Source organism: Vigna angularis, chromosome 1 (assembly GCF_016808095.1).
Source record: "Vigna angularis cultivar LongXiaoDou No.4 chromosome 1, ASM1680809v1, whole genome shotgun sequence".
Lineage (NCBI taxonomy): Eukaryota > Viridiplantae > Streptophyta > Magnoliopsida > Fabales > Fabaceae > Vigna > Vigna angularis.
This window is the reverse complement of record NC_068970.1, coordinates 29,363,048-29,435,136: the sequence shown is the minus strand read 5'-3', so window position 1 is coordinate 29,435,136 and position 72,089 is coordinate 29,363,048. Positions and strand designations below refer to the sequence as shown.

General features: G+C 35.2%; 5 protein-coding genes and 1 non-coding gene across 6 annotated transcripts; 3 read left to right on the top strand and 3 right to left on the bottom strand.

Moving 5' to 3' along the window:
• Nucleotides 1–14,037: 14,037 nt before the first annotated feature.
• Nucleotides 14,038–22,651, bottom strand: LOC108346937 (probable arabinosyltransferase ARAD1). Its single transcript, XM_017586012.2, has 3 exons — nucleotides 21,488–22,651; nucleotides 20,289–20,654; nucleotides 14,038–14,726 (listed from the first exon to the last, which is right to left on the bottom strand). The coding sequence occupies exons 1-3, from the start codon at nucleotides 22,445–22,447 to the stop codon at nucleotides 14,550–14,552; spliced, it is 1,503 nt and encodes a 500-aa protein (XP_017441501.1). The 5' UTR covers nucleotides 22,448–22,651; the 3' UTR covers nucleotides 14,038–14,549.
• A 10,982-nt stretch (nucleotides 22,652–33,633) lies between these two features.
• LOC108331623 (cytochrome P450 89A2) lies at nucleotides 33,634–35,463 on the bottom strand. Its single transcript, XM_017566437.2, has one exon. It carries the CDS (start codon nucleotides 35,327–35,329, stop codon nucleotides 33,767–33,769), a length of 1,563 nt encoding a protein of 520 aa, XP_017421926.1. The 5' UTR covers nucleotides 35,330–35,463; the 3' UTR covers nucleotides 33,634–33,766.
• Nucleotides 35,464–42,174: 6,711 nt separating this feature from the next.
• On the top strand, nucleotides 42,175–45,055 carry LOC108323744 (uncharacterized). The gene is made up of 3 exons (XR_008246352.1): nucleotides 42,175–42,540; nucleotides 44,814–44,839; nucleotides 44,939–45,055. It is a non-coding gene; the product is annotated as an uncharacterized LOC108323744 (transcript).
• Nucleotides 45,055–45,381, top strand: LOC108331497 (protein phosphatase 1 regulatory subunit INH3). The gene has a single exon (XM_017566207.2). It carries the CDS (start codon nucleotides 45,055–45,057, stop codon nucleotides 45,379–45,381), a length of 327 nt encoding a protein of 108 aa, XP_017421696.2.
• A 1,218-nt stretch (nucleotides 45,382–46,599) lies between these two features.
• LOC108334979 (uncharacterized) lies at nucleotides 46,600–48,112 on the top strand. Its single transcript, XM_017570901.2, has 3 exons — nucleotides 46,600–46,811; nucleotides 46,909–47,055; nucleotides 47,683–48,112. The coding sequence occupies exons 1-3, from the start codon at nucleotides 46,641–46,643 to the stop codon at nucleotides 47,824–47,826; spliced, it is 462 nt and encodes a 153-aa protein (XP_017426390.1). The 5' UTR covers nucleotides 46,600–46,640; the 3' UTR covers nucleotides 47,827–48,112.
• A 4,087-nt stretch (nucleotides 48,113–52,199) lies between these two features.
• Nucleotides 52,200–53,950, bottom strand: LOC108330582 (cytochrome P450 89A2). The gene has a single exon (XM_017565075.2). It carries the CDS (start codon nucleotides 53,918–53,920, stop codon nucleotides 52,409–52,411), a length of 1,512 nt encoding a protein of 503 aa, XP_017420564.1. The 5' UTR covers nucleotides 53,921–53,950; the 3' UTR covers nucleotides 52,200–52,408.
• Between the last annotated feature and the right edge of the window lie 18,139 nt (nucleotides 53,951–72,089).

The window sequence follows — 72,089 nt, the reverse complement described above, 5'->3', positions numbered from 1 at the left end:
CCAAGGTGTCTCCTTGAGTCAGGGTGCAATTCAAAACACTGAATGAATCAAAATATTTGGTCTGGATTTAATGTTCGTGATTTTTAAGTGTTAGTTCTCTATTTTTTTCTTGCAAATTTTTGAGTTTGTTTGGATTTACTATAGTGAATTGTGATGTTGATGTTTAGATAGAAATCTTGAAGTTTATATGTGTTTGCTGATATTAGTTAGAAGATTGAATTAGAGTTGAAATTGTTGAGGTTTGTTACAGAGAGTATGCATTTGCACAAACTAAGTTATGATTTGGGACTTAATTACTCCAAAGAGGGTATACCTTTACAGGATGTCTTCCTGAGTTGCAAATAAATACTATGTTGTGCTAATCCTTGCATTTTGGATTCCAATTCATGAATCTAATCAATGATTTAGTGTTTGAGTAATAGTTCCAGGTGTTCTAGATTCTGACTTAGTAATTCTTCATCCATTTATATTATTTTGTCTTTGCTTAAAGATTTGAATTGATCATTTCTTTTTGTTTGAGAATTCTGATAATTGGATTTTGGATTTTAAATTCTTAGATATTAGGTTCTTTACTCATTCCACTTTGACTTTTCATTTCATTATACTATTCTTTCACTGTTCAGATTAAGTTCATTTTTTTTCATTGTATCATTTCATTTAGGCTCATGTCATTTAACATTTAGATTCCTCACCTTTTACATTCGTTAAAAATAGCATTGTTTGTTCTTGTCTCATACCATCTTTTCTTTACATTTTAGGTTTATTTCTTATTAGTTTAGATTTCTATTTCTTTTGCTTGTACTTCATTTTTTTCTTTCTTTGAACAGATTTTAGTTTACATTTTTTTCTTTGTTTTAACTCCTTTTCCCCACCTGTTAGTTAGTAATTAGTAAATAAATTCAAGACTTAACTCTACATTTTAAAACTTAATTCTGTTGAGTCCTTGGATTGATCCTAGGTTGTCCCTATACTTCATTAGTGGGGAAACTTAGTTTGTTCTGAGTTTGTGTGACCAATCTCAGTTTAACATGCATCTTCATCTGCAACTTTATGACTAGTCTTCCTCACTTGATTCTGCTGCATAGTATTGAAGACATTAAAGATCATCTCCTCTTCTTGGTCTTTAAGTGTTATCGTCCCATCATCCACATTGATGATTACCTTGGTTGTTTTCATGAATGGCCTTCCAAGAATAATAGGAGTCTTCACATCTTCCTCCATCTCCATCACTACAAAATCAACCAAAATCCAAGTTTGTCTATGCGAACCACAACATCTTCTGCCACACCATAGGGCTTTTTGGTAGATTCATCCGCCAGTTGCAAAGTAACCTTTGTAGGCTTCACTTTAAGACCATCAATCCTCTCAAACACAGATAAGGGCATCAAATTGATGCTTGACCCTAAATTAATTAGGGATTTCCCTATATTAATATTCCCAATGATGCAAGAAATAGTAAAGCTTCCTGGATCTTTAACTTTTGGAGGAAGTGCCTTCTGCAACATAACACTACAATTGCCATGTACATCAATGGTTTCCTCATCTATATATATCTCTTATTTTTTAGGAATCTCTTCAGAAATTGTGCATACACAGGAGCCTGTTGCAATGCTTCATTAGCCAAAGGAATTTTAATCTCCAATTTCTTGAAGATTTCTTTAAAACACCTTAATTGTTTCTCCTTTTCTTTTCTACTACTCTCCTTAGGGTAAGGAAGAATCTTTTTCAATTATTAATATTCCTAATGATGCAAGAAATAGTAAAGCTTCCTGGATCTTTAACTTTTGGAGGAAGTGCCTTCTGCAACATAACACTACAATTGCCCTGTACATCAATGGTTTCCTCATCTATATATATCTCTTCTTTTTGAGGAATCTCTTCAGAAATTGTGCATACCCAGGAGCCTGTTGCAATGCTTCAGCCAAAGGAATTTTAATCTCCAATTTCTTGAAGATTTCTTTAAAACACCCTAATTGTTTCTCCTTTTCTTTTCTGCTACTCTCCTTAGGGTAAGGAAGAATCTTTTCAACTTTTTCAATTTTTTTCTCTCCCCTCTTCTTTTCTTTTTCTTTTCTCTCAACCTCACCTATTCTCTCTCTTTTTTCTTCTTTTAACTCAACTCTTTCTTTTCTCTCCCCCACTCTCTCGTCACTTATGCTCATAATAGCTTTACATTCTTCCTTAGGGTTAACCTTAGTATTAGCCCCAAATTGCCTCTCAACTTTATCCTCCAACTTATTGGCCTGTTGGCCCACCTGCATCTCCAAATTCTTTATAGCAACTTTAGTGCTCTTGTGGTTGGAGATAGTTACCTGCATAAATTGTTGAAAGGTTTCTTCAAGCTTTGAAGTTCTGTCAGATAATGCAGATATTTGTTGCCATTGTGATTGTTTTTGTGGTGGTCTATTGAATTGTCCTGCTTGCCCAAATTGCCCAAATTGATCTTGACCCATACTTGGGTAAGGTTTCCACCCTTGGTTGAAATTACCTTGGTGGAATTGATTGCCCATATAATTGACGTCTTCTTGGGCCTCCACTAGAAAAACACATTGACCATTGATATGATCACCACCACATAATTCACAGAGTCTCTGTTGAACCTATGACACATTCTGCAACTCCTTTGTCAATTGAGAGAGTTTTTTCATCAAATTCTCCAATTGTTGCGTGATAATCTTATTCTGTGCAAGTAGAGCATCAAGAGATTGTAACTGTAGGACTCCCTTCTGCTGAGATGGAGCTCCTCTTTCATTATGCATCTCATTGTCATTAGTAGCCATGTTGTCAATCAATTCATAGGCTTTCTCTGGAGTCTTGCACTTTATATTACCTCCAGCCAAGGCATCTAGCATCAATTTAGTTTGTGACCCAAGACCTCCAAGAAAAAGAATGACTATTGTGGCTTCATCAAAGCCATGCGTGTGCGTCTTTCTCAACAAGCTCTTGTATCTATCCCATGATTGACCTAAAGTCTCTTCCATGCCCTGCCTAAAAGAAGAAATTTCCTGCTTACCTTTGTTGATTTTCGACTGTGGGAAGTACTTGTTCAAAAATTTTGCCACCACGGCTTCCCATTCAGTAAAGTTATCTTTTAGGAAAGAATGCAACCATAACTTAGCATTGCCTCCAAATGAGAAAGGAAACAAACTAAGCTTTATAGCGTCATCCGACACTCCATTGATCTTTACAGTGTTGCAAATCTCGTTGAATGTGGTCAGATGCTCATATGGACTTTCATGAGACAGTGGATTAAATTGGTTGTTTTTCACTCATTGTATCAATGCAGGCTTTACCTCCTTGTTTACAGCATTGACCCTCGGCCTTGCAATGCTATTAAAATGATGAGGGCCAACAATTGTTGTGTAATCTGCCAGAGTGTGTCTGCCATTATTTTCTCCAGCCATCTCTTCAGTGCTCTGGTTAGATACTTGCAGTGAAGGTTGTAAAAGTGTCTCTGGAGAAGGGAACAATTCTCTAGATGTTCTAATTCTCCTCCTCCTTCTACTCTGGTCCAATCCTTCAAGAAGAGGTTTCGAGGTTTTCTTGCTTCTAGTTCGAATTCTATCCTACATACACAACAAAAACAAAACCCTAGAAAACACTGTTAGCACAAAACAAAATTAAAATAAAAAACTCAAGTCAAAGCTAATCAATAATCTCACAAATAGAATAGTTAAATCACGAGTCCCCGGCAACGGCGCCAAAAACTTGTTAAGACTCCGACAAGTGTACCGAATCGTATCAAGTAATAAACATGGTAAGACCAAGTATCGTTTCCCTAGAGACTCACGACCTAAACAGTTATGTGATTCCTTGATTAAATAAGACTTGAAAACAAACTTTTTTGGGTTTAGAATGCAAATACTGAAAAGTAAATATGCATGCAATTTGATCAATTGGACAAAAGTGCAAAGATGAACGGATTTGATATTATGGAATGAATATGTTGTTGGGGTTAGATTTCACCTAGTTTACTCTCATGTATATATGACTTCTACTTCATGCAAATCATAAATCATGCTAAAGAATGAGTTAAACAAAACAAGCATTACGCGAAGAAGAATTACCGTAACAATTAATTTAAAGAAGCATATATAATCAAGAATCAATTCAATACATGAGAGTTTACAAAGGTTACATCATTCCCCAACAACAAATAGATTTTAGTTCACCATTGACATGGTGAAACTAGATGAATAATGGAAAAAAGAATGAAAGATAAAACCCTAGAAATTGAATATAGGAGCTTCCGCATCCAAATTCGCCTCTAAGGGATCAAAGAGTATGTTTCTGTGCCTATTCCGTCCAAAGATGTGAACCCTAGGACGTCCAAGTCCTTAAATAGAACATAAAAATAACAGAAAACGGGTCCAAGCCCAAGAGACTAGCGCTCAGCGCCCCACTTAGGGCGCCCAGGTGGTGTGCGGGTCAGAACTGACGCTTAGGGTCAACTCAGAGGGCAAGCAAGTGTGGTGTGACTCGAGGAAGTTACGCTCAGCGCCCCTGAAAAGGGCGCCCAGGCGCGAGCCAGGGGTATCCTGCGCTGAGGGCTCCAGAAAAAGGCAGCCAAGTGTGAGACAGTGTACTCTGGCGCTGAGGGCCCCTAAAGTGGCGCTCAACGCTGTTGCGATCCTCTTTTCTTATGCTTTTCTAGTTCTTCCTGAGTTCCAACTCCTTACTACTTCAACTCTTCTTCCAAATCATCTCAATTGCTATTAGAAACAAGGAAATCTAGCACAAAACCATTAAATTCACCTTCAACTCTCTTATTCATCAAAAACTATGAGTCCAAGCTAGTTTCTAACTCAAAAAGGGTATTTTTAGTATCAAAATTAAGTATCAAATAACGGTAAATTCAACCGTTATCACCTCTTCCCACAACATTTTCAAATCATCAAGTAACAATGTCAGATAGACATCAATGTCATTTCCAGATTGTCTAGGACCGACATCGTCATGGGCAACATCATATATTTTGTCTTTGTCAATACCAAATTTCGTCCAGATTGGTTTTTGGCTTTACCGTAGTCTGTTCTCCTATGTTTTATTATTTACTTATTTTTATTTTTCGTTTTTATTTTCATTTTTTATTTTTATTTATTTTTTCATTGTCATTTTTTTTTATTATTTTATTTTATTCTATCTTTTTTAATATATATTATTTTATTTTATTTTATTTTTCACTTTATATTTTTAATTGTTGTTTTTTAGTTTTACCTCTTTATATTTTATTTTGTTTTAATATAATTAATATAGCTAAAAAGAAAAGAGAAAAAAAGAAAAAAAAAAGGGCGTTTTGCCTTTAGTAAAAAATATATGAGAAAAGAAAAGAAAAAGTGTTTTGGTTGGGGGTACAGCGTGTACGTGTGTTGGAGGGGGAGGGGGCAGAAAATCGTTTTCTGCAGGTAAGGACTACGAGAGCGGGGGTGGTGGTAGAGGCGATTTGGGGCATACGGAATTGGTACAGGGATTTCCGAAAAAAAGCATAGAGGGAGCATGGAAGAGGGATGGGCACAAAAGGCACGAGGGAAGGATTAAGAAAGAGAGAGAGATTTCTTTCGAGTGGGGATCATCATCCATTTCTGGGAACAAGAGACATCATTCACAGGAAAGAGAAGGGAGAAGCCAGCCAGCCAAAGGAAAGGGAGAGACCTATTGGAGACACAAGGTTGGCAATAGCAAACGGATCTTCAAGAGGTAAGTAATGCCTTGCACTCCATGTTTTAGTGAGTTGGTTGCTTGCCCTTGAACATATCTCTGTTACGTTGTTGCTATGTTTGCATATGATTGTTGTTGAATACATTCCTAGTGTTGTGGATATTTGTATATGTCCATTGTTACCGAGCATCATCATCACCTTCCCCACATCCACTTCTACGGTCCTATTTCTCTCCTCCAAACGAGTTCATCTACTCAACCAACGGCCAAACGAGATTCGATACACCTGTTTCCCTTTCTCAAGTGAGACCTCAAATTTCATCCCAAGTTGATCACAGCAGCCATAGACCGTAATGGACAACAAAACTATGCCCCACGCCTCTGTCCATCTCCAATCATCAACAACGAACTTGAATCATTAAACTGAACACTCACCAGAAAAACACAACAGAAAGAAAAAATAACAAAACAATATCTTCATCTTCACAGAACCATTCCATTCACCCATTGGAACCTCCATCCCAACTCACGCATAACATCATCCTCAACCTGCATTGCACAAAGCCACCGAGATAAGCACCAATCACCAAGAACAATGACCAATTTCTAGCACCCACACACAAGCTCGTACTTTACCTTCACTGAACCAAAGCGAGAATTTGCCATTGTGCCGTCCACCATCGCCTTCAACCATTCAACACCAATCTCCACTTTCATTCATTCTTGTCCAATCTAAGAAGAGACACATGCAGCCACCTTCAGGCTCACCATCACGTTGTAGAACACTAGATTAGGGTAGTAGTGCGCAGGGGGAGAAGAGAAGAGTCTCTGTGCGATTCTCAATGGATTGGGCTGCGGCGAAGGGGACCACCCCTGCACCGGTGGCAGCAGACCTCGTCGGTGTCGAGGAGCTCGCGCCCCTGGAGCGGCGGCATTGGCTGGTGGACGGTTGTCGCCGCGCGAAAAGAAAAGGGGGGAACAGCCTAGTGCCTTGGCTGACGATGGCTCCGGTGCCGCGCGTCGTTACTGGCGACGCCACAAACGACGGGTCACGGCTGTCGGTTTGAAGAAGTGGTGGTGCATGTGCGACGAAGGCAAACCCTTCCTTGGGTTGTCGTTTTTGAAGCGAGGAGAGAGAGAGGGCGGTGACGTCGTGGCCGGCGGTGGCTCCAGCAGAGTAGTGTCGCCGGCGACGCCAAGGCGGGTAGGAGGCGGTGGCACGGTGACTGGTCGACCCGGAGCAGCGGCATGCGCGTGTGCAGGGAATACAAACCTGGGATTCTTCTCAGAGAAAAGACCTGGGGTCTCATGTGCTTTGAGTGAAACATGCAAATGGGGAGGAGGATAGGAAACCCCTAGGGAATTCTAGGTTAGGGAGCAGAAAGAAACCACCCGGGCCAGATCTGGGCCAAGCCCCAAAAAATTAAAAAAGAGAAAGATATTCTTCCTTGCACCCTCCTGTTGTCCTTTTCACACCCCTTTTCGCTTGGGCTTAGGCCCAGTTCGTTATTGGAAATAAACTTGGTTTAAACACTCTTGTTCTCACTTCTTCCCCCCCATGCAGCTTGGGTTTAGGCCGAGTCTGTTTATAAAAGGAAAAATGGTTTGGATACCCCATTTTCTCATTTAGGCACCCCATATTTTTTTTACTTTTTTTATTTATTTACCATTTTATTTCATTTGTTTTGTTTCCTATTTATCTTATTTCATTTGTTTTTTTATTTTAAATATCTACCTATTTTAAAAAATATATATAATAGTACATAAAACTAATATATATATATATATATATATATATATATATATATATATATATATATATATATAAATAATAACAAAATATGTTTTAAAAGGTTAAGCACACGTGTGACCGCTCGTGTCGTCCTTGTGTTAGAAATCTTTTCTCTTTCTTATAAAAGAATAACAAAAGTATATTTTAAAGGTTAAGCACACATGTGACCGCTCGCGTCCTCCTTATGCTAGAAACCTTTTCTCTTTCTTATAAAAAAAATAATAACAAAAGTATGTTTTAAAGGTTAAGCACACGTGTGACCGATCGCGTCGTTCTTGTGCTTGAAACCTTTTCTTCTTTCTTAAATAAAAATTACAAAAATATGTTTTAACGGTTAAGCACACGTGTGACCGTTCGCGTCGTCCTTGTGCTAAAAACCTTTTCTTCTTTCTTAAATAAAAATTACAAAAATATGTTTTAAAGGTTAAGCACACGTGTGACCGCTCGCGTCCTCCTTGTGCTAGAAACATTTTCTCTTTCTTTTAATAAAAATAACAAAATATGTTTTAAAGGTTGAACACTCGTGTGATCGTCCGCATTGTCCTAGTGTTCAATATCTTTCTCTCTTATTTAAATAATTAAATGAGGATATGAATGCTCCTGCGATCGTCCGCATCAGCCTATTACTTAATATCCTCAATATTAAAAAATTTAAATAATGATATGAGTACTCGTGTGACCGTCCGCGTCGGCCTAGTACTAATTACCTTCTTTTTCTCGAAAATATTAAAAATCATAAAATCTTCAAAAATTAGAAACATCTGCTTTTCCAAACAACAGACAATCTCTCGCCCAAAACTACGTGATCCTTGATTCTCCATCAAAAGTAGAGATACCTAGGAGCAAGGCTAGTCCTTGTCAGGTTCACTTCCAAAAAATCCAAAATTATCCAAAATCATTCAAAACAAATTTTCAAACAATTTCCAATTGTCGGGCCCAAAAAACTAAAAAATATTTTTTTTTCTTTAGAGTTTTATTTTTGGGGATAGTTAAACATTTTGAAAACCACATCACATTCGCGTATTTAATTAAAGGTACTGCCTTAGGGCAGGCTTCGTAGGGTGCTAATACCTTCCTTACATGTAACCGACTCCCGAACCCAAAATCTGGTTTTCATGGACCGAGTCTTTCCTTATGGTTTTTCCGTAATTTTCCATAATAAACTATGGCGGCGACTCCAAATCTTTTTTTTAACTCGCGTTTCTTTTTTGGATTGTCGTCCCGTCGCGATTCCGGTTGCGACAGTCTTCACACACAACATAAGAGATAGATTGTAAATCATCAACAAAATTGGCCATGAACTATGTTTACTGCTTAAGTTGCTAAAATGATTCATATCATCGGTAGCAAGTGCAAGTCTTAAGTTTCTTGGCTCTACACCAAATTTTGGAAATGTTGCATCAATCTTCTTCCATCGTAGGGAATCAACTGGGTGTCAAAGAAGATTATTACACTTTCTTTCATCAAAGTGTCACTTAAGATTCTACGCATCTTCTTTAATGGAAAACAAAACTTTGGTTTAGAACTGTTTCATTATTGAAAATATGTTGGATCCATTTTTATGTTTTCGTGGAGATCTTTCTTTCCTTCAAATTTCAGAGCATTTGTCTTCTTCAAATAGCAATTTTCTCTCTTGGATTTGAAAGTGCACAATCATGATAAGGACTCATTTATGTATCAATGAAGGTGCACTTTCAAATCCAAAGACGGTAAAATGCGTTTTGGGGATACAAATGTGATGAAATCTTACTGAAAGGGAACCTTTCTGAAAACTTAAACCATGGTTCAAAACATGTTTAAGAAATATCAGTACTATTGCATAATTTGATCTAATACAGCCTAAATGTTTATCATATTTGGATGATTCATTCTTTAAGTTTCCCTAGATTTATTTTTTACGATCAGATTTCATAAAAAACTGATTCATTATGTGAAAAACAACTTCAGGAAACTTGAAAAATGAATCATCATATATACAAAATGACATCGAATGATGGAACTAGCCAACGTCAATATATATTATGATGTCAAATTTTGGCATAAGCCGACATCATATACCTTAGAGGATTTAAAAAAGAAATCCATTTTTTCAAACCTAGGGTCAAAAATAAAACAAAACCAACCAACAAAAATACATTAGAATAAAACATAGGCAAAAAATGAAATCATAATCTGTTAACTTTTTTCTTTGGATTTCTATCATACCTTCAAGCTTTACAAAAACTTTTCATAATGATGAATCAATGACAAAGAAATGTCTTGGTTTTGTGAACTTGAAGAAGTTAATAGAAATTCAAAGAAAGAAAAGTTAACAAAATGATTGTTGGATATGAAAGCTCTATAAAAAAGAAAAGTTTAATGAATAGAGGTGTAGGGTTTTTCAAAGGATCTGAAACTTTATTTAAAGGGAAACTGTGGGGAAACAAAGGAGCGTTTCATATTCATTTATTCTGGTATGGACGTCTGTTGTTGCCTAAGTGGACGTTATATGTTAGACGTTATTAGCTAAATAACGTCAAATTGTGGTGCTAACAAACGTCTAAGATATTGAATTTATTTACAACAATGTCACTGGTCATTTTTAACGTTGGTTATTCAAAGATTGGACGTTGAACATGTGACGCTATATGTACTAGTGCTAACTAAGTCGGTCTTTCATCTCTATAATTATTCTACTTGTATTTCTTTAGTACAAAAAGGCACATAAAAAAATAATAGAAATATAAAGAAATTTTTTGTGGGATTAGGTGATAGGGGATAACTTGTATCAAATGGGAAATATGATTAAATCAAAGGAAGATGATGGGTTGGACATAGGAGAAATATGAAAGTTCAATGCAAATTTGTTGGCAAATGGGAGGATAGGAACATAAAAACAAGGATTGCAGAAGGATGTATCTAAATGTAGCTCATGGAGAAAAATAAGACTGCAAAACTCAACAACAGAAGGGTTGTGGTGGTGGAAAGATATATGCATCATATGTGGCGAGGGGGCTCTTTATAACTAGTTTGACAATAGTCTAAGTTAGAGGGTAGGGAGAGGGAACATTGTAAAATTTTGGGAAGACAAATGGGTGTGAGATATACCTTTTAGGGATAGGTTCCTAAGACTATACTCAATCTCAATTTCTAAGGAAAAATTGATATATCGGGTTGGGAAATTGAGAGATGGATCTTGGGAGTGGGAACTAATATGGAGGAGAGAAAGATTTATATGGAAAAAATGTCAAGAACATTAGTTTTATAAACTTATTTATGTCCACCATTAGGAGAGGAAGAGAGGACAAATGTGTTTGAAAATTTAATGAGGTGGGATTATTTTCTATCAGCTTTGAATATAACACTCTGCAACATAACCTAATTGAGGAGAACGAGATATTATTCAAATAATTTTGGAGTGTGTAGGCTTTACCTTATGCACAATACTTTGGGTGGTGAGTGTTACTTGATAAGGTACCGACAAAGTATAAGTTAATAAGCAGGAGAGCGATTATAGTAATAGCATGTGTGAGTAATGTTATGAACAAAATGAAAATGTGCTACATCTATTCTTCTAGTGCACAATAGCACGGTGGGTTGAAATTTGTGTGATAGCTAGGTGGGAGCTAGTTTAGTAAACTACATCAAACCTAAAACCCATTTTAAGCACTTAAATTTAATACATATAAATAAGAAACACTATAAAATATGGAAGAGTTTATGGATAGCAATCACATGGACCATATGGAATCATGGAAATAAGGTTATTTTCAGACCAGGCAAAATAGACATAGAAGAAATATTTAGCATGGCACAACTAAATACATGGCTATGGATGAAACATTAAAAACCCAAATTATCATTTTCATTCTCTGATTGGTAATGTCCTTTTATATGCTTAAAATCTTTGTGACAATGGCAATCAATTGAGGATTACACTATCCCAACGATGTACATTTTATTTTCCTTATTTATATGCCTAAAAAATCACTGCAATTTTATACCTAAGGCTATTATTAATATGCGATACTTTATTGAGTTCTCATGCTTTGAGTAAGCTTTGATGGTACTGAGACTATTTGTTAGGGATTACAATGAAAATTACATTCCACAAATGTGTATATGGTTATACGTCAAATGCAGGTATCAGATCATTACTAGCAAATACAAAAGTGATGAAGTATAGCAAATGTTACAAGGTGACTAATTAAGATTGGTACTTAGGATACGTGAATTGGGTAACAACCTCTCAACAGGACACATGGAACAATGCATATTCAATGACTCAAAATCAATAGTGTTAATTTACTTTATATAGAGTTTGTGACAGATTCATTGAGTACATTTTAGATGTGAGGGAGTTGTATTTTGGTAAAAGTAACATGGAAATCCATAGGTTTTGCCTTAAAATATAGATTTAGAAAAAATTGTTGATAAGTAGAGGATAAACTTTGTATATATTTTTTGTAAAAGGGTTAGAGCATCGTAAGTATCCTACTATTAATATAACTAGCTAATAAGAAAATGGAGGAGCAATTAATTTGTCTCATGGTCTCCATTTTTTTGGCTTTTTCTTTTCCTAGAATGACTACGTTTTTCTTTAGGTATGTGTTTGTGATGCTTTATATAATAAAGAAAAGAGGACTCTAATGGTTGGATTGGAAGTCAAGGGCAACTATATCCATAAAGAAAATTAATAAATTTAAATTGAATCAATTTTATCAATTAAATTAAATTTAGTGAGACTAATGAAATATACTTGACTAATAGGACTGACTTGTCTCAAACTCTGGCATGAGCTGAGTTATCACAACCTCTAACATGGGTTGAGTTGTCATGACCTTTGATCTAAGCCTGATTCGGTTTGACCTTCGGTGAAATCTCCCTTGACTAGGCTTTCAATTGTGACTGACTCGGCTCAACCTTTGACCTCGATAAACTTTGCTTAGCCTTCGGCACAAGTCAGCTTAACTTAACCTTCGGTTATGACCGATTCGACTAAAGCTCCGACTCGAGCTAACTCATTTCGATCCTTTGGTCTAGATCGATTCATCTCAACTTTCATATCTATCAAACTCAGCTCAATTCTTTATTTGGCCTGCCAAATCTCGACCTTCATATTAGGCTAAGCCAACTTAAATCGATCGAGGCCAACTAGGGTCGAACTTCGACTAAGGCCAATTGGGCTCAAATTCTTTGACCTAGATTTAACTCATCTCGATCTTCATATTATGCCAACTCGTCTCAATTTTTCGGCCTGATCTAACTCAACTTGACCTTTAACCTAGACCTACTCATGTCAAATTTCATGTCAAGCTAACTAATCTCAATTCTGCGACCTAGGTCAACTTGACTTAACCTTCAACCAAGAGAACTTGTCTTGATTCTTTCACTTAAGCTAACTCATCTCGATACTTATATGGGATCAACTCAATTTGATCTTTAATCCAAGTTAACTCATCTCAATCTTTGGTTAGAGCAATCTCAACTTGATTTACGACTCGACCTGTCTAGGCTTGACCCATCATAGATCAACCTTTAGTTTAGGCCAACTCAGCTTGACCGTCAATCAACTCACGATTTTCATTATGCTAACTCAACTTAGTTCTTCGTCCCTGGCCAACTCAACTCCATTCTTCGACCCAAGTTGACTTGTCACGACCTCTTTTGATATCGTTCTAACTCAACTTAATTCTTCAACTTGGCTAACTCGGATCGACCCTAGATTCATTCGTAATGACTTAGCTCCATATATTCACTTAGGTCAACTTACATTAACTTTTGGTCCAAGCAGTCAGCTTTATCTCAAACAAAACTGACTCGCTTTAACCTTTGACCTAAGTAGATACTTTAGATCTTCGATCTAGGTTGACTCATTTCGACCTTTAATTCATGTCAACTCATCTTGATTCTTCAAGTTAGGCCAACTCGTTTCTACTTGAATCAATTTAGCTCAACCTTTGTTTTAAATCGACTTAACTCAACCTTAGACTCAAACCACTTTGACTCAACTTGATCTTCAATCGACTTAGTTCAACTGAAATTATTTAAATTTTAAATTTTCAAAATCCAAAAAATAATCAAATCTAAATCCAATTAGGTACATTGAATTTAAAATTCAAAAATATGAATTTGGATTTGAAAAATCTATTTAAATAAAGTTAAACTAACACAGATTTGTTGGCTGTCGGCCAGGGTTAGGGTGACTAATTTGCATCTTTTAGTTACAAAAGTGAGGAAATTAACAATGAGATTGTTATTGGAAGCCAAAGTCATGGTGGGATACTGTCTACATAAAGTTGAAGGACTTCAATAAATATTCTCGTACACATTAAAAACAGAAAAGTCGGATCCAGAGTCAGGCATTGAAACACAAATTCTTCAATTTGAAGTGCTTGTCAAACCAAAATTCAAAATCTTACATTGAAATATGAAGCCATTTTTCAAACAAGACTTACATGTATAAATATTTCGTTTAAATCTGATCCATTTCGGTAAAGTCCATTTAAAATTGCACCATTGTCATAAATTCCCCCCTAATTACATAATAAACCTCTACGAGTCCCCACGTCAGTAAACGATGCAACAGTACTAGTGCTACTGGTACATAATCAAACCAAGAAAGAGACTATATTATGATGCAAAAGAATAATAATGCCTTTATTCTCATCCTGTACAGTTCAATCACGCTATAATGTTAATTTTCCTTCCTACTCTAAATCTGAACGCTTAAACTTAAAAGGGGCATACTGGAATCTACAACAGAACTTGTTGGGTATACTCGCAGTACATATCAGGTGACAATCTATGCACAGAAGACTCGACATATCGTACTTGAGTCAAACCCCACACTACATAAAAGGACTTTTAATGTAATGGATAATGATAATTGCAGATATAACTTTCTGTTGTATATATCTCATAAGCATTCCCTGGTGGACAAGTTGTTGAGTAGACTGAGATTATCAAGTTTCGTCAAGTCACCCATATGCGAAATGAGAGAAACCATATTTACAACCATCATTATCGCTCATTCAAATGTGTCCTCATCACCTCGGAACGTCCTGACAAAACTGACCCCTGATTTCACGGAATGCCAAACATGATAGAAGGACAAGTGCTATAGGGTTCTAACCGCAGTCTGGTTTGTGCATACGCAAGAGCACACCGACTCCCTTCCAAAAAGCCTTTTCTCACGGTTAATCATCAATTTAATCAAGGGAAGTTTTTTTGTAACTTGGCGCCAGATCTCATTAACTGTCCCGTTGGGTTCTTCATATTCGAAGTATCGCTTAACCTGAAACAAGTTTAAACTAAATTAAATCCTCGTGTAACAAGGGGAAATCTTCAAAATATAATCAATCTAGAATTAATGCTCTTAATCAAACTTTGCACATCAAAGGTATAAGTACCATAACATGAAAACAATGAGAAATTAGCACCCTCTTACTGATGAATAATTAATAACTAATTAACTCCTGAGTTAAATAACCATAATGAGGGAACTTGTCTTCCGATCAATACAACATCACTGTATATGAATACACAAAAATAATAAAGGAGATAGAATCAGGATAAGATAAGGTGTTAGAAAACCTACTCTACTACTCAGAAAAACAGAGGTCACTGAAGAATGAAAAACATTATTCACCTTAACCTTGTAACCCTGAATACATGGTCTTATATAACAGATATTTGTAAATACTAAAACTCAGAAATGAAAAGATAATACTGCTAACAAACTAACAGAATGCAAAACAGAAAATAAAGCAGACAAATAAAAACATCAGATTCTAACAGAATTATGTTCATCCTAACAGTCCCTCAAACCCAAAGTTATTGAAAATAATCAATAACTTAGTTTGGAACGCAGAAAAGAGAAATGAACTTGAGAAAGGGATTTTGTCAATATATCAGCAAGTTGATCCTGGGCAGGAATATGAGTAACAACTAAGGAGGAATCCAGCACTTTTTCCCGAATAAAGATATTCAGCTCCATGTGCTTCGTTCTAGTGTGTAACACAGGGTTATGACGGAGGGCAACAGTGCTTTGGTTGTGGCAGTAAATGATAGCTGTAGGACAGGGAATATTTAACTCCTTTAGAAGAGACTGCAGCCACAAAATTTCAGAAGCAGTAATTGCAAGGCTTCTATATTCCGCTTCAGCAGTTGAACAGGCAACCGGTGTTTGTCTCTTAGACCACTAGGAGACCAGATTATTTCCAAAGAATATACAAGCACCAGAGGTTGATCTTCTGTCATCAACCTCTGATGCCCAATCTGCATCACAGTATGCAGCGAGGGTGTACTGGGCAGAATTAGAAGCAGGTTGAAGGTTTCAGACCATAACAAATGGTGCCCTTGAGATAGCGTAGTATATCTTTGACTGTCTTCCAGTGTTCTGTCAGTAGTCAATCTCAGGTTTGGTGATAGTAATATACTGCAATGCACCAACACTAGACCTATAGAGTATCGGATCATCAAAATAATCAAATCCAAACTGCTACTGAGTTTTAAGCCACCTTGAACAGGAGTAGAAGTACCATTAGCATCAGCCATGCAAGCCTTTTCAGGCAAATCACGAATGAATTCAGTTTGGGAGAGAAGCAAAGAACTTCAGGGAGATGCTTTTCTTCAATACCCAAAAAATAGTCAAGCTCACCAAGTTGTTTGAGAGTAAAGACAGCATGTAACTTTGAAATTAAATATTTCAGCAGAGTGGTGGAGGAACCCATGAGAATTATGTCATCAACATAAATATGAACATAAAGGCAGTCCACTGCAGTGGTAAGGACTAATAGAGAAGGATCACATTTACTCTGCACAAACCCAAAACTGACCAAAGCAGAGGTGAGCCTGTCATACCAAGATCGGAGGGGCTGTTTGAGACCATACATAGAATGCTGAAGCTTGCAAACAAGAGAGGAATCAGAGGACTAGAAACCAGGAGGTTGAGTCTTGTAAACATCTTCATGAAGAATGGCATTGAGGAAGGCATTATTTACATCAATCTATTGAATAGACCAATGGTTTGTAAGAGCCAAAGTAAGAACGATGTGGACTGTAACAAGCTTTATAACAGGTGAAAAAGTTTCAAAATAGTCACACCCTGTTGGAAGTCCCACATCGACTAGAGCCAATTTATAATATATAAGTGGGTGTAAATCTCACCTTATAAGCCGGTTTTATAGGGTTGAGTTAGGCTTACAGTCAGTCTACTTCTTCACATCATATCAGAGCTATGGTTAGAGCCTATCCTAGCGATATTTGTTGTTTGTTGGGCATGTTGTTTCACCCGCTATCGAACCACTCATTAATGTTTAGTCTCACGCTCGAAATGATGTCTATACCTCCCCTTATAAGCCGGCTTTGTAGGGTTGAGTTAGGCTTAAAGTCCACTTCTTCACACACCCAAACTTTTGATTAAAAGTTTTAGCCACTAAATGGGCTATGTACTTATTTACAGTACCATTCGAGTTCTCTTTTAATTAGAAAGACCCATCTACAGCCAATAGCAGTCCGGCCAGGAGGAGAAAAGTGAGATGCCACGTATCATTAGCTATTAAGGCATCATATTCAGATTGCATTGCTTGTCTCCAAAGAGGAGAGGAGAAAGCTTGCTTGACTGCAACAGTAAAAAGTAAGGTAGGAGAATGACTAGGCTTGACACTACCAAATTTTGAACGGGTTTGCATGGGATGGGTGGGTCTAATAGAGGAAGAACTGAACTCGATGCAGGTTGTGAAGAAGACCCAGTAGGAGACTGAACAGAGGGAATAAAGGAAGTGCTGGCTGTAAAGAATGTGAGACAGAGGATGACTCAACAACTGGAGAATCTGGATTTGCATGCTGAGTGGGACAGTCAACAACAGTAGGAATGATCCCAAGAGGTAAAATGTGGGAAGATGAAGAGGACAATAAAGGAGTCTGAGTTTGAGTCGCAAAGGAAAAAGTGTTAATCAAAGATAACATCCTTAGAAATAAAGATTTTGCCATTGGAATCAAGACACTTGTTGTACCCTTTGTGACACGAGGAATACCCCAAAAAGGTGCAGGCAGTGGACCTAAACTGTAGTTTATTGGTGTTATAAGGTAAAGTGTGAGGATAACAAGCACAACCAAAAATTTTGAAAAAATGGTAATTGATATCTTTATTAAAGAGAGTACAACAAGGGATGAGATGAGGAAGCCTGTTAAAAATATAAGTTGCAGTGTGACAGCCATGGTCCCAAAAAGTTGTAGGCAAAGATGCTTGAGAAAGAAGAGTAAGACTCATTTCAACAATATGCCTATGTTTACATTCAACAATACCATTTTTTATGATGAGTATGAGGACAAATTAAACAGTGATGAGTGCCCAATGAGTTAAGATATTGAGTGAAAGGTCTACATTCACCACCCCAATATGTTTGACTTTGCTTAATCTTATGATTGAGTTGAAGTTCAGCAAAGGATTTAAATTGTTTAAAAGCATTTAAAGTGTCAGATTTTTGTTTTAAAAAATAAATCCAAGTATATCTACTATGGGCATCAATGAATGAAACATAATATAACCCATAGAAGATTTTACATGCGAAGGACCCCAAAGATCACAAAAGACTAGTTGTAAAGGTGCAGTATAAGAGCTTAAGGAAGTGTGAGAAGGTAATTACTGAGACTTTCCCGTACAACATGCTACACAGAAATCTGCAGTAGTTTTATTTGGTGGAGATATATTACAGCGTTAGAGAACATTATGGAAAACAGCAACTGAAGGATGACCTAGTCTATTATGACAAAGGGAAAACATAGTGAAATTGTGTGTTGGTACAGTGGAAAGAACGGGGGATTTGTGAACAACAGAAACAATGGAAACTGGTGGAGCACGTTCGGGGCATGCAGCAGAAGATGAGGAAACTGGTAGAGACCATCAAGACCAAGATTACACAACAGGAAAGAGTTATCAACTTGAGACTTGACAAAACAAACAGTGGAATGAAATTCAAAATACACATTATTATCTCTAGCAAATCGACTGACACTAACAAGAGTTTTATTAACAGAGGGAACATGCAAGAGGTTGGTAATAGGTGCAAAGGAACAAGAGGATTATGAGAAGAAAGAGTTGCAGAGCCAAAATACTGAATAGGAAAACCTTGTCAGTTCCCAAGGAAGACACAAGCATCTCTTGGAGCAGGTGTTGGATTCTCAAGATTGACAGAATCAGTGGTTATGTGATGAGATGCACCAGAGTCAATAAACGAATTCTGAGATTGTTGAGCATGCTGATAGACCAGTGTGGACTGAGCAATATAAGCATGGGGTTGTGAAGCTGGTACAGTGGTACTGTAATGGGCCTGAGAGGGAGGCAAAACAGGTGGTGAAGGCAAGAGAGGACATGACATAGTGGATGGCCCTGGAAGCTGATAGCCTGGAAAATGAGCAAATGCTCCTGGAGGTGGTATACCAGGAAATGATGGCTGATATGAAGGATATTACAGCACTGGATTTTGAGCAGAAGGATTATTGTAGGGCTGAACAGCATAGTTGGGGTTAAAGCAATGATAACAAAGGGATGTGGTGGTGTGACCATATTTGTTGCAAACTTGACATTGAATACTTCCACGACTAACACACCTTGATGTCCATAATTTCCTTGGTCCCATTGAAAATAACCACCACCACGGGAAGGGGGATGAAAAGTCAAAGAAGAATCGGAAGCCATCTAAGTAAGCTGAACATTTGGAGCAAAAGCTGTTTCAGAATTTGCTTGAGTGAGATTCAGAGAAATATTGTTAGTATCATGCTTTGCAATCTGTGCTTCTTGAGCAACAAGGAGAGATTCAACTTCGCCCAGTGAGAACAAGTTTAAATTTACTATTGATGAGAGAAAGGAAGGACTCATTCAATCGGAAGTTCTTCAAAGATAACATTGAGTTGTTCGCATTCAGATACAGAATCTCCAATCAAATGAAGAAAATGCACCAATGCTTTGATGGGTAAAAGGAACTCATTGATTCACCATTCACCTTTCTTCATGGTATCCATGCATAGCTGAGAGCTCGAGCTTTGGTTTGAGAAGTGAAATGAGCACGTATCTTCTCCCAAACTTGAAATGAGTGTTAACAACCAATGATTCAAGCTAAGAAAGGAGGATTGAAACCTCGAAAGGAGGATTGAAACCGCGAAAGGAGAAGTTGGTCCTAGGTCTCCTAGGTGGTGTATATTCAGGATTTTCAATCCCTAAATCACCACCCGAAATAGAAAGAAATTGGGACAGAATCTGAGGGTTAACCAGAAAGCAATGTAGGCTGTGGGCTTTGATCACAGGCTCCACTTGTTGTTGCTAGAGGAAGAAATTAGTATCAATGAGTTTTTCCAAAATGGAATAGGAAACAAGAACAGGTGCGAAGGCGCCATGGAAGCAAGACAAGTACCCATAAAAGAGACAACTCTCGCTCTTGATACCATGTTAGAAAACCTACTCTACTACTCAAAGAAACAAAGGTGACTGAAGAATGAAAAATACTATTCACCTTAACCTTGTAACCATGAATACATGGTCTTATATAACAGAATATTTGTAAATACTAAAAACCAGAAATGAAAAGATAATACTGCTAACAAACTAACAGTGTCAAAACAGAAAATAAAGCAGACAAATAAAAACATCAGATTTTGACAGAATTCTGTGTATCCTTACATAAGGAAATAGCTATAATTTGCAATATCAATCAAAGTCCACCAAATATCCTTCTATGTACTGATTCTGTCATACTTTACAAGGGATTAAAACATGCAACAGGTGAAGTGAAAGAAAGAATGTAGTAATGGCACCCAAAAATACCATAGCAAAAATAAATTATGCTGCACTACTAACCTCCTTTAGTTCCTTTTGGTATTCTAAGATTTTTTGTTTGGACAGAGCTCTCAATTTTGACACCAAATATCCTGGCTTTATAGCAGAAGTAGTTTCTACAAACACGGCAAATTTTCTGTAGTCTAAAGTATCTTCAAAAGGCAACTCAATACTATCACTGACAATGACTGGGATGCACAAGCTAACTATAGCATCAAACAGTCGGCAGGCTGATGGAGTATCTCCAGCAGGATGTAAACAGAACTTTGATGTATGCATTCCTTGTGAAGCTGCCCGCCGACTCTCTCTGGATTGTGCTCCATGCTTTATTATGACATCCTTCTCATTTTCAAGAATTTGAAAGAGTATATCACGGATTTTCCCTCCCTGTGAAACAGATTTGAGCAACAAGAATTCAATACAGGAAAAGTAAACCATCCAAATCAGCAGTGATGTTCGGGTTATTTAAGCATATACAAGGAAAACAACAGTGTTACTGCATCATGCTGGAACATTTAAATGAAAATAAAATGGGGAAACCTAATGAAGATACTTAGTGCTATTGATACTACACAGAATACAATACCACCCAAAAAGTACAACATTACCCCAAGCAAAGAATACATACAATTTAAAGATGATAATTTATATTTTGCTTTGGTATCCCTATGGTACTGTCTTTCTTTCGAAGAAAATCCTGTTTGAGGCATTGATTAAGACACTCAATAACAAATAACGAAAGGGAGTCTGGTTCTGCAAACAGTCAGAATAGAGTAAAATTTAATGCCTATGAACCTAAAAGGGCCCGAGACAAAGACAAAAGTAAATCGAAGATCACCATAGAAGAGGCTCTCCGATAATACATCAATAAAATACTAAAATCGAATTGCATCCGTCATTTGCTGCTTAAAACTATATTCATAACTAAAAGACGTTTTCAAAAGTTCATAGCGTGAACTCTCCCAACTAGATCAAATTCATTTGCCCTCCAGCACCACGTTAATTCCACCATCGATTCTAAATGTACAAGCTAAATTAATTATTCCCGTTCCAGGTAGAACCAAGATTTTAAAAAATGTGCTTTTGACAATCTCCCCCAATGTCTTGGACAACAGCGAATTCAAAAATTGGGGTAGAGCTATAGAATATCAAATTACACATAAACAATTCATTATCTTAAAATTGAAATCCAAAGTCCCGATCAGAGCAGAAGACAATACCTCTTTGCGATACCGATTGCCCATGAAAAATAACAAGGTCTTGCGATCGGAGACACCAACATCACCAGGGTACGTTTTGATGCGGTGCGAGTAGGGTACAACAACATCCTTCACCAGCGATCCCTGGTCGGGTCGCAACCGCCCGAAATCTGAGACAAGCAGCACACAATTTTTTATCCGGTCGATAACCCGGTACATCGCATTCGGATCCGAAGCCACGATCACGTGGTCCCTCCCGTTGCTCCTCTTCCAATACTCCTGCTCCTCAAGCCACTCCACCAGCGCCTCCTGATTCTCCTCGTCGCTGTAGATCGGTTTCTCCAAACTTGCACCGGAGCCAGGAGGTCGAGGCGGGTTCACGATCAGACTCAGCGACGAGAAGAACGGCACGAAGAAGAAATCGGCCTCCTCGGGATCCATGACGCGAACCACGGGCGAGCCTGATCGTCCGGAATCGGCTCGGGAGAGATCGGCAAAGAGGTACCACTCGGCCATGTGCTGGTGGCCAGGGTACTTGAGGGAGGAGACGTCATCGTGTTGTTGGGAGAAGTGTGCACCACGCGCGAGGGCGTGATGGCGGATGACACCGTGGGTGAACCTGCTGGGGAGATTGTAGAGGAAGACTTTTACGGTGGGGAATTTGGCGCCGCTGGCAGCGAGGAGGACGGAGGAGGCGGAGTTGAAGGAGAAGGGGGAGTCGAAGGCGGAGGAATAGGTGGGGTGGAAGAAGGCGTTGAAGATTGCATAGAGGACGAAGAGGAGGAAGAGCGTAGCTAGGGTTTGCTTAAGAAGAGGTTTTCGCGCCATGGCGGAGAAGAGTGTCTGGGAATTGGTGGTGATAGATGAAATTAAACTGGGTTTGGGTTTTCTGATTTTGGCTTTGCCTTCCTCGTTCATGTTTTTCTGGTACGGCATCCTGATCAGTTTTTTCAACCTGCTATATGTACGCCTAATTTCCATTTATACGCCCACCTTTATCCATCTATGCCATTGGATCCAATTCTACCATTCATTACACAGCCTCTAGTGCTCACCCATACCACTGCGTTTACACAACATAACTCCATAACCCTACATTCAGATTCCTCCTTTTTTATATTTTACATATATTTATTTATCAAATATGGAAAGTGAGAAGTCAGATACAAGATGGGGAGCCTGCAATCGATCATAGGGCTTGGATTTTTAAATCATTGGGTTGGGGAGAGTAGGTGTTATCATCAGTAAATAAATATTAATTAAATAACACCTGGCTTAATTCCAAATTCCAGTACTATAATTCATTTTTTTTTAATTGTTATAATCTTGGAAAAATTTATTTTTAGTCTATGCGGTTCTGTTTTTATGATTATTTTTTTTTTCTAGATCTTTATTTCTATCGTAGAAGTTTTGGAACGAAATTATGAAAATAGTTTATAAATTATTTCTAGCTTATTTTGGTGGTGTCTCTATTCTACCCGCCAACTTTCGAGAAATTTGGAGAAATTATTATATTTGAGTATAGTTCACAATATCTAGTATGAAAGATAAGTTTGATATATCTCATACAACTAATAGTATATATGTTATAACTATAAGAATAAAAGAGATAGCAATGATATTTAAATACTTAATAATTAATTATATCTTTTTTTATCTAAGTGGTTATTTTAAAGGTTTAGAAACGTGTAAATATAGATAATAATGTGATAGGAATTAATTACTTACCTTTCTTTTTTTCAATACTCATAATAGTTGTGTTAAACATATTTAAGTTTTTTTAATTTTAATATTACGAAATTGGATTTTTTAAGTTTTTAAATTTTAATAGGTTTAATTGTTTACTTGGTCCTTATATTTAGAGGGTTTTTTTAGTTTAGTATCACTTTTAAAAATGTCTCTATTGCATCCTCATATTGTATAATTTGCACCGATCACGTCCCTTCCGTTAAATTGGCATAAACAGAGTTATCTCTGTGGTGATGTGGCTTTGAAATCTCATCTTTTTTTTCTCTCTCTTTTGCTCTTCCTGCAACGATCAGCTTCTTCTCTCTCTTCTATCAATGTCTCGTTTTAAGGGTTTTAAATTTACCAATCTCTGCACATTGAACTCTCTACTGAGCATAATGAGCTGAACATGCGAATGCTCATGTTGTTGCCTCAGTTTCAGAATTTCCAACTTCAAAATGTTTCGGTCCTTCTTCAGTTTCTCCACTTCAGCCTCCATGCCTGGCTTCATCATATTGAAAGCTCCCTGATGCAGTCTGTTATACTTACCCATCCTCCTTATGTTCTTTAGCAAATGCATCTTCCCTCCTTGCAAACTTCTAATGGTCTAAATCAAGCTTCCTGAAGCTTGTATCCGTTACACCATAAATCCTCCGTTTAAATCGCAATAATGATATTATATATAAAAACAGATGAATCGAATTACTTCACATAGAACCTGTATCTGCAATCATACTAAAAGTTAAACTATTATTAAATGTGGAAGAAATTTATCAATATGGTTATAGTAAAATTATGAAATCATAATTTATTAATCAAATATTCAATTTATACAGATTACAACTCTTTCGTTCCATAGATTAATTAGGAAGAATAAATGGTGTCAGTTGATATAAATCAAAGGTTATTTTATAGATTTGAATATTTGATCCTAATTCATAAAATTATTAAAAAAAAAGAATTTTGATGTATCATAGTGTGAGTAGTATTTTTGAGAAAGAAGAGGCCAGAGAGGTACAATAGAAGGGTAAGGTGAGAGAAAATTAAGGAGAGACATAAGCAAAGGTGAGAATATGGAAAATTTGACATAGGTGTTGAGCTAGCGAACGAAGCTGGAGAAATTGTTATGTTTGAAGTATTTGGGAAGAAGGGTTTTAAAGAATTTATGGGAGTCTCATTTACAATAGCAAAGAAGAATCATCTTCCAATCCAAACCCTGAAATGGACGACAGAGACAAATCCGAAAAGAGAAGTAGAGATCGTCACTCCAAACGCCATCGCGACTCCGATGACCACCGCCCTCGCGACTCTAACGACCACCGCCATCATCGATCAGACAAGCATCATAGGTGTGACCCTAAATCTAGGGATAGAGATAGGGATAAGGCTTATGAAAGAGAAGGAAGCAAGGACAGATATAAGGATAGGAATAGGGTTTAAGAAAGAAAGAGTAGGTCGAAGGTGAAACGTGATGAGGAGAGGGAAGATTCGGTGGAGCCGCGACACTCCTCGCAATCTCACAAGCGCAAAGAGAGGGAGCTAAGCGAGGAGAGGGAGCTAAGCGAGGAGAGGGACTTCGAGGATAAGAAAATTAGGGTTACCATCGAGAGGAGGGAACGAAGGAAATTTGGGGATAAAGTAAAGAAGGAAGAACAAGAAGAGAAAGTAAACAGTGATGGCAAAATCGAGGGCAGAGGCCAATGTCAAGAAGGAAGTCACAAATGGCTCCCATGTCATGTCAAGCTGATCGTTGCAGGAAGAGCAGAGGAGAGAGAAAAAAAATTCATATTTCATAGCCACGTCACAACGGAGTTAACTCCGTTTATGCCAATTCAAAGAAAGGGATTTGATTGGTGCAAATTATACAACATGAGGACGTAATAGAGGCATTTCTAAAAGTGGGTACTAAACTGAAAAAATCCTCTAAATGTAGGGACCAAGTAAGCAATTAAGTCATTTTAATATTATGAAATTGGATCTTAACCTATCTTAAAATTCAGTTTTATTTCAAATTTTAAATAGATATATTTTTTGTGTTAAACTTTTCTTTAACATGAATTTATACATAGTTTTTTTTAATGTTTATACGTGGAATTTTTAATGTTTGTATGTCATAACAAGATTCTCATAACCAAGTATTTTTCTTAGCGAGCTTTGTCATTTTCTTCTCCTTTTACGTCACCAACCTTGATTCATTCTCTGTTTGTGATGGGCTTGTTTTTATCATCAACTTAGGAAAAAACTTATTCTTACCTTGAGCATAAATAATGGTTACACCTTTTAATCGCTGATATGTTGTCATTGACATTATCAAATTAATACTACTTAACAAGACGACTTCAATATTGTTGAGTTAATAGTTAACAAACTAGATAGGGTTAAAGTAACCCTGAATCGTTTTCCAACGAATACAAAATTGTTTTCCAAATACTTGACTATGGAGACTCTGAAAAGTTAGTAAATGTTATGCAATGCTTAAAAATAAAAGTGAAAAGTTATGCTAATGAAATTAATGTTTGAAAAATGTTATGAGTTTAATTAAAGAACAAAATAGGCTAATTTCACTACTTTTCCAAGATAGATTCATCATCAGTTATTCATAGATTATTGTTCAATTGATTATTGTTCGAGTTTCAAATTAATTAAAATATATTTTTAATTAATTTGAGGGCGATCTTACAATTAATCAAAGTAGATTTTCAATCAAAAGCAAAACCTTTTTAGAATATTCACAATAAATTCAACCAAAATACATTCTCAATTAAATCCTATTGTGTTTAATCATGTATATTCTTAAATCTCTTAACAAAATTAAAAGTTAATTAATTAAAGTAAATTCTCAATTAATTATTATTAAACTTTTTACCACTAATCAAAGTACATTCTCAATTAGTAGCAAAAACTTGTTTAATCATATGAAAGCTCCTAAATTCAATCAAAGTACATTCTAAATCAAACCTAAAAACCCTTGAACTTATATGATCAATATACATGTATATTCAAACACCTTATGATACAAAAATCATTACTTTTAACATGATTAAGAGATTAAAGACATAGAAGAAGGATAACTCAAATCAATAATCAAAAGAAATAAATACATTAATTAAACTTAACATCATAATCCATAATTAAATTACAGTGGAATAGCCCTAGAAGCTTAATACATGGTAAAATAAAATGAGACAAGTGGTGAATGATTGCTTCCTAGTGGAGGAGTCTAAGTGGATGAATGGAGGAGCTACTTTCCATGGCGCGGTATTAAGTGTTGATGCGTGAGGAAGATGATGAACATTGGCCATGGTGGCTTCGCGTTGAGATCTACCTAGTCTACGATGAAGATGGTGACGCATTGGAGGTTCACGGTGGTCCAACGAGGTTTGTGGTGGAGAATGGATAAGAATGGGGTGGCCTTCTCTGGTGGTTGTCATGCTTGACGGTGGCCGACGCAAGGTGGAAGATGGTGGCTAGGGAAATTAGGGTTCTGTCTTGGGTAATGAAGGTGGTGATGGCATGACACGTTGTCATTGACTGATTGGGTGTGTAGAGGACCATAACATGTTGTAGGTTCTGATTGGCTCATCTTTATTTGCTAAGATTGATGCATACATGACATCATCTAATTAAATTTGACTTGTGAGTGGTATGAGGGGTGTAGAATAGTAAAATTATAGGGTATGGAAGTAAAAATGGCTTTTGTGGCCCATTTTTGAAAACGGGTTGTATCTATAAAAATCGGGGGTGTAAAAGTAAAAATGGCCCAATGCTGAGAAAGAGGTTGTATAAATGAAAAATTATGGGTGTATTTAGCTCCTTGTAATTTTCTTTTCATGAATAAACTAATTCAGACTTAAATGTGCAACTTAAACCACTTATTTTTACGTTTTGAATCAATCAAACTTTAATTTCAACTACATCAACAAACATTAGACTATCCAAAATAATTTATGCAACTAAAAATCACATTTTAAGTCTCTTTAATTCCCAAACCTGATAAATTCAAACGTCACAAATCTTATTTAAATCAACCATTTAAACATAATTATTTCACTAAAAATTTGAAAATAAACTTAAAATGTGGCCATAAATATGCACTCATCAACCACTACAATAGTGTTAGCACTCCTAAGCATCACACCCTTGTACACAATCCTAAAACACATAATGACCAATGAATCCCATAGTGGTAAATTTTAGTTAATTGTAGTTAAACTCTTGAAGCGTTATAATAATCACCAACTCAATAGATTGACCAAATTTCTTCATTCGTTTCACCTTCTTAGAATACGCTAAAACCATGAACTATCAAAGGAAGCAAGAAGAAAAGCACCAACAATGACAACCCCAACAATAACCCCTACAATACCCTTCCAAGAAGACTTACTATCTCTTTGTCCAAGTGTTCAAGTGGTGGAGGGTGTTGACATAATGGCAGGAGCCATTAGGGAATCGGAAAAGAAATTGAAGCTCTACCACTCAACATTGTGCACACCCTCATGCTACCTTAGGTAGACCCAAAAAAGCCCACATACATGAAATCATTAACATACATAACCACATTAATATCTACCTTCAAGATCGAACTTTTCAGCCTCATAGTTGAGTATAAGACCCACACAAGCAACCCTTTGTTGCTTCCATCATATATGTGGCCATCGAGACCCACACGTCATCGATAAAGGATGGATCAAGGTTGGGGACCATGAAGGAGAAGAAAATGGAAAAGCTTTGTTGGGTTGCCACGCAACAATCCAAGTATACCAATAAGTATGGGTAGTTTGTAGTGTAACAAGTATTGTATCCATAGAGATTTGGTAGAAAACACTATGTTTTAACTATCTTTATCATTATGTTGAGTAGTGATGATTTTGATGTTTAGAAAACATATTTAGTTCATGAAAATAGTGTGAAATGTGTTGAAAAACAATTTGGATTATCAAGCGAGTGAATTTTAGTTGATTTAACCATGTTGAGGTTCGACTCCACCACTTTTCCCTATCTTGTATCATATTTATATTTAGATATGGTGTTGCAATATGAGGCAATAACATGGCATAATAACTGTGGACATGCAAACTTGAGATTAATCTCAAAGTTGCAATGTCATTATCTCGTAAGAGAACTACCACAAGTATCAATCAATGATACAATCTTCTATAGTGCATGCATGAAGGACAAATAGGTCAAAGAGTCTTTCAAAAGTAAAAACATCATTTCAACTAAACAACCTCTTGATTTGCTTCATATAGATTTATTTGGTCCTACAAGAACAACGTTTATGAGCGGTAAACGCTATGGATTAGTAGTAGTAGATGATTTTTCTAGATGAACTTGGGTCTTATTTCTAACTCATAAAGATGAGACCTTTAATGCTTTATGCAAACTCTGTAAAATAATAGAAACTAAAAAGAATTTGAAAATAAGATCTATCCGAATGACCATAGAGGAGAATTTGAAAACAAATTTTTAAAAAACTTTTGTGAAAATTTGGCATTAACCACAACTTTTCAACACCAAGGACTGCACAATAGAACAAAGTTGTTATGAGGAAAAATAGGTCTCTACAAAATATGGCCAGAACAATGTTAAACACTTTTAACTCTCCTAAGGACTTCTATGTAGAAGTAGTTAACACTGCGTGCTATATTCAGAACATAGTTTACATTAGGTCAATCCTCAGGAAAACGCCTTATGAATTATGGAAGGACAGAAGGCCAAATATCTCCTATTTTCACCCTTTTGGTTATCAATGCTTTATATTAAATATTAAAGATAATTTGGAGAGGTTTGACTCTATAAGTGATGTAGGAATCGTGCTTGGTTACTTAAAAACATCAAAAGCGTTTAGGGTTTACAACTCTAGAACCTTAAAAGTTAAAGAAGCCATCCATGTAAAATTTAATCATGAGTCTGACCTAAACAAGTTAGGGCTAGACGACTCTTTCTTTAAATTGCAGATAAATGATAATTTTCCAAGGAAGCAAAAGCATCCAAGGCACCCAAAGATCAAGAAGAGATTCAGCAGGAAAGACCACTCAACGATACTTTTGAAGAAAGAAGAGAACAAAACAGCCTACACCGTCTAATCACCAAGGATCACCCTTCAGAAAAGATCATAGGAAGTTTGGATGAGCATGAGACAACAAGAGCATATCATAAGCATCCTACCACAACTCTCATCTCTCAAATAGAGCCATTAAACATCAATTAGGCTTTGGAAGATAACTTTTGGGTTGAACTCATGAAAGAAGAGTTGGATCAATTCAAGAAAACTGAGGTATGGGAATTTGTAGAGTTACCTCAAGGAAAGCATGTAGTCAGAGCAAAATGGCTCTATCGCAACAAACTAGATGAAGATGGAAAATTCATCATAAATAAGGCAAGACTTGTTGCGAAAGGCTATTCTCAAACACGGCTTCAGACTTAACAAGGCATTGTATTTATTAAAGAAAGCTCCCAAAGCTTGGTACAAAAGGTTAAGTCTCTTCCTTATAAAGAATGGTTTCACGAGAGGTTAAGTAGACACCACGCTATTCAGGAAAAATGTCAATCAAGACTTCATTATCATTCAAATATATGTTGATGACATTATCCTTGGGGCTACTAATGAAAAACTATGTCAAGACTTCTCAATCATGATGCAAGAAGAATTTCAGATGAACATTATGGTTGAGCTAAAGTTCTTTCTTGGACTGTAAATCAAACAAGAAAAAGACACGATCTACATTCACGAGACAGAGTACATAAAGGAGCTGCTCAAAAAGTTCAAAATGGATGAAGCCAAGGAGATGAAAACTCCAATGCATCCAAAAACTAGCTTGGGGCCATTATTTGAAGATAGATTTTATCGTCTAATCACCCACATTGGTATGAAAATCATTGAATGAATTTGATGCAACATGTTTTAGTGTGTTCATATAGCATCTAGAGAGTCAAAAGTCTAGGATACATAGTCTGAATGACGTCATACATAACATCGTCTAAGACAAATTGTCTACAAGACATCTGCATACATGCATTAGGTAGTGTCTATATGTTGAGCCCATCTCTAGAAGTTGTCTAAGATCTCCAAATCTCAACTTCCCTCTCTCCAATCTACTCAATATCTTTCATGTGTCAATCAAGTTATCTTCCCTAACATCAACTCTCTTTCCCTCTTCCTCGAGATGACAAACTCTCTAACTTTGTCATATTTCCCGTTCTTCTTCGCTGCATTAGCACTTTATTCAGAAATTTCTTAGTCTTCAAGAGATACAATATCTCTTTTCAAAATCTAATTGTACTAAGCACAATAAATGGATGAGACAAATCAATTGCCCATGACTAATCTTTCATTATATTTAACTCGACTCTACTCTTCACATTCTCAATTCATTCACTCTAACGAAAACTTAACTCCTCTCTTTCTCTCTTGCTTTCGTACTCTCTTAAACTCCTAAGTTCTCAAACTCTCAATGGTATGAACTAATGATGCCTTCTTCCAAACCTCCAGAACATGATCATCTTATTCGTTCACCAGACCAAGATGAATATGATAATCCAACCTCCTTTCCTACTCTTGTATTCAGAAATTACCTGCCTTACGCAAGTAGTTATTCCACTTAACCTACACCCTTCCCCGTCAGACCTTGCCTCACCCCATCTCTATATTCTTCTCCCTTCTCAACCCCTCTTCAACCCTTTTTCTCTTCCCTTTCACCATCCTTCACTAACTCCATCTCTGTCGAGCGGTGATGTCCTCTCTTTCTTTCCCCTTTGATGTTTATCAAATAAGGGAGAGTAAAGAGACGCGTCAACATTTAGGAGCATGTACTCAGAGGGAGTACACTAGAAGATATGATAGAATAGGATCGCACAAAATCAGGTGGAGTCTTCAGATTCTTAGAAGTTCATCTTAGGAGTTCATTTACACATTCATATAATATGTTTATGTTTTAAAATACAAGTCTTTTAATTGTTTCAGTCTTTATTTATTTTGTTTCAGTCTTTTCATATGTTTCTATATATTTCAATTGTGACCATCAACCCGCATGCAAAAGATAAAACAATAAAAGAGATAAAACTTGCAAAACCCATAAACAACTAAAAATTATAAACGTATAAAACTACAACTCTGCATTGAACTAAGAAAAATCATATTGTTTAGATGTGTATTTGTTAAACATAAAAAAGGAGGAGATTGTTAAGACAAAATTGTCTATAATACTTATATGTCTAAACGCTCTCATGTTTTGAAGTTTAAAAAAATAACATTAAACAAGTTAAGAATCTGAACATGCTTAACTAAAAGAATAGGATAGGCAGAAACATAAGTGCTATGAACAAAATCCCCAATCATCTAGCAACATAGAGAAGCCTTAGGAAAACACTTAGGGTTATAAAACACGCATAAACAACTAAGTTAAAGCTTTCAGACGCAATGCTAAACGACTTAAAGGTCAAAGCGTCTATATGAGTTATGTTAAACGCGTAAGCTATATTGGAACCAATGGTAATCAGTTGAACTCTCAAAAAGTGAAAAGGTGTCGAGATAATGTCTCGGAGTAAAATCTTTAGAAGCCTCAAGCAAACATTTGAACACATGAAAGAAACAATACTTGTTAAACACTTTAGTTCTAAAAAGCCAATATCCCAAAAAGCGTTTACAACAAACCAGACGATACCATGAGCTAAAACCTTTACGTTGTCCAACGATGAATTTCTTACTCAACATTTGGCATCTTAAATAACAGCTTAAATGATAAACGCTTTCTCAATGGTAGAAAATGTAAAAAAATACTTTATTGTTCTGAACAAGCATTAAATGTCATTAAATGTGGAACGTTAAAAAACAACAAAAGTTATAAGAGAAAAGACATATCTACTGCATGCACAATATTCTCTATTCTATGTGGATAACTTACTACACACATCCACATGTTTTATTTGAAATATATCAGAAGTAGACGTTACAGACAAATATATTCATGGAATCTCTTCATAAGAAGATGTGTCTAAAAGATAGTACAACCTACTTCGAGCAAAGTACTAAAAAAGCAAGCATGCTTTGACAAGTTGACTTTAATCAATGGTTGCTTCACACGCAAGATGGAGAAGACACAAGATTCAAGGCTAAAAGCTCGGTCTAATGGATATCTTTTGAAAAAGCCTTTAAATAGATTATCATTCAAAGGAATAATCAAAAGGATAGCTTATAACGAAAATATCAATCCTATGAAAAGCGTTTAGAATAAAAGCACAAAAAAGCTAAGCTCAAAGAGAATATCTAAGAAGAGGAAAAGAAAAGTTAAGCAATACTCTTAAGCTTCACTGTAACATTTGCTTACTATTGTAAGAAGAGAGAAGAGAGAAAAGAGAAAGAGAGAGAAAGAGACCCAAGGAATCTATAGATTGTATTGTATTGAACACATATCCTCTCTATGAGAATAATTATATAAACGACTTGTAAGTAATTGGTTAATTGTAATTCTCAAGAGAATTAAAACATTTGTGATGAAACTGAAGCGAGTTAAGAAAATCTGTGCAACGTATCAGAGGATATCAGGATTTTCTAGTACTAGAAATGGTGAACCTTAACCAGTCTAGGATAATAGGAGTTATTCGTTGATTAGGGATACCAGGAGTGGTGAAGAATATTGCACAACCAGGAGTGGGTGAAACCCAACTAGGTAGCACATCGGAGGATACTAAGAGTGCCTAGGGATACCAGGAGTGGTGAGAATGCTCAGTTGTAATTTTGTTGAAGATTATAGTGGAACCCTTTAAGGATAGAGAAGATTGAACGTAGCTTAGTTGGAGTGAATCAATATAAAAATATTTGTGCATTTATTGTTTACTTTTGTCTCAACACTTCTCTTATAAAACCTATAGTTGCCTTTTAGTTTTGAATGCAAAAGCTTCCCATACTAAATGATTGTTCATTAAAAAGGAAGTTTTTACAAACACTGCAGTGAATATCCTGAATAACACGTGAAAAGAATTCATTATTTAAAATCATTTGCAAGATCGAACGTTTAATAACTACTTGAAAAATTTTGTACTCGACGAAAGTACTATATCAGCGTGAAAAAGTTTTTTCATTAACATTGTTGAACCCCTTCTAGTGTTTTTTAAATACTTCAAATTTGTCCAAGTGAATATTATCTTATACGATGTTCTTGTTAAAGACAAAATCGTTTGTGCATCTAGACGCTCTTATGTTTTGAATTTTAATCAAATAACACTAAAATAGGATAATAATTGAAAAACAACTACAAAGACTTAGAGGATGAATCCAAAAAACAAAACCTAAAACCACATAACACATGACTTCCTTTAGTAGATTAGAATCTTTATAAAACTGACTTTCAAAATATTTGAAATAGTAAAAGAGAAAGAATATATTCTTTTTGTTTTATAATTTCTTTCACTAGCCTTTTGAATATGTCTATGTATTCTCATTAAAGAAATCTGAAGGCACATCAAAGCAATAAACCATGCTCGCATTAAAACCATCAATCTTATCAATTATACATCATCAAATTATTTTCCAACTTGTTTATACAATATAGTGAGATGTGTACATTGCAGAGTCTAGATTCTTGGAGAAAGATGAACTTTCAATGCATTTTTCATTACCACAGTAAACTCTTGTTTCTCAGACAAATCCACATCCCCACCCTCTGGAACCTTCCACTCAAAATTCGAAACCAAATTGGCCACAAAGTATTCCAAATGAAGCAACGCCAGATTATAGCCAGGGCAAATCCTCCTGCCTGCACCAAATGGCATCATCTTGATCTCTTTACTCCCAGTAATATCAAACTCATCATTCATAAACCTCTCTGGCTTAAACGCCATTGGATCCTCCCATACCTTTGGATCCCACCCCATCTCTGCCACCATGAAGTTCACTGTCGTATTCTTAGGCACCAAGTAATCATTCAAAACCACGTCCTCAGTCACTGAATGCGGCAGCACAAAGTGCCCCGGTGGGTGACGCCTCAAACCCTCCAAAACCACAGCTTTCAGATAAGGCAGTTTCTGCAACTCCTCCTCTTTCACTTCCCTCTCTTCTCTCTCACCCAATACCTCCCTTATCTCATCCACCACCCTCTCTTGCACGTGCGGGTACTTCACCAAATTTGCCATGATCCACTGCAACGCAGTGGAAGTCGTATCCGTGCCCGCGTTTAAAAACTCATTACACAGCGTCACAAGTTCCTCTTCGTTGAGCTTGCGTTTCTCCTCAGGCAACTGCAAATCCAACAAAGTATCAACATACGAAACAACACCTTCCTCCTTGCTTTGCTTTTGCTTCCTGGATCTTATAAGCGGAACCAGAACATCCTCTTGCTCCTTCCGAAGCCTCAGCAACTCTTCCCAGTGTTTGCAGAGCAAAACGCGCGTGACTCTGGGCCAGAAATTGAGGATGTCGAAGCTTCTAAAGCGCAGAAGCATCTGGCGCTGCACGCGCTCGATGTCTCTGACTTTGCCATCGTCGAGTCGTTCCCCAAAGCACATAAAGACGAGCAAGCAGAACATGGAGTATTGGAAGTGGTCGATGACTCTGACAGAATTGTTGGATTGGGATTGGGATTTGAGGTGCGTGAGGAGGGTGTGGAGGACCCAGGTGCGGATCCCGGAGAAGGACTTGACGCGGGAGTGGTGGAGCATCTGGGAGGTGAGGTTGCGGCGGAGGGTGCGCCAGGTGGCGCCATAGGAGGCGGAGCTAATGTTGTGTTGGTGGGTGGTTATGATTTTGGCGACGGCGAGGGCCTTGGGGCGATCGGAGAAAAGAGAACCATTTTGGACGAGGGCTTGGTGGGCGAGAAAGCGGTCGCGTACGAAGACGACGGGAGTAGTAGCAATGTGGAGGGTGAGAATGGGACCGTATTTGGCGTGGAGGGTTCGGAGAATTGGTTCGATTTGAAAGGATTTTGTGAGCCATAGGATGGTTGAGATGATTGGTATGTGTGAAGGGCCAGGAGGGGTGGTGGGTTTGATGCGACGGGAGAAGAAGAAGCGTCTTATTAGGACGCAGAAACAGAGAGAGAGTATGATGAAGATGCAGGGCTCCATGAGTGGTTTGACCAGAGGGTCGCTGCGATGTTGTGTTGATGATGATGAGTCAAACCCACTTAAGAGACACCACATGAATGTAACATGGATATTATATTGTATGAAGAAAGGGATAGGATCGTGATTAGGGGTTTTCTTCTTGCATCTCTCATTTTTCTCCTTGCATCTCTATTTTTGTTTCTTCACCCCAATAAATTTAATGTCATGTCTAATATATCCTTGAGAATATATATATATATATATATATATATATAATATTAAATTAATTAGATAAACCGTTATTATTATTTATTAAATAAATTTATTGCGAAAGGTATTATATTTACTAATATGGTAGTGCAAGTTAACTCTAATGATGTTTTTTCTCTTCAATTTAGTTTTTTTAGGATACTGTTTTTGTATGTTTCTTCCTTCACTTTTGTTTATCTTCATTAGTATGAATTACGGAAGTAGGTATTCATTTCATTTTTTCTTCACTTATACAATTGGCTTTTGAACTTTTTTTTTACCAAAATCGTCCGTATTAAATAAATATGTATTTTTATAATATTTTGTATGTATATTGAATTTCAAAACTTATATTTGTAAAAATATTTACCAAATTTTGAATATCGTAGGAAAAAATTTCAATAATAATCAAATTTCGAAATTTCATCAAGAATAACATCGGATTTTGACATCAGTTTAAAAAAAATATCAAAATTTGAAATTTGGTGAACTAAATTGTTAAAAGCTTAAAATTTGATTAAATAACACAAAATTTAAGAATATATCGAACTTTAAAATTTAGTTTAAAAATTCATCGAATTTTAAAATCAAGTTAAGGATTGTATTGAATTTGAAAATCCAATTAAAGATACCATTAGGTTTCTAAATCTAATTAAATATTTTCTTTATTTATTCTCACGAAATTTTAAACTTGTTACTAATTTTATTTTTTATTCCACACAAATTTATTTTACTTGTTTTGTTTATTATTTTTTATTGTTTTTTTTAATTTATTTTGCTTGCTTTTGAATTGGTTGATATCCATTTAAATTAAAAACATTGAAAAAATTAAGTATTCTATATGATGTCATGGTGTAAGTGGTTAAAGCCTTTGTATATCCAAGATGGAATATATTTCAAGTTTTCTAGAAGCTCTTCTCAATTGGTCCATCAAATCATTAATTCTTGATAACAAATACTTATTCTTAATCGTCAATTTATTTATTACTGATAATCCACACATAGTTTAGAACTTTCATCTTTCTTCTTGACCAATAATAATGGAGCTCCCCATGGTGAAAGAGTTGGCCTAATAAATTGTTTCTCCAATAAGTCTTTGATTTTCTTCTTTAGTTCAACTAACTCTATAAATGTCATTCGATACGGAACAAGAGATACTGGACCTGTTCCTAGAATTAAATCGACAGAAAAAAATCACTTATCTACTCTATGGTAACCTATATATACTTCATCTAGAAGGACATCAACATACTCTTTGACCATTTATATGCCTTTGATTTGTTCTTCAAAACTCTTCTTTTTCTCTTGAGTCATGATCATAACATAAGATGCTTCATCTGTTACTTCCATGAAAAGTTTTTAAGCTGAGCCCAATTCTACACCATTAATATTTGGAAAAACAATCTTTTGTTGCTCACAAAAGATTAGAAAGTAATTGGCAGTCAACCAATCTATCATAAGAATGACCTCTACATCTTAAAGAGGCACACATATCAAATTCACTCTGAACTTGCATCCTACAACTACGATCGGGCATTCAACACAAACTGAACTCATTAAGACCTGACCCAATGTTGATGTAGAAACCACCAGTTCATAATGCAGATCACTCACCAGTCACTAGTGAAAAATCGTATTTTTAACTCGCATATTATGCTTCGGTTCTAGCAAAACCGAAGCGTATCAAAACACGATGGCAGTTTCGTAATATTTAGAATACTATATGCCCCAGTTGTCAAGAAACCGATGTGTAAAGGCAATACTGCCTCGGTTAGCAGGGTGAACCGAGACATAAACTCCATAGGTATTAGATTAATTAAACCTTTGATCTGGTACGATAGTGGTGGCAGAGATACTACCTCGGTTGGTAGGAAGGACCGAGGCATACAAGCCTTTACTGCCTCGGGGGCAAGAAGGACCGAGGCATAAAAGCCTTTCTTATATGCGAAGGATGAAATTTTCCCCCAAATGTTCAACCAACGAAAACCGAGTGCGACTGAGTGCCTTCTTTCTCGCGTCGTCCACCCTCGTCCCCGACCACTCCACCGGCGGCATCGTCTACTCCGAGTACGGCCTCGTCCCCGACCACTCCACCAGCGATATCCTCTGCTCTGAGTGCGGCCTCGTCCCTGACCAGTCCACTGGCGACATCGTTTGCTCTGAGTGCGGCCTCGTCCCCGACCACTCCACCGGCGACATCGTCTGCTCCGAGTGCGGCCTCGTCCTAGACCACTCCACCGGCGACATCCTCTACTCCGAGTGCGGCCTCGTCCTCGAGTCCCACTCCATCGATGAGACCTCCGACGGGCAACAACGACCCCAACCGTCCTCGAGTCTAGATCCCCTCGCGACGATGACGGTCACGGCACCCACACAGCCAGCACAGCCGCGGGATTGGTGGTTTCCGGCGCTAGTCTTTTTGGTTACACATCCGGGATGGCACAAGGGATGGCGATGCACGCGAGAGTCGCTGCTTAATAGGTTTGCTAGAAGGGAGGGTGGAATGGCTGATTATTACAGAGGAGCTGGTGGCTAATGCTCATTTGTTGTTGGCGTCGATGGTGGGGAAGAAATTGATTTTTGGGGATGACAACCTCCGCAATGCTGGCACCTTTGATTCTTACAAAAGCTAAAAAGGTACCTTTTTTTATTTTCAAGACGTTGCTGGTATTTCTTATTTTTTGATTTTTGATGGCAAAGTTATGCACTTCATGGACTACTCCAATCTGGATAATGAAACTGCTGTTGTATTGATCAAAGGAAAAAGAATCACAGTAAGAGGCTCACCTATTGATCTTGCAGCTGAATGTGCAAAATGGAACCGCATCTATTAATATGGATTGATACCTACTCACAGCTGAATGTTTGCTTTCTAGATTTCCAGACTTGTGGCCATTGAAGAAGTATGGATTGATACCTAGTCACAGCTTTATATGTGTGTAATGGGACCGCATCTATTAATACAAACTAATATCCCGCTACACAAGAATGTATTGTTTCGTAAAATATAAAAAAAACCCTTTCTACTACCTCGGTTCAACTCAAAATCGAGGCATAAGACCCTTGTACTGACTTGGTTCACCAGTAACCGAGGCAAAAGCATATACCTTTATGCATCGGTTCAAACCCGAGGCAAAAAGTGGTAGACTTTTTACCTCGCCTGTATATACCTCGGTTGTAGAACCGCTACGGATAGGCGAAAATAACCGCTGTCGTTTTCCTTTACTGCACTAGTGAGTAACCTAAGATCCTTTGCACAATCTAATGACACAAAAGAATGTGTGACTCTAGAATCGAATAAGACATTCACCAATTTTCATACAATAAACAAAGGATGCACAACAAAAGCATAACAAGTTAACTCCTTATGAATCGAATTTTTTTTCAAAACTAAGCTTTGATACCAATATGTAACACTCACTCGAAACGCTACTAAAAATTTAGAAAATTTTCGTGCATATACTAAACATAGTTATTTTTTGCAATAAGTTAAAAGAATTAAAACGTTCATTTGATTCATCAAATCAATGTTCCACTTAGTAAAATTTATTTACAATAATAAGAACATTTAAAAATAGTCAATAATCAAAATTTATCCGAAATACATCTGAATCCAAGAAAATGTATTCCTAATGCAATCCCCACTCTCTTCATTGTGTATCATCCAACAAAAATGAATCCACGTGTAGACTCAGCCCAAGAGGTTCAAACATCAACATAACCCTCGCACATAACTTACCATCCAAAACTATCTTAAGTGACACTTCCCACCACTCTCTTAAAGAGCTTCCCCAGCGAAGTACATGGTGCCACTTTCCACCACTCTTCTAGAGAGCTTTCTCGACGAAGTACACAAGAGCCACTTCCCACCACTCTTTCAAAGAGCTTCTACAAAGTGCTACTTCGCACCACTCTCCTAGAGAGTTTCACTGATGAAGTACACAACGCCACTGTCCACAACTCTCTCAGAGAGCTTCACCAGCGAAGTACACGATGCCAATTCCCACCACTCTTTAAAGACCACAATTGGAGTCTTAGGGGTCAACTCCCAAAGTCCCCTCATCTTTGGCCAAGAAGCATTCTTCTCATATACATCATCACATCACATACACATTCATCACATTCACAATAACAAATACTTCATTTCAAATTATCAAACAACCACATAACTTAAACTCAAATCATTACTACAAGCAATATAAAAATCACTTCATATCCCTCAACCCACATTCTAACTTGACCCATGATTATATTTTAGCTTAAAACATGTTATCAAAGAAATAATGCAACAACACATGAACCACATATGATCTTGCACCCCGGTTCATCACATAAAATGGTCGTAACACAAGACATAAGCTTATACAAAAGCCACCTGATATATCTTGGTAATGATGAGTCTGATACAACTCGACCAAAATCTAATACATCTCGACCAAGGTTTGAAACATCTAGGTCGAAGTCTAATACATCTCGATCAAGTCTGATACATCTTGACCGAGATCTGGTACATATCGAGTAGGGATTGGTTAGCTTCAACAAAGTATTATTTCATTCCTTTAACGTTGCATTAGTAATTATGAAGGATTTTAAACATCTAATGGTAATGATTGGAAACCGAGTAAATTAAGGTTACTCAGTTCAAGTTAAAAACTATCTTAAACTTTCCGAAAACCTTACTCAAATATGCAACTGCCAACCTATTATTCAACTTATCTAAAAACATACAAAAAAAAAAAATCGCCATTGCTCAATCACACCAAACTTAGCTTTCATATCATTATACAAAATTCATAATTACTTTTATAAGAACAATCAAACCTACAACTGACCAAATAAAACAATTATTTTGTTTTTACAATATATTACGCATATTTTGGTATCCACTCCAACAAATATTGACCACACATAAAACAATGATCGTCCTACACATTATATCACCATTACATGAAATTATCATCAGTAATGTTTATGAAAAATCATCGTACACATCCACACTATACCGCTGAAAACAAGGTTTCAACAATAATAGTGTAAAAAAATAAGTACAAAAAATAATGTACAAAAAATAGTAACATATAATTATATTAATAAAGATAAATATTATATAAACTAATGGTGATGAATGATTACAATAATTAATGTAATATTAATAAAAAATGATATTATTAATAGCTAGAATAAAAAATCATAAATCATAGGATATTGAACAAAATTTTAATTTTGTCTATCTAAATTTGTTTTAAGAGTGAAATAAATTTAAATAATATGTAGTAAATATCAATAAAATATTTATTAATATATATATATATATATATATATATATATTAAATATAATTAATTACATCTTAACGCTAAATAATAATTATAAGAAAGGAATATTTTTTATTGTATTCGTTATATTACGAATTGTCCTTATTTTATTGCAGTCAGAATATTGTAAATATTTTATTAATATTTATGTCGACGTTAATAATCAATTATATTTTTAATATAATAGAGTATATAGTTAATAGTATCTTCTTTTTTGTATTTTTATTATAAATAAAATAAATAATAATAAGTTAATAAATGAAATTAAATTTAGATATTAATAATACATAAATATACTATATCTTTTATTAATTTTCTCTTAGCATCTTATTTTCTATTGGTTTTTACTCTCTTATTTAATCTCCATATCATCAAATTTAAATTTAAATAAAGCATTAACTCTACTAAACAACAGTACATATTCATTTTTTTTCAACCATCCACTTCTTTTACCCACAAACCAGCTTTTTAATGGGAAATTATTTCTCAGTGGGTCACTGTTACGCGCCAAAACGTGGTGGCCAAGTTGTCTTAATGGCGTATGAAATGGGATTAGCATCACGTTATCAGATTAGGAGTGGTTTTGTTGGAGAGATTTGAAAGGAATAGTCCGAAAAGAAATGGTTGTTCAATTATTGTATATTTGTAAGTTGAATTGGTTTTTGTGTGTTTATCCCACATGTTTCGGGGAAAGTTTTTGCGTCACAAAATCTTATATTGTACTTAGTTTTTCTCAACTTTCTTTAGAAATATTTTTTCCTTAAAAAATATTTTGTATTACTTATGATAAGTAAAATTTACCTAATATTAGGTTCAACATTAACAGTTTAGTAATAAGAGAATTGTGAAAAGAAAACGTGATAACAAAATTAAAATTGATCAAAATTTATTATTAGAAATCTACTAAATCATATGATAATAAATTTTTAATATGATTATTAACTTACTATCTATCATAACTATGTTCAAAATCTATTATTTTTAAGAAAATCTATCATAATATCTTTTTATTATGATTAATAAATTACTTTACATAAAATGTTTCAATGTTTTAATTTATTTTAAATCATTCATACATCTTCTCTTTTTCCTATTCAACCACTCATCTATTTTTTTTTCAATTCTTTTATGTATCTCTCTTCTTTTAATTCATTTATATATATATATATATATATATATATTTTATTTTTTTTCTTTCATGAACTCACAACTTGTAAAACTCTCGAACATTTTAATTTTAGTCTAATTAGTAATTGAAATATTTTGATTAATAAAATAAATTTATTTTCGTTTGTATGATCTGGATAATTTAAGAAGAGCATGTTGTGGTGGGTCAAGATGTGATCTGAACCGGAAAGTTGGTCCTCTATGTGGTATGCTGTTATTGAATCCTAACAAAAGCTATGTGATAATCTTTTCTTCTTCCCTCTGTTTTCTATTTCTTTTATTTCTTTTTCTAACAAAACGAAAAGCCTATGGCCAGATTCTACGGCGCGAGTTCGAGAGGAGGAGAGATCGAGTTATAGAAACCAAAACGTGGTAGGCATAGGGGGCGCGATTTTTTGAGAAAGAGAAGGAGATTCTTCGGGATTCTGGAGTTTTTGGGCAAACTTGGGAGAAAGTCTAATTAGGAACAAAGCGAGGAGGACGAAGGAGAAAGAGAGAGCGCGGAGGACGTGAGTTCGGTGCGCGAGCAGTACGAGATTAGGGTTTTCGGGTTTAATTGTGAGAATATATCGAACCAGGTATTAGAAAACTCACCTAGTCTAAATTCATGCTTATAATGTGTATTCTGTTATGCAACACGATATGGGTTTATTTCCAATATATGGGTGTTATCTTGGTGCTCGATTATTTCGTTTGACGTTCAAATAGTTATGTCTGTATTTGCAGTATATAAGAATGGTTGTTTGTTGCCTTGGTGCACTTGTTATTGTTCTCGGTTATGGTGTTTTGTGGTGTTTTTGTGTTTTAAACCTTTAAATGTCAGATTGTGGATGTTGTAAATGTATATGGAATGTGTTCTCCTTGTGTTAGAGTGATTTCCACTTATTTGGTTGCTGTGGTGACTAATTCATGTGATTGGTGTGTATTACAAGTGCCTAAGTCCCTTTTTCATATGCCTATGTAGTTAACTAGGTGTTACCTCTGAACTGCATTATATCATTGCAAGATCATTGATTCACGTGACATGCAGATGAGTTGACATCTATTTTACTGTACTGTTGTGTTGCTGCACTGTTTGGATGACCCTTTTGTTTGTTGAATGTGGTAGATAAGTTGGCATCTCAAAATTAAATGGTTAAAAGTGAACTTAACAGATTAACTTGTACATATGTCCAACTGTTAAAATTGGCTTGTTATTATCCAACTGTTGAATTGACTGGCTGATCAGGTGCTTGGTACCTCACATGTCTTGACTGTCTAATGTGTATGTATAAACTTGTTTAGTTTGGATTTTTTTTCTTCTCTTTGGATTGTATTGGTTGAGTATTGGAGACATTGAGTTATGATATTATGATTGTTGCAAGTTATATGTAAAGATTGACATGTTGGTCTAATTTAGTTCTCTTGTCTTCTGGATGAAAAAAGGAGTAATTGAAATGATAATTATAATAAAGGTGACTAGTCAGATTTTGACAAATATATTAGCCATGAATAAACTAATTTCACACATCATTGGGTTGTCCTTTACTCTTTCTGATCCTGAGAATTGTTATTTCAATTGTCACGACATGAGGTCCGTGCTTTGCTGAAGAGGTTTTTGCGGGATCTTGTTAATTACCTAATTAGTCAAGGTTCAAGGCCATTCCTTCCTCCTAAATTTTGTTTATTTTCCCCTTATAAATATTGAAACTTATTAACTGTTTTTTAGTTTATAAGGAGAACACACAATTATTACCATACACTAAAATTCAGTTGTTTTTTGTTTTTTCAGGCTGCTGAAACTAAATTTTAGTTGTATTTATCCTTCCACAAGTTTTCTTATACTTTATAGGTCTTGTTTAATATGATAACCTCTTTAGGTTTTATTTATATATACCAAAATTCTAAACTGCACCATTATCCACTCATTTTAAAACTAAATCCATTTTTGCAATGGACATATACAAGTCTAACAGTTCTTAATATTGTAAATTCGTAATATTAAAAGCTTTAGAATTTATACTACGCATTTTGTCAAGTTTGTCAAAAGTCCAGTTAAAAAATGAAATGAAAGGTTAGAAGATGTGAAAACATGGTGTGTTCTTGACCCAATGTGGAGACTAGTTATGTCTGCTATGCCTTTCTACCTTGCTTAGCAATAACCAATTCAAGGGTTGTTGGAATTTCGAAAGTTTTGTTTTTGGAGTTTCGAAAGATGGTCACATTATGTTTTTGGGTTGAGCTTTAGTGATTATTTGACATTGGATTTGTCGGGATCTAGAAACCTTTTGGGATGAACATACTATAAAATGTTTTTTGGATTTGGCCAAAGTTGTTGGAATTCATTTACTTGTTGTACTAGGTTTGTTTTGGTTTTGGAAGGTTTCATATAACAGGATTGTATGGTGGTGGAATATGGGTATCCGATCCTTATAGGAACATGCAATCCTTAAATATTGCCTAAGGTGTATAAGGTTTTGGTGCTTTTGTACAGGTGGGGGAATTGCTTCTAATCATATTTAATGCTGATTGTTTTCAACATTAGGAATAGATTATGCCACTTTTCAGTGTTGGTATTCTTCTTCTGAAGAGCAAAATCAGGTAGTAGATGTAAAATTTTGCTCTAACAAAATTAAGAAGTGAGGCCTGGATCAAACCACCAAAATTATCAATAGATAATCATACTGTCAATTGTTTTCTTAATATTAGAATGTGCAAACAAGCTATTTGCGGCACATCAGAGGGGAAGGGAAACGGAATATTCATTTTTAGATTGAATTGGGTTTCTCTTTTGATTGTGTTTTACTTTTTCATTCCCCACTTTATTGGGGATATCGACAGGGACACTGACCCTTTTTATATCCTGTTGTAGCACTTTGTGACATGGGGCAGCGACTGGTACATTACGCTAAAATAATGCAAAAAAAACTTGAGAAACATAGAAGTTTGTCAAATTAAATTTGATTATTAAGCATTGACATTATTTCATATTCTAAGTTGAATGCAGATTGAAGGAGAATAAACCACAAAAATTAGTATTTTGTCTCTCCAATTTCTTGATCTGTCAGAGAACAGTCACGGACAGACGCACGAACACCACCAGACCAGTAGCGATGTCTTCCTCTTCTATCACTGCCACAACCACCATAACAATTCAAAGCTCAGAGCCATCAACCTCTTCATCTCAGAACCAACAACAGCAACCTGAAGAAGTACTTTTCCTTCCCCTGAATCGCAAGAAGAAAAAGGTCAGTTGGAAAGAGGGCACCGTAGACAATGAGTTTATGCAGAAGAAGAGTTCCAAGAAATGCTGTATCTTCCATAAAGAGAGGCCCTTTGATGAAGATGACAGCGATGAAGATGAACATCACTCTGACAAATGCCCTCACGATAGTGGGTTTTGCTGTAAGAATCATGATGAAGCTGGCCCAAGTAGCTAGAGAATTGATTCAGCTGAGTGGTGATTAATGAAAGCTAAAGAATATATTTGTAGAGTAACTGGTGACATCGTTGAACTTAGCTTTGCAACTCAATAATTATTTAATTTTGATTGCAATTATAAGATTACGACATTGAAACTAGAGAAGTTCAGTTTAAATTTGAGTGTCACAAATAATTGCCTACTTTAGTATTGAAAGAGTTTCACCAGTTTTTGTCACAATTCCTGTGTTTAAAGAATGAGGGGTCTTTTCGAAAAGAAAATTTGTTCTTTTGGTTTGACCCTTCGGTCTTCTCTACTGTACCATACGTAGACCAGCCCCCAATATGTTGTGGAATAGCTCACAAATTCACTCAAAATCAACTACCACACAAACACAGAAAACAGCAGTGCAAACGCCGGAAACGATAAAGAACAAGCATACATAACATGATTTGAATGAAATATTATTGACTGAGAAAGTTTAATAAATCAGAGATTACAATATGTAAGTTTCTCTCTCATGGCAAACTTCTCACTTGAGATAACTAAAATGTTACAACTCATAGTTAACCTAATACAAAGTGTACAAGGTCCTATATATACATGGATTATGTTATAACGATCAAACATGAGACATAAACTCAAATCTGAAGACAGAAGACAGTGCATGAACAATGCTTCTAACACAGAAGCTTAGTAGCCACTAGATGATACCCCATCAGACGATTTAACCAAATTGTACATGATATATACTAGACGATACAAGACTAATAATCTTATCTTCACTTATTACATGTATTGTCTACTGCATGTAATTTTTGAATCATTTAACTATAACAGGAAACTCTAAAACAAGATCATACTGAGTTAAATCTTCACAATTTGTATGTATGTGTTTTTATCTTACTATTTTAGTTTATTAAGTTAAAATTTAATTGCTATCATTTTTATTATTTTTTTGAGTAATGATTATTTTCATAATGCTATTATTCTAGATAAGCTAATTTATTTGTGTGTTGATTATTTATATTGGGAAGGAAAATTATGAGATTTTTTTATTCATATGGCTATTATTTTTAAGATAAAATAGTGTTAGGCATTACTATGTTATTAAATAGGCTGTAAAATGTGCATAAGTGTATGATTTATTATGATAATTAAAATGAAGGATTGAAAGTCAACTTTGGGCAAGGAAGAAAAAAGTGAAATTTTGAGAACATATAAAAGAAAGAAAATAAATTAAGGATAAGCTTGGAATTGGATTGGGAGAGAGTGAAAATGGAGTTGGAAGCAGTGAAGAGGTATTTGGAGAAAGGAGTGGGAACATCATCGGAGGTTGATGCTTTGCCACCGAGGTTTTTGGAACCCCTAATAATGAATTCGCTTAAGGTTGATCTCATTGAACCTGGTCGCATTCTCTGTTCCATGAAGATACCTCAACGTTTACTCGTACGTACACTCGCTCACGCCTTTTTCCTCTTTCGTTTTTTTTATATATATTTTTATTTTCTCGTTTTAATTCTCTTATTGGATTTTGTTTGTACAGAACGCTGACAATACGTTGGAAGGTGGTGCCGCCGCTGCGCTGGTGGATGTGGTGGGTTCCGCCGTGATTCCCACCGTTGGGTGTGGTCCGAATACGGGGGTTTCCGTTGAGATTAATGTTTCCTACTTGGATGCTGCCTATGTCGATGTATCTCACCAAACTATCTATCTCCTTTGATTATTGATTATTGATTTGTGATTTGTTATAATGATCCATTTACTTGATAAATGAATCATAGTAACGGGGTCAGGTTTGGTTTGGGTGACTGATTTTTTTTCCTTTAATTGCTCTTTAAAATGCAAGCGGTCATCTTTGGTGTTTCTTCCTTGGACTTTCTGTCACGTTGTATTGAATTGAGTGACAGTGCCGTTAAAAGAACATTAATTTAGTGTGTATTCGGGGTGAAGGGGGTAAACGGGATGTGGGTTTTGAATTTCCGAGACTTGGTTGCTGAAATGTGTAGTTTTTGACCAAACATGTTACTCAAGTTCTAGACTTGGCCACCTTAACTTCTCTGATTATTTGGTAACTATTTTGCAAATGATCAGAAGAAAAGTAAAAATCTTTTCTATGTTAGGTAGGTGGGGGTGTGGTGTGTTGGAGAACTTGATTGGTTGACATGACCTATTCTTTGAATTATTGCAATACCAGACTGATTGTTTCAAACATGTATTTGGAGGAGTGGAATTTTAGGAGTTGTTATTGTGGTTTCTGATAATGGATGTAATGCAAAAATATTACTGCAGTAATAATACTTTTACATTGTTGTGTAAGGAGGAGATTGAGATCGAGGCCAGAGCACTGCGTGTTGGGAAGGTTGTTGCTGTTATAAGCGTAGAGTTCAAGAAGAAAAAAACTGGCAAAATTTTTGCCCAGGGACGACATACCAAATTTCTTCCTGCTTCCAGTAAATTGTGAAGGACCAAATTGCACCCAAATAAACGGTTCAAGTTAAATGTTGTCTCGCCTTTCTGATTAAGTTTCCTCAATCTCATGCAATTACTTCAATACTTTGAATTTTCTGTACCAGTTATTGTTGTTACATAGGGGCTTCTCCTTATTTTTAAACGACGAGGGCCATGTATGCTCGAAGTTGTTTTCTATCTTTTTTATTTTGAATCTTATAATGTATGTATATATTTGAATCTTGACAACAATTTTTACTTAAATCTTCATTTAATGATGGATATATAGTCATGTGGAGCTATGCTTGTTCTTTATTGGTCTTCTGAGCTGGTCTATTCCAAATCAGTTCCTTTTGAAATGATACTCGTTGTTTGCACTTCATTATAGCAATCGTATAATTTATTTCTCACGTTTCATTTTATACAATTTAGCTCTTTCTCATCATGGCAGCAAATTCCCTATAAGCTAGCTATCTGTCCATCCTGCACAACAAATCTTCCATTAACCCAAATAACAGGTTGCCAACTTTAGAAACTTATGACAACTACAAACAAGCGCTAGATAGCAGGAAAAACAAACGAATACTTATGTTGTCTTTGTTAGAAGTGGACTTTAAGCCTAATTCAACTCCACAAAACCGGCTTGTAAGGTGAGGTTTGCACCTCACTTATATATTATAAATTGGCCTTATCTTTAGTCGATGTGGGACTTCCAACACACCCCCTTCACACCGAGGTATAGACATCTCGTGCGTGATAGTAGAAATTGGGTGGTCCGATAGCGGTCTGAAAGCGGGTGGAATAGAAGAATAGAATGCCACTTAGAACTCGTTAGGATAGGCTCTAACCATGCTCTGATACCATATGAAATAGTAGAGAAGATTAGGAGAAATCTCCCTTATGTGTTTAGCATACACATAGGGTAGTTTATTTATAATATAAGATAAGGGTTAAACCTTAATTACAGAATGGGCTAAGCCCAATTAATATAAACACACAACTTAACATCTAACAGTCTTGATCAATTTCTTTGACAATTTCATCAATATGGACATCCTACAAACCGAAATCCTTACAAGCCTGTTGTATCTCATCAATGGTTATGTACCCACTTCCATCTTTGTCAAGATAGGAGAAAGCTGACACCAGATTTTCCTCCCTCTCCAACTTATTCAAGTGAACCGTAGCAGCAATGAATTCACCATAGTCAAGTGTCCCACTGCTATCAATATCTGCCTGTAACGTGCAAGATCATACATCTTGTTCAACAGTTAAATATTCACGGCAAAACAGCACAAATAACAAAAGCAAATGGTCTTATTGCATCCATGAGATCCTTGATTTTAGTCTCCATTAGATCAGATAACAAAAAACCTATGACTTTTTGCCTTTATGCCTCGTTTGAAAAATCGAAGTGTATTGTAAAAAATAACCATTGTCGTTTTCCTTCGCTGCATTAGTGTGAGTGTTTGATTATGGTTGATATAATCAGAATGTATATATCTTGGGTGTTTGATTATGATTGATGTAATCAGAAGATATGTATCTTGTTGTGTGTTTGATTATGGTTGATATAATCAGTATGTATGTATCTTGTTGTTATGATTGTTTTATCGGTAACTTACTCCATACATGTTTGTGTTTGTGCGTTTGTGAATGAAATTATTGACGATGATTGTATAATGTATTATACGTGAGCAGATGATATTGCAAATGTTCCAGAAGCATGATAGATTCGTGAGATGACGGGGAAAGATTTGGGTTTCTTTAAAAAGCTCTTTTGGTATAGATTTTTGAAACAAAGTAATTGTAGTTGTTTTATTTCTTTAGTCATTTTAATTACTTTTGGAATAATGTAATTAGACAAAGTTTTTAAAATTATTATGTTTTGAATAAATTATGCATGTTGAACGGTTAAGGTTTTTGAAAAATACATTTTCGCAATGTGATAAAGTTTTGAAATTTACCTATTTTTATAAAATCGTGACATCCCAGAATTTGGGTATTACACTGTCGCCTCTCCACATTGTTGTCTCTCGACACCGTCATCTCCAACCTGCATTCTCTGTTTTCTTGTGAGATTGTTTGATCTATGCATTCTTTGCTTTCCTTTGGATAATTAGGTTTTCTTTCTTGCCTTCACTTAGATGTTTGATATTACGTATTTGAAATTGTGTGCTTGAGTTGCAAAAGTCGCGATTTAGGATCACACGTTTCGTAGCCCATTTTCCCCATGGTTTATGCTTGTCTTTGCTTGTTTCCATTCAATATTTGCTTCATGTCAATGGTATTGTACTATGATGCAGTTATAAATACATTGCAGTCCTTATTACTTAATCATGAGTTGTCACTCGTTACATTGTAATTGGACTCTAACAAGGAAATGAGTTCACAAAATATGATCTTGGTTCAAAAAAATTTTGATAGTGATATTAGAGCTATATTCCTTTTGGGTCTTCCTTTGTAGTAAGGAATGACAACTGAAGTATCCTTTGTATAGCTAAATTTTTTATCTAGAACACATAAAATAGAGAAAAATCTTAATTATAAACTCTTTACAATTGTGAAACAGTATTCAGGGAAAGAAGTGTTTGTATTTCATATTTACTTGTGTGAGTGAAATCTTGTAAAAAAACATCTTATTATAGTTAAACATCTTATTATAGATAATCTTGGTAGGCGTTTGTATACTTGTGCTTAAATTTAAGGAGTGTTTAAATAAATAGTTTAGAAACTTTGTATGTTTTATCTAAAGAGACATTGTATATTCATATAATCACGAGTGATATTTTGTCTTCTTGGAAGTTAGACATGATTTTTTAAACATATTTTAATCGTATGTAATTTGATTGAAAAATTGGAATCGGCTCAATCGGGACGAATCGATATAACATTACGTTTATGTTATTTTTTTTATAATTAAATAACATGTTAGATATCTCTTTCAAAACACTTAAAATATATTTTATAAAATCTTCTAACCATCCTTGCCTAATGTCCAATAAACATGAAGAGTTTTTCTAGAGTACTTTTAACAGCGGTGGTATTCTAGAAATATGTCCATAGAGGTCATAAAAAAATAATTATAATTCCTTTGTAAGGGATAATCATGAGAAATTGGAAGTTTGAGTTACTACTTTTTAATAACAACTATTCACCATAATAATAATAATAATAATAATAATAATAATAATAATAATAATAGGATAATCAATAATATATAAATGTCTAAAAAGCGTAGTTATAACATTTAAGATAAATGATAACTTGCAAATCTAAAAAGAAACAATGTTTTGCTTTAAGGATCTCCTAAATTCTTGAGAGAGTATAATTGAAAGATAAAGATTTTTTATTTTTATTTATAAATAGTTTCTCATAAAATACTTTCTAGTGTTTGATTCAAATATTAGACAAATATATTTAGATATAATATATTATAGAGACTGATTCGTTAAATACCTTTTATTGAAAGTCTTGACATGAATAATAATTCCCCGTAAAACTTAGTCATAACTAATAATTATGAGAAACAAATATGTCGTTTCTTTAAATACTTGGTGATAAAATTCTTCGATCAATTATTTCTAGTTAGGCAATGGCACTATCTCATTTATACATTCCTCTTTCACACGTAATACAGTGATAAAATGATTATAAAAATATAGTATTTTATATTTTTTTAAGAAAATAAAAAATAAAATATCAAATAAATGTAAAAAATACAATGATAAAATGATTATAAAAATATAGTATTTTATATTTTTTTAAGAAAATAAAAAATAAAATATCAAATAAATGTAAAAAATACAATGATAAAATGATTATAAAAATACAGTATTTTATATTTTTTAAAGAAAATAAAAAATATAATATCAAATAAATGTAAAAAATTTAAATATGTTTTGACTCATTTTTCTTTTTCATTCAACTTTCGCGTTCACCGGTGTAAGTACTAAATGATTATACTTTACTATCTAGAAGATGTACACTTGCATGCAAAGTGCGCAGTTAAATATGAAAGTAAAAAAATAGAAAGAGAAATGGTACTATGACACACTTTTATATTCATTTGATACATTAAGAATAAAATGATCATAAAAGTGTAAAATTTTGAATTTTTTCAAGAAAGAAAAAAGAGAAAGTAAGTAACGATATTATTAGATGAATGTAAAAAATTTAAGTATCAAAAGAATATTTTTCAAATAAAAAAAATAATGATATCATGACACATTTTTACATTCATTTGACAAAGAACACAAAGATAAAATGACTATAGAAGTATAAAATTTTGTATTTTTTAAAAAAAGGAAAAAGTAAAAGTAAGTGAATATTTAGGTGTATTAATGAATATTTTTCAGATAAAAAGGATAGTATCATATAAAAAAATTATGTGTGAAGTATAACTTTTATTAAATATGAACAAAGCAAAACAGAACTTGTGAAAAAGCAAACACACATCACAATTTTACACTATATACTTGCGCTGTAACCACGGAAGTGTTCTATCAATCTATATATTTCCCAATCACATACCACGGAAAATTATTTTCCAAACCATTAATGGGAGGCTTATTATATAATGAGGTGGGTGGAGTCTAGATCCTAGGAGAAAGATGAACCTGCAATGGATTCTTCATTACCACAGTGAACTCTTGTATCTCTGACAAATCCACATCTCCTCCCTCTGGAACCTTCCATTCAAAATTCCAAACCAGATTAGCCACAAAGTACTCCAAATGAAGCAAAGCCAGATTATAGCCAGGGCAAATCCTCCTCCCAGCACCAAACGGCATCATCTTTATCTCTTTACTTCCAGTAATGTCAAACCCCTCATCATTCATAAACCTCTCTGGCTTAAACATCATTGGATCTTCCCATACCTTAGGGTCCCACCCCATCTCTGCCACCATGAAATTCACTGTCCCATTCTTAGGAACCAAGTAATCATTAAAAACCACGTCCTCCGTCACTGCATGCGGCAACACAAAATGGCCAGGTGGGTGACGCCTCAAACCCTCCAAAATCACTGCCTTCAGATAAGGAAACTTTTGCAAGTCTTCTTCTTTCACTTCTCTGTCTTCTCTCCCACACATTACCTCCCTTATCTCACCCACCAACCTCTCTTGCACCTGCGGGTTCTTCACCAAATTCGCCATGATCCATTGCAACGCCGTGGAAGTCGTGTCTGTGCCCCCGTTCAAAAACTCATTACACAGCGTCACAATCTCTTCTTCGTTGAGCTTGCGTTTCTCCTCGGGCCACTGCAAATCCAACAAAGTATCAACATACGAAACAACACCTTCATCCTTGCCTTGCTTTTGCTTTCTGGCTCTTATAAGTGGAATCATCACGTCCTCTTGCTCCTGGCGAAACCTAAGCATCTCCTCCCAACGTTTGCGGAGCAAAACGCGGGTGACTCTGGGCCAGAAATTAAGGATGTTAAACCTTGTAAACCCTAGAAGTAACTGCCGTTGGACGCGCTCGATGTCTCTGACTTTGCCCTCATCGAGTCGCTCCCCGAAGCACATGAAGACGAGCAAGCAGAACATGGAGTACTGGAAATGATCGATGACTCTGATGGAATCGTTGGATTGAGAATCAGATTTAAGGCGAACGAGGAGGGCTTGGAGGACCCAGTTGCGGATCCCGGAGAAGGACTTAACGCGTGAGTGGTGGAGCACCTCGGAGGTGAGGTTTCGGCGGAGAATACGCCACGTGGGGCCATAGGAGGCGGAGCTGATGTTGCGTTGGTCGCTGGAGAGGATTTTGGAGGCGGCGAGAGCCTTGGGGCGGTCGGAGAAGAGGGAACCGTTTTGGACTAGGGCTTGGTGGGCGAGGGTGCGGTCGGCGATGAATATGGCTCGTTGAGATCCGATGCGGATGGTGACGATGGGGCCGAACTTGGCGTGGAGGTTTCGGAGAATGGGCTCGAGTTGGCTGAAGGATTTGAGGAGCCATTGGATGCTTGTGACGATTGGGATGTGAAGAGGGCCTGGAGGGGTGTTGATGGTTTTTGTTTGAAGGGAGAATATGGCTCTTACGATAACGCAGACGCACGCAGACACTAGGATGATGAACCAGCCTTCCATGAGTGGTCCTTCTTTCATCACCTTTCCACCAGAATGATCAGTGTGTTGTTGTAGATAAGGCGCCTAAATATAAGAACCAAAAGCCTCAAGCCAAACAATGCGCAAATGACAGTTTAGACCCTAAAAAAATCTTCGAAACACTTATTTTAATTATATAATAATCACATTTTAAGTTGAATAATAAAGACACGTGTCGGTATTCGGAAGATGGAAGATGTACAACTAGATCAGTTTGTAGCATAACAGGATTGGGCTGAACTCATTTGACTATGATGATATGGTTGGTCGAAGGAGTTAAATCAAGATTAGCGAAGACGAAATCACAGCCAATCATATCCGTCCGAGGCCAATGAATCAGGATTATGCTTTTATTTTGTTTACCGTTTAGTGAGTTAGGAGATAATTTTATTTGATATTATACATAGCTTCTAAAAGAAAGTTTTGTAAACAAAAAAGAGAACTCCAACAACAAGGGTTCAGAATTTTGAATCCTAATTTATCATTAGCTTTGAGTATGATTGTTTTAAAATTCTGTTTTCTCTTTTATCCTTTTTGGTTGAGAATCTCAAACTCTTGACTACAACAAATAATAATTAAAATATAATATTTTTAGTAATTAAATTAGTTTTTTAATTTAAAAAATGTCCACAAATTTAAATTAAATTAAATAAATGAATAATATATATTTAGACAGAGAAAAATATATATTTATTTTAGAATTTTTATAAGAATCAGAAAAGGAAAAAATATAAATAATGAAAATGAAATATGGATGAGTGATTTGAAAATAAAGTTGAGATCGTAGGAGATAAATAATAATGATGGTTACATGATATAGGATAAGAAGACACACTCGGCTGGTTATAAAGTGGGCCTACATGACCTCTTATGTTAAAAATTAAAATAAAGTTAATAAAGTTTTTGTGAATACATTTCCAAAAAAATTATTTGTATTTAAGGTAGTAATATAATATTAGAACTCCTTTTTTCAGAATCTCAATGTAAATATAAATGAATATGTTGTGTATAAAATATTCAATACAAGTCTAATATAATACATTTGAAATGATAATTAATTATGGTTTAAAATAGTATTAAAATTAAAAAATATAAACAAGTGCCAGCCGGAAAAAAGATTCAACCGATAATTGTTTTAATAATAATTAATATTATTATTGTTACTACATGACCTCTTATGTTAAAAATTAAATTAAAGTTAATAAACTTTTTGTGAATACATTTTCAAAAAAAATATTTGTATTTAAGGTAGTAATATAATATTAGAACTCCTTTTTTTAGAATCTCAATGTAAATATAAATGAATATGTTGTGTATAAATTATTTAATACAAAGTCTAATATAATACATTTGAAATGATAATTAATTATGGTTTAAAATAGTATTAAAATTCAAAAATATGGAACAATCCAGCCGGAAAAGAAATTCAACCAATAATTGTTTTAATAATAATTAATATTATTATTACTATTATTATTAAATCATAAATATAATTACCATTATTTATATCCCTCCGAAACCCAGATTCAACCTAGCATTCCATTCCCAAATCCAAAACCCTAATTGTACTCACCCGCTCCAAACCTAGCTAAATTTGTGAACCCTGAGATCAAATTCAATCCCACAACCTCATTCATCCTACAAATTAACTATGTATGAATCTCAGTCAAAGCCTATCCTATTACTAAGGACACTTGAAATTATTTTAACAATTGATCAAACTTCAATTTTACAATACCCATAAAATATAATAATTAAAATACTTCCAATTAATGGACATTAAATTACTAAAATTAGTAATGTTTATAGATTATCTTAAATTACACACCATCCTACCACTAACTAGTTACCTACTCTCAGATTCTGTCACGTGTCTAAATCCTCACCAACATATCAAATCACCTAAATGATGCCACATTCCTGATCCTTGTACTCATTAGTGAACTAACCAGAACATGCCACCTAATCCCTTCTAACACATCATCACCATCTTCATCTGAAACCTTAATCCTCCTCTACCGTCAACCACACCAAGCGTCATGATGGAAAATCCCCCTAGCCATGATCAAGCACTTTCAAGAGAGTGGAAGCCATATATGAAGATGACATCAACTTTACCTTGTAGGCCTCCTTAGGAGCTATCATGGAGCATGGATTGAAGAGTAATGTAGGTTTATTTAAGCCTTGTATTTGACCATGTAGTGTAGGTTTGGTTAAGGCTTGTATTAAGGCCTAAGTAGCATAAGATTTTTCCTAAGTTAGATATCCAAACCAAGTGGAAAGTGTGTGTCATGTGTCCTGCTTCCATTGGAGAGGATTTGCTTTTTAAAAGGTAGCCACATGACATCCTAGGAGTGAAGAGGATTTACTTTTAGTAGTGGCTACATGACACTCTAGGAATGGAGATGATTGTGTTTTGCGAGTGGCCACATGTCCTCCCATCACTAGAGAGGTTAGAAGGCCTCATTTTTTGCCAATGAGAGTAAAAGTGAGAGATTATGCTTTTAGGGTTAGAAGGAGACACCCTTGGCCTATAAATTGAGATGTCTCCTCCCTTGTATTTGTATCTTGGAATTAAGTAATGTTATGCTACCAAAATATGGCCATACTCTTCCTTGATCAAGACTAGAACACCTTAAAGGCCCTTCTAACCACCTTCCTCCTTGAGTTGGCCTAACCTCTCTTGGAACCACCAAACACTACACCGCCACCACCATATCTCCTAGAGGCTTTGAGCTTCTACCCCATCCATACCTTAACTCATCATCCTTGGACCATTTACCACCACATTTCCACACCATTCATCCAAGGAAACACCCCTCCACACACATCTTCTAGCTTTGACCCAACCTAGCCAAGGAGGTTGCCATCATTTGGTATCAAGAGCTTTTGGTCCTTGTTGATCCTTTATTGTTCCGTGATGTTGATGTTATTTCCTTACTTGTCTAGTTGTGTTTTTCTTTCCATCTATCATTTTTCTGGCAACAAATTATGACGATTTTCAAACTTAAACTGCATTTATCTCAATTGTCCAAAAAATAAGTAAAAATATTCAAATGAAAGGAGTCTAGTTTCCAACAAAAGAATAATAATAATTTCATTTGGAGTTCTATGGAGAAAGTTATGAGTAAAACACTCAGCAAAGGTCAAAGCTGCCAGAATGTTGTCATTAGCGTTTTTCAACTTATGTTTTGGTAGTTTTTGCTACTGTTTTGTGCCTTTTCTTTTTTTTCGAGTCATTCCCTACTGTTTTGTTTGGTCAATATATGTTTGTTTGAGTCATTTTAAGTTTCAAATCATTCCATGTTGCCTAGAGTCATGTTTACTCTTTTTGATGTCTCTATTTCCTTGTTGAGACTTTGAAAAATCATCAAAAATATATGTTGATGTCATGTCCAAAATCTGATTTGTATTTTTGCCTTTGATTGCTTTTATTTATTTATCTGAGTTCATACTTGTTCTTAGATCATGAACAAGTTCATAGAGTTAGGTTTCCATTATGTTACGTTTTGTGTTTCATGCTATACTTGATTCTAGTAAGTTATCTTTATTTTGGAGCTATAAACTTGATGAAACATTCCAGATTTTAGGTCTGATTTGGTATGTGTTTGTGCTAAAAATTTCAAAAACAGAAGAGACAAAAGGTACAAAAGAAAAGTAGACAAAAAGTACCAAAAACAAAAGCAAAAAGTAAAAGTAAAAACACATGCATGTACCATCTTTAACCAACTTTTGTATGAACACTTTGATGTTGATTTGGAGCTGATTTTTATGTCCCCAAGCTGCTGTTCCAGCAACCATGGTGATCTAAAAAAGGTTGCCTTAGTGCACCATTTGATCTAGCTTGCCAAAGAACAAAAGCACCTTATGATTTTCTAGTAGGTTTTGGTTTTTGTGATCTATTCTAGTGCCTTTCTTTAGGTAACTCCTTTTTTTGTGCTGACCTTTCTTTCTTACCATTTAAATGCTTAATTGTCTTCTAAACATTCATGGTTTTTTCAAAATAAAACTTATTTTGAAGAGCCTTTGTTCATTTTAGACCTTTTCTTGCTTTTTCCTTGGACTCCTTTTGGCTTTAGTAGTGTTAACTTGTGGTGTAAGTCTTTGGATGGTTAAAAAACATGAGGATCATTGGGAGGACAGACCAAAACAGTGAGAAAAATCCAAAGGTGAAGGAGGCCTTGGAGGGAAGCTTGAAGTCTTGATCTAAAACACAAGACAAGAGAGTATACACTTGGTGATTAAAAGAGATTTGTGTGTATTTTCTTTGAATGGTAAAATTGTAGTTGTTTTCTTTTTTGGACCTGTAATATTTGGCCTTGTTAGGATGTGTCCTAACAAGAACATTGGACTTTGAGTAATATTGCGTTTTGTAGTTGGTAAGCGTGAGAGAACTAAAGTTCCTTCCAACTTCACCATTAGGCCACATATATTAGCTTTAATTACTTTCTTTAATTATGATAGTCTAGTGTGTGTCAATTTTTATTTCATATTTAAATCCCTTTGAGAAGTTTTGTATAAGAGAACTTGAGTTAAGCTTTAGCTAGGAAAAACTTGGTTTCTAAGCAATCCATAGTGATTCACCTCTCTTTCCTAGAAGTGAACTTAAGCTTCTCTTGTCTCCTTAAGTCTCTTAAGGAATTTTATTTGAATACTAAGTTTGTTTGCATAAGCCATTTTGAAAATCTTAAAAATGTCTAGAATTATTTGCGAATTTTTTTTTCAAAATTCTTGTAAAGCAAATGAGTTTTTATAGTAGCTTGCATTTAAGTCATGGTGAGGTTGAGCTACATTCTTAAGTTAAGAGTAAAAGAAAAAAGAAAAAAAGAAAGGAATGAGAAAGAAAAGAGAGTAAAAGAAGAGATTGAGATAAAAGAAGAAGAGGAAGAGTTACTAAAGCCCCTTACCGCTCCTACAATTAAGGTTGAGACTAAGATGATGAAGGGAGTTTTCCAATCCTTAACTTTTCTCAATACATCCAACCATCTTTCATAACTCCAACTTTTACTTTTGAAAAAATTTCAACTTCTTTTTCACCTCCCACTATTTTTAACTCCTCAAATTTTTCCAAATCAAACTTTGAGTTGATGTTACCTTCTTAGATACAATTAACTTAAAGTAAACACAAACAATTTTGTGGAGTAGACCTTCAAAGTTTTCAAGTAATTTATTTTAAAATTAGAATAAGGTCTTCTTTAAATCATTCATCTAGATATATGTTGTTTGTGGCTCATAAGATTATTGGTTTTGAGTTTGATGACACTTGCATATGGATCTTTGATCGTGGTGGAAAGATATACAAATTAACCAATAATAAGAAAAAGGTTTTTGTCATAAAAGAACAAGAAGATTTGAGGACAAATCCTTGTCAAAAGGGAGGGTATGATGACATATCCCTAAAAATTAACTCTTGTGTTGGAATGGATAGTCTTTCAAACATATACATCCAACACAAGCAAATAAAAGCTTCAAAGATTCTCCTACTATCCAAGACCTTAATCATTCATTTGATATAAGGTGTATAATTGTTGGAACTATTGATGAGTCAATATTTTATTGATTTCACTTAGCTTATTGTACCAGATTTAATCAAGGAATTGTGTTAAAATGTCCGGTATTATTCCGTTCTTGCTAATTGTGTGTAATTTGATCGGAAATTCTTATTTTAATTAATTTGAATTATCTGAGCTTATTATTTTACATTATTAATTACCGGAAAATTTTGGAAATACAAAATTGGACATTTGAAAGAACATTCATTTTGAACACTGAGCTATACTTGGAAGAAGATGTGTTGCATTAATTTAATTTGTGTGCTAATCCGTAGAAGCTTAAGATGGAATATTTTTCTTGAATTTTTAGAAACAAAGCTTGGAATCCACATACACATTACACGGCCAATTCATGCTAAAAAAACACACTGCCCATTCATTTTTTTTGTCAAGCATTGGAGAATTCTTTTTGGAGTGTGACCGTGAATCATAATGGAGGGGCACATGCAAGTGCAGCTCACGGTTTTGGAAGACCCCATGGACAATTCATTTTGTCAAGCACCAAGTCACATGGTTGGGAACAAAAGAGGGGGGCCACTTGTTGAAAGCTACGTCTAGTGAAGAAACACATAATCACATCCAACAACTAAATTTCATTTTAGCTTGTACATTCACGGTGCATGTCACGGCTGAAACATGATTTAGTTGAGGGCCCTCTTGATAGTGTTGATTGAAGAAATTTTTAAAAGGAAGTTGCTGGAACCACACACACCATACGGCTTCTAACAAAAGAAAAAAAGAGGGACCACACTTATTGAAGAGAGGCCACATGGAAGCAAGCACACGGGTTTGGCTTCAAGAGGACTCTCGGTTTCCATCCAGCAGCAAGCCTTCACTTGGGCAGCAGCTCATCACCTTCCAGCAACACCTGTCCAAGGATTTCCAACCAGCAGCTGTTACAGGCTTGGATTCACGCAGAGAACACAAGAACAACAGCGTCTGGGAAGTGTGTACACGGACAATGGGCTGGACACGGTGCAGGTACTGATTCACACATCCATGGAATGAACACGCAACCAGTAGCATGGTGAAGTGCAGCACGGTAATGGTCCACCAGTACATGATTCTTCACGGAAAGAAGAACAAGGTGGCACGGCCTGTTGGCTTAATGGAGGGCCCTTTGCTTCCTTTTGATACGTCCACACGGTGCAGAGAAAACAGTAGAAGTTTCTTTTCTTTAATGGAATGAAGAAGTGGTGTTTCAATATTGGGTGTGTGGGGTGAACTCACGTACTGCAGCCGTGAGGGGGCTTCACTTCGATTCACTGGGATGAGTTATTTTCATTTAGAAATCAATATGAGAATGGAGGGGCCCTTGCTTAATTTTGGTACGTAAGAGAGAACAAAAGTGGAGAATAAGAAAGTTGCTAAAAGACAAAACTATGAAGAAGTGATGGTGGATGGCAAGAAAGAGACGTTCAAAGTGGTGTGCATGAGGACCCGTGATTTCTTTCTACTAAGAAAGAAAGTGGTGCACTAGAAAAGAATTTCTCAATAAAAGACAAACAAGGGAAAAGATGTTAGAAGTGGACTTGAGGCCTAACTCATCCTCACAAAACCGGCTTGTAGGGTGAGGTTTGCACCTCACTTATATATTATAATTTGGCCTTATCTCTAGTCGATGTGGGACTTCCAACACACCTCCTTCACGCCGAGGTATAGACATCTCGTGTGTGATAGTAGAAATTGGGTGGTCCGATAACGGCCCGATTGCGGGTGGAATAGAAGAATAGAATGTCCACTTAGAACTCGCTAGGATAGGCTCTAACTTGGCTCTGATACCATTTTAGAAAGTGAGTTTATGCCTAACTTTTTTTTTTTTTTTTTTTGATAGGAATTGTATTTCTTATTCCATAAGAAGAGAGTACAATTTTACATGTATATAATTGTTTGAAACAATATATAAACGGAATATAAATATAAAAATAGAATATAAATATATGAAGATAAATGCACAGATATGAACGGAAAATAAATTAAATCCAATATCCCCCTCAAGCTGCAGCATATATATCCTTAATGCTCAGCTTGGACAACAAAGATTGAAATTGTGCTGGATGCAAAGCTTTAGTATGAATGTCTGCAAGTTGTGCTGAAGTAGGAATGGACAGGAGCTTAATTACACCAGCTTGAACTTTATCTCTTATGAGATGACAATCAATTTCAATATGCTTTGTTCTTTCATGCATGGCTGGATTTTGTGCAATTTGTATAGCAGATTGATTGTCACAAAACAGAGAAACTGGTTGTGGTAGAGGTTGTTTCAAATCATGGAGCAAATACAGAAGCCATTGAATTTCACATGTTGTGGAAGCTAAAGCTCTATATTCTGCTTCGGTTGATGATCTAGATATAGTACCTTGCTTCTTGGATTTCCAGCTAATTAATGATGCACCATAGAACACATTAAAACCAGTCACAGACCTTCTAGTGTCAGGGCAAGCAGCCCAATCAGAATCACTAAAAGCCTTGAGAGCATGTTCTGTGTTGGAGGGAAAGAATAATCCTTGTCCTGGATTGTTCTTGATATATCTCAGGATTCTTATTGCTGCTGCATAGTGATCTTCCAAAGGATTGGAAAGAAATTGACTGAGAGTACTAACAGCGAAACATAAATCTGGTCTTGTGTTGGTTAGATATAGTAACCTGCCAAGAAGTCTTCTATAGGCCTGCACATCTGAATAGGGTTTCCCTTCTGTCTTGGAAAATTTTGTGCCTGGCTGTATAGGAGTAGAAACAGGTTGACACCCCAACAATCCTGCATCTTCTAGTAACTCTAGAGCATACTTCCTTTGTGACAAATTAATGCCCTGTTGAGATCTTGCAATTTCTAAGCCCAGAAAATACTTGAGTTGGCCTAAGTCTTTAATCTTGAACTTTGCATTCAATAGAGCCTTCACAGTTTGGATTTCCTGGATGTCATCACCTGCCAAAACTATATCATCTACATAAACAAGTAAGATGGTAATATGAGCAGAATCACTTGTGACAAAAAGTGAATAATCTGATTTTGATTGTGTGTAGCCCAAAGAAAGTAAAGTAGTTGTCAACTTGTAATTCCATTGTCTAGAGGCTTGTTTGAGTCCATATAAAGACTTCAACAACTTGCAAACTTGTCCTGGTTTTTCAGATTTATAACCAAGAGGAAGAGACATGTATACTTCTTCATCTAGATCCCCATGTAAAAAGGCATTAGTTACATCTAGTTGATGTAAATACCAATGTTTGGAAGCTGCTAAAGCTAGAACCAATCTTACTGTTGTGAGTTTGACAACAGGTGAAAAAGTCTCAAAGTAATCTAAACCTTGTTGTTGTGTGTAGCCTTTGGCTACAAGCCTTGCCTTGTATCGTTCAATACTCCCATCAGCATGCCTCTTTATTTTGTATACCCATTTACATCCGATAGGTTGCTTTCCATTAGGTAGATCAGTCAAAACCCAAGTTTTGGTATTTTCTAAAGCTGCAATTACAAATGAGTATTAGCATCACTCCTAGTATTAAACAACCCCGTCGATATTTTCTTTGAGTATTCTCACCACTCTTGGTACTCAGCAACTCGCCGATATTTCCATTGAGTATTCTATTAAGGTTGTTGATAGGGGGTGCATAGGTTTAGCTGAACCCACAATCTCCGTGATGTCTATTTTTGATGATGACAACACATAGTTAATAAAAACACATGTATATGTACTGTGTTCTGTGTATAATATGCTAATGTGTTTAGTGTGAGAATTATACAAGCATAACTGCAAAAATATTGTGTTGTTTGTTGCATACTAGTATGTTGGAAATGTGATTATATCTAAGTATGCATAATATGAGTTTTGAAATGGAAAAACCACATACACCAAGCATATCTGCATGACTTAATCGATTACAATGATGGGTTAATCAATTAAGGTTATCAGACAGCTTAAGCTTTAAACTGTGGCAAAACAATAGGTTTTAAATCGATTAAAACTCGTGGGTTTGCTCAGATATTTTTCAAGATGGATTTTGAAAAGAAAAGTTTTCAAAAATATACTAAGTGTTAAAACTTAATCGATTACATGCATCTTGTATTCAATTAAGTTTCTTAAAGATTTGAAAACTATTTCATTACTTGATATAACGATCACAACGATCATATTTTTAAATATGTTGACCAAACATTAATTGCAAATCGATTACATTAATTGTGCATTCAATTAATGACTTTGATTGTTGTTAATCTTTTATAACTGTGAGATGAAATCGATTAGATTAATAGCATAATCGATTTAAATGCGTCTGATTTGACTTATGTTATATATATAGACCCATGATTTGAAATTCTGTAAGAAGAAGAAGAATTGATTTTAACACTTTTATATCTGTTTCAGATAAATGCTTTGAAGTTTTACAAAAGAGAGAAACGCTAAAGAAACAAGAACTGTCATGGTGAACAAGACTTGATGTTTTCTTAAGAAGCTGGATTGATTGATTCAAACTGTCTGATCATTCTGCACAACAGAGGTGCATACTACTAGATCAAGAAGCTCTTGCAAACGCTTTAGTGTTGTTGTTTCCCTGTGGTGTATACAGGAAGAAGAACGTGTGGTTCTTGACTTTGAGGGGGATTTCAAAGGGGTTGACTGTAGGAGATGATTGTTCTTGTTGCTAGTCTGTTGTAATTGGCTATTTTAGATTAGTGAGTTAGAGAGGTTGTTTACATTTTGGCGAGTGAGGTCGCTGTAAAAACCTTGTTGTAAAAACTCAGATCTTATAGTGCAATTGGCTTTCGGTCTAAGGTTGATCGGAAGGACACTAGATGTAGGCTTGGCCGAATCAGTATAAAAACTCAGAGTTTGAATCTTCTTCTCCCTAACTCTCTGCATTTAATCAATTGCATATTACTTGTATTCGAATACGCATAATGTCACATTGCATACATTTTTACTTGCGATTGAAGAAAAGTTTAAGGACTTGTAGTTTTGCGAAAAACATTTCAAAAGTAATCATTTTTATACAACACCAATTCACCCCCTTCTTGGTGTGAGAAACGAAGCACATCTTTTTTAACATATTCGAACCACTCCTGGTACTTAGCAACATTGCCAAGATTCCTCAACTTAACAAAGTTCAGTTGTGAGTGTTTTAATTCTCTTGAGAATTACAATAAACGATTGCTTAAAAGTAGTTCAGACTATATCTCTTGTCGAGAGGATTTGAATACAATAGGAAGTAGTTTAAGCACTCGCAGGTGTTTCTCTCTTCTCTCTTACAATAGTAAGAGCAATATGACAATTGTTAAAACATCTCTAGGAAAGCACTTAGGTCCTGGGAATAGAAAAACATCAAGGAAAATACTTAGGAAAAGGGAAAAATATAGGCTAAAACACCCAGACGCATGACCAGACAATGTCTTGTCTAAAAGCATCTAAGATAGATTGATATAAACACTCAATGCTTATAATACCTTGAGTAGGTATTCAGTGTCTTTTGAAAACAAAAATGGGTCGAGACAATGTCTTTGACAAACACATAAAAAAATTTAATTACTAAAACATATAAGAAATCATAAGCAAGCTAAACATTATCTTTCTAAAAAGAGACAAAACCCAAAGATGCATTTACTTGATTAAAACGATACCATGACCTAAACAAGCACCTCATCTTTTGATGAAGTATTTGTATATGCTTGGTATCTTCAGATTAAAGAACTTAATTGTAAAAAGATACCTAACGATAGGAAATCAAAAAGAACTTTGTTGTTTTGAGCAAACATTAAATGACATTAAATGCTCAACGTTCGAAAACAACAAAAGTGATAAGAAATGGCATACCTGCTGGATGCATAGTTTACTCTAATTTTGGATATAAGCTATTCTACACATATCCATAGTGCTACAGGTCAAATATCAAAAGTGGACGTTAGAAACAGAAGATATTCACAGAATGTTCCTCACATTAAGCAAAGTCTAAAAATATTGTACAACCTACTTCAAGCAAAGGACTGAAAAAGAATGCCTCACACAACGGTTGATGTGAAAAGAAGAAAGAGAAATTAAAAGTATCGAGAGTACAAATTACAAATCCAGTCTAACGGACATATATTCATGAAGTCTATAAATAGAAGATCTCTTAAGAAAAAAATCAAGAGGATAGCTCAAGAACACAAAAAGAGAGAAAGAGCTCAAAGAAAACGAATACATCTGAGCTGAAGAAAAGAGAAGAGAAGAGAAAAAGAGAAAGAAATACTCTCGAGCTTAAGCGTTAAATTTCTTACCATTGTAAGAGAGAAGCTCAATAGTATCTCTTTCTCTTTTTCTCTTCTCTTCTATTTTCTTCAACTCAGATGTATTCTTTTTCTTGAGCTTTTTCTCTTCTTCTTTTTTGGATGAATATATCTCTATAAGCTTTATTTTCTTAAGAGATTCTCTTAAGCTATCTCTTCATTTTCCTCTTGAGAGATATTTTATTTATAAGCTTCATAGATATATATCCATTAGACTGAGTTTGTACCTTTATATACATGTGTTTTCTCTTTTTTCTTTGCACAACAGCTATTGGATAAGTCAACTTGTTAAAGTAGACATGCTTTTTTAGTCCTTTGCTTAAAGTAGGTTGTACGATCTTTTTAGAATTTGCTTCAAGTGAGGAACATTCTGTGTCTCGAACATCCACTTTTTTTTTTATTTTGATATGTAGCATTGTGGATGCGTATAGAATAGCTTATCTACAAGCTTAGAGTAAATTGTGCATGAGGAGATACGTATTTTCTTATCACTTTTTTGTTTTTGAACGTTGAGCATTTAATGTCATTTAATGCTTGCTTAGAACAACAAAGTGCTTTTGATTTCCTACCGTTAGATAACATTTTACAATTAAGTTATTTTCTCTAAAAATACCAAGCATAGATATATACTTCATCATAAGGTACTTGTTAAGATTATGAGATCATTTAGTCACGTAAGCACTTCTTTAACTTTTATTTCTTTTTAAACAAATGGTGCTTAGCTTGCTTAAGCTTTCTTTTATATTTTAACAATTATGTCTTTTAATATGTTTTGTCAGAGACATTGTCTCGACCTATTTTGTTGCGAGAGAGGCTAAATACCTATTCTAGGTATTATAAGCATTAAATGTTTAACTCAATCTCTCTTAGATGCTTCAAGCATAACAACATTTAGTTATGCGTTTGGTTGTTTTAACCTAGATACTTTTCTACTTCCTAAGACCTAAGTGTTTTCCTATGATTTTCTATGTTTGGGGATTTTGGTTTCAAATTGTGTATGTTTAAGGTTTAATGTTATTTGATTAAATTTCAAAACATGAGAGCTTTTGGGTGGATAAACAAATTTGTCTTTAATAGGAATTGGTTCCAAGTTATGGTCCAACTAATTCTCTTATTGCTTGTAATGTTAGGAATAAATCTAAGGCTCTACTTTGTTATAGAGTCATAATCTTAATGCAGGTCAACCATTCAAGAAGTTACTAACACTACAAAAATCTGCAATTTTAGTAGGTTTTTTTTTTCAAAGTTACTAGGGGTTTTAACCCCTGGAAAATACGTTTCCAGGGGTTACAAGAACCATTGGGAAAAGCTGCGTCACAAAGGTCCCGACAATTTTTTGCGAATTTCCAGAGGTTTTGGGAACCGCTGAAACTAACTGGGGTTCCTTAAAATCGCCCCTATTACCAGGGGTTTCTAGGAAACCGCCGACACTCACTGGGTTCTGCAAACTGTCCCTTTTCCAGGGGTTTCTGCAGAACCGCTGGAACTAACTAGGGTTCTACGAACCGCCGGAAATGCATACAGATCTTTTTTTTTTCGGTTGAAATTGAGAATTTCTTAATTCTGACGCATCAGAGACCTATCTAGTGTGGTTTATGCCAATAAAATCAAATTAATTAATAAGAAATCTAGAATGCTTCTTTGTAAACTTTCGATAATCTCCTTTTGTTAATGGATCCATAAACCTTCAATGGAACAAGTTTGTTTTGAGAGAATGGCACACTCCAAATAAAATTCAATGTTATGACATTTTGAATTCTCTGCACAGTTTTGCTATAAAAAATTAAAGACAAAGATGTTCAATACTAAAAATTAAATACAAAGATGTCTAAGGTTCTTCTTCTTCATTACATCTATCATTTGACACACTTCCTTGATCAGATACCTAGAATATAACATAATAGTTAGTCGGTTATATATTTAAAAAGAGATCATACAAATAAATTTAGCAATTATTACCGATGATGGTTGAAATGTAGCAACTGTGAAGGCAATTGACCTGGATAATTTTGCAACAATAATGATATCACTGCCTTCATTTCATTGACTTGTGTTGTCAATGAAGATACCTTTAAAAGAAGAAATTATTTAAAAAGTAAGAAAAATGATATCTAAGAAGTTGATCATAAAAAGTCCCAAATGTACCAAACACTCCACTATTTTGTGTTTTAAGCCATACGTCACGCTCCAAGATCCTAAACTTGAATCCGTTAACATTAAAGGCACTATATCGCTTTGCACAATCAATCAGACCCATGGCTAAGAATTTCAAATCAGTTGAGTGAAGGCTAGTTGACTCATTTCTTATCTAAAAGGAAAAAAATAACATGTCCATGTCAATTATCAATTATAACAGAATGAAACCAATCACTGTGCCAATGTTTAATGGTATAAATATACGTACACGACGTGAAAACCAATCTGTAAATTCTCTATGAACTCTCTTGTCTATCAAAGATGATTGTCGACTCCGATTTCTCAATTGTCTCTGTATAGTGTCTCTAAATTCCCTACACAAAGTGTCCAAATTATACATAGTTACTTTCTAATAAAAGACTAATTAATAGAATTGATCAAGTGAAAATACTTACTGAAGAAATGGGTCAACTATGACACTATTTGTTAGGATATGACGATGTGCCTGTAACTTTTCCTTGGCAGATAGAGTGAAATAAGTGAAACCTCCAACTGGTTTTTTGATCGGTGGGAATAAAGTGCTTACAGTACAATATCTAATGCTTGGTTCATCATTAACACAATGCAATCTATTAAACACGATCTCAATTCCATCTAAGTATCTAGAACAAAAAGTTAAGCACTCTTCTGCCATGTACCCTTCAGCTATTGAGCCTTCGGCTTGTGCCTTATTACGCACATAAGACTTCAATTTTCCCAAGTACCTCTCAATAGGATACATCCATCGATATTGGACAGGTCCTCCAAGCTTGGCATCCTCTACTAAATGCACAATCAAATGAACCATCATTGTGAAAAAAGGAGGGAATAAATTCTCCATGTGACACAATGTGAGGACAACTCTATCTTGTAATTGGAGAAGTTCATCTATCTTCAAAACTTTATTACATAATTGTTTAAAAAAAGAACATAGATCAATCAAAATAGACGACACTTCTTTAGGGAGTGTCTTTCTTATTGCCAAAGGGAGAAGTTGCTCCATCAACACATGTGAGTCATGACATTTTAGTCCTCCAATCTTACGTTGTTTGACATCAACGCATCTACTGATGTTACTTGAGTAACCATCAGGTACATCTATATTCTTCAAAGTTTTCAAAAACATATCCTTATTTACATTTGACAATGTATATATGGTAGGAAGACATCTACCATTCTCGTCAGGCCACAAATCTGGTCTTATACCCCAAAGTTGTAAGTCCTTTCTTGCCTTTAGATTGTCTTTACATTTATTATTTGTACTATCATTCAACAATGTAAACAATATATTGTCACAAACATTTTTTTCAATGTACATAACATCTAGATTGTGGTGCAATAAGTTATCTACCCAATAAGGAATTTCAAAAAATATACTTTTCTTTTGCCATTGTAGAGTCTCTACCTTAGGACGATCAAGTGTGCGTTATCTTTTTTACCTTTCTTCAATTATAGGTTCTTTCCCAAATTCAACATGAACATTACCAAGTTGTTGTAAGATATCATGACCATTACTTGAGGCGCTTCATCATTTACTCTTCTCTCCCCGTGTAGAAGCTATACTGTATACCCTTTTGGAAAAGGTTTAATAATTAAGTGATCATATACTTCTTCACGACTTTGCCATTTCTTAAAATTGCATTTCTGACATGGACATATTATCTTTCCCCTAACACCACTATTAGTTAATGTAAAGTCCAAGAAGGTATTCAATCCTCTCATATATTGACTTGTATTTCGAGGTATGTCTATCCATGATTTATCTATTAAAACAACCTATGTTCATGCCAAGAGGATTGGAAGGTTAGAATAAGTGACGATATTCAACGAAACACTACATAAGATGAATTTACTAAACTGGTTATAAAACTAAGTAGTACTAAGTTTATGGAATTGAAGAATTCGAAACTAAGTAATTTCCCTGCTTAGTTATGAAATTTGTCTATGTCACTCTAAACAGTCCCATATGTTAGTTTCGGTTATTATTGCAGAAATAGTTATATTAATAAAAAAGTTGTATTCATTTCTCATCTCTGTATGTAAGGGGAGTTTGACATTTTAGTAATAGTAACACATAAGAATGAATCCAATATCAAACAACTATTCTGAAAAATTTTCATTAACAATTATTCATTATTTTATTGAATATTTGTAATATTTAAATCACTTCATATTTAAATATTTCTTCATATTTAAATCACTTATTTGTAATATTTCTATGTATACATTATTGGACTAGATTTGGAAAATAGATCACTGGTAATTGATATTTATTTGTCTTTAGTTTAATAGAAGACCAATATTCTATTACATGTAAAGTCATTTAACTTTACGCTCTTAATTATTTGATATAGCTGAGAGCAGAATATCTAAGAAACTTCTCTAACCGTGTTGTGCATGTCTTTTGATATTTAATTTATGTAAGGGCCTTGTAGGAATATTTTACTATGTCATTGCCAACATTTATGAATTACATATATATATATATATATATATATATATATATATTTAAAGTTCTGAAAAATGATTGTACAAGGATTACTTTCAGATATTTTGCAAAATTTATGAGTAAAAGTGAAGTTATTTTTAAAGCAAGGCAACTAATGCAGCAAAGTTTGTCTCATGGAGCATCTAGTCCAAAATTGTCCAAAATGCTAGAAGTATTGCTGGAGCATTTCAGTAAGTATTATTCTGTTTTTCAAAAGGTGTTGGTATTTGCTAGTACCTTCTTACGGTATTGTTATGTAAAGAAAGTTTTCAATTCTTGAGGCAAATGACATTGGTCTTAGTTCTCACAGCATATTATACCCAATAAGACCAAGCTGTGACTGAATATTAACTGTGCCACCAGCTAACGGAAGTAGGGAATTTAATGTAAATTTACAGCGATTTTCCTTTTACTTTTGAATGCTTTAAATTCCAATGAAGAGACTAGTTATGAGTTTTAAAATGATGTTCGGTATGCTTCTTTTAGATTGATCTAGGGGTGTTTAGAAGAGCTTCTATGAAGAAAATAGAGAGTATACACCCTTGGAATAATATTTACTTGTGTATGGTGTTGTATAATGATATGATAATGTTCTTATAAAATTTGAAGTATTCACAGCTACATGCTATAATCTAATGAAATAAAGAAACAAATCATCAAATATTATAAAACTAATTTTAAGAGAAAATTTTAAATATACTCTAAAATATTCAAAGTTAAAATATTGATATTATAAGATATCCCAACACTGTGTTTAGGATGCTATTTATCCTTTATGATTTGGGCAGTTATATTATGCCATGGCCTCAAGGGTGAGTATTTTTTGGAGGTTAGAAGATATGTTTCTTTGCCTTTTGGATTTTTTTTTTCCTTTTCTAAATAGCTATTTTGTTTTTTCCTTTGCCTCAAGGCTGAATTTGATTTTGAATTCTTTACTGTTTCAAGACAGTCTTAAATATTTTGGAATAAAATTTTAGTCATTTGCTTCTGTCAGAGCCCATTTAAGCACTCAGGATTGTTTTAGTGGAGTTCACGTGTCAAGAGGAGGGCTCGACACTCAGATGGAGGACAACAGGTGTTGGCAGATGAGCGGACGCTCGTTTTGGACGTTGGAAGAAAAACTTGATTTTCAGAAATTCACGTCACACTCTCTGCATGCACCCTTCTTCCCAGATTCTGAAAATCTCATTTTCTCCTCCTTCTCTGTAAATCTCCTTCATCTTCTCTCTACAAAATCTCACCCTTTCTCTTCTCCGATCTCCGTTCAGCCACCGTAGAAGCACTTCCGACGTCAAGAGCTTCAATTTGAACCGATCGGTTTCGGGTTCTGAACTGGTAAGTTCTTCTTCTCCTTTAGCCGTTCGTTTTCTGGCACATGTAAACCAATATTCTGGTTGCATGAGTTCATGTCGTTCTGAGCCATTTATGGTCTTTTGTTTGGTTTAGTTTTGGAGAAGTATTGAGCGTTGAGGGTAGAAGGACTTGTAGTAGGGCGAACCATATTTCTGTCTCTGAGAATGTTCGGTCACGCTCAGAGGTAAGGGAGGCTTATCTAATTTAATTTGTATGTTGCTGTATTGCATGAACGTTCGTTGAGTTGCTAAATTAAAATGAAGCATGATTGTTGAGATGTTTGACTATATGAAATATGATGGTTGCTATGTTCTGATGTATGAAGTATATGAAATTTACTATGAT

Bases quoted from the DNA above. Each gene is read 5' to 3' on its own strand.
- LOC108330582 (XM_017565075.2), bottom strand. From the start codon at position 53,920: ATGAAAGAAGGACCACTCATGGAAGGCTGGTTCATCATCCTAGTGTCT.
- LOC108331623 (XM_017566437.2), bottom strand. From the start codon at position 35,329: ATGTGGTGTCTCTTAAGTGGGTTTGACTCATCATCATCAACACAACAT.
- LOC108331497 (XM_017566207.2), top strand. From the start codon at position 45,055: ATGTCTTCCTCTTCTATCACTGCCACAACCACCATAACAATTCAAAGC.
- LOC108346937 (XM_017586012.2), bottom strand. From the start codon at position 22,447: ATGGAAATTAGGCGTACATATAGCAGGTTGAAAAAACTGATCAGGATG. The intron at 20,655-21,487 runs GTATTGTCTTCT...TCTGTTTCACAG, and splicing joins GCAATCGGTATCGCAAAGAG to GGAGGGAAAATCCGTGATAT. The intron at 14,727-20,288 runs GTTAGTAGTGCA...AACTTGTTTCAG, and splicing joins ACCAAAAGGAACTAAAGGAG to GTTAAGCGATACTTCGAATA.
- LOC108334979 (XM_017570901.2), top strand. From the start codon at position 46,641: ATGGAGTTGGAAGCAGTGAAGAGGTATTTGGAGAAAGGAGTGGGAACA. The intron at 46,812-46,908 runs GTACGTACACTC...TTGTTTGTACAG, and splicing joins AGATACCTCAACGTTTACTC to AACGCTGACAATACGTTGGA. The intron at 47,056-47,682 runs GTATCTCACCAA...TTGTTGTGTAAG, and splicing joins TGGATGCTGCCTATGTCGAT to GAGGAGATTGAGATCGAGGC.